Source organism: Epinephelus fuscoguttatus, linkage group LG23 (genome assembly GCF_011397635.1).
Source record: "Epinephelus fuscoguttatus linkage group LG23, E.fuscoguttatus.final_Chr_v1".
Taxonomy (NCBI): Eukaryota; Metazoa; Chordata; class Actinopteri; order Perciformes; family Serranidae; genus Epinephelus; species Epinephelus fuscoguttatus.
The window spans coordinates 17249270-17320596 of record NC_064774.1 but is presented as its reverse complement, the minus strand read 5'-3'; the positions used below and the strand labels follow the sequence as shown (position 1 = coordinate 17320596).

Here is a 71327-nt window from a genome sequence, read left to right as displayed (position 1 = left end):
GCTGTGAGTCATTGAGTCTGCCCACGTCTTCATACGGCTGATATCTGTGTGTGTGTAAGTGTGCATGTAGGTGTGTGTGTAGATGACTCATTGTCTATTACTACACTGGTTGCAGCATATCAGGTGCACACGTCTGCATGAACTGGGCGACGAACAGCAGACAGACACAGTTAGCAACTAGCTGGTGAACACAGTGGAGCATTTAAAGAACCCAAACCAAAACAGAGCCAGAAGAGAGTGAATATTGGACTTACATTAATCAGTTTTTTCTTTGTTTGTTTGTACTTTGTTGTATTTCAGGTAGCCTTGTGTAACATCTTGGCCAAGGCACTACAGATGAAAAATAGCCTTTTGGCTAATTCTAGCATTTTTATACCATGGGTAATATTCATTTACACTGTCCCTTCTTAAATAAACTAAACTAAACTAAACTAAACTAAACTAAACTAAACTAAACACAGTCACACACTGGTGGCCGAGGCTGCTATACATGGTGCCACCTGCAACTCGGCAACCATTTACATGCAGTCACACACTGATGAAACAGCCAGTGGGAGTGATATGGGGCTCAGTATCTTGTCAAAGGTTACTTTGAAATGCGAACTGGAGGAGCTGGGGATCGAAACACTGATCTTCTGAATAGTGGACGACCTGCTCTACCTCTGAGCCAGTTTAGTTTTTAAGTATTTGTACTTCACTTTTTATTCTGTTTATACAGTGTAAGATTACATGGACAGTGCACTTTAATGAGCATTTCCGTAAGTGTGCCAGTTTAGCCAACCTAGCTAAATTCGGAACACCCAAGTCCTGAATACTGCAGTTCCTTGAATGGCCACTTGAAGCTGGCTCTAGAGGCAAGTCAGTCCTCATGGACTTTCATATGAAATGCCCAGCTTTACAGCAGAAATCAGCATGTTTACAGCCTGGTGCAAAAAGGTCAAGTCAACACTGACATGTTTTGTCTGACCAATTCAAGTCCCAGGTCCTTGACTTTGAGTTATGAGACCTAAACAAGTTGTAATTCGCTTTACCAAATGCAATTTTAAAAGCAGAGTAATAACATATTAAGCTCATAAAAATCATACATGCTCAAACACAGTGATTCCCAACTCATTGGGTCGCGAGCCCATTCTGAAAGGACCATTAGTGACGTATCAAAGTTTGTAAAAGACACACTTTATATTTTGAAGTACAGCAAATATCTGGTTCAGAGCTTTTGCTGTAGAGTGAGTGACTAATGGACAGCTGCTTAACAGAGATAGCAAACTAGCTCGACAACATGGCCAAACGCAAGTATGACGTTGAATATATTGAACTTTGTGGACCTTGAACTAATGACTAAAGAGAAATCTGGACCCCTTGGCTGGACCAGTTGGGAACCACTGCTCTAACATTTACAAGTTTGGCGTATTTTTCGACCTACATGTTTTACATACTCTAGATTGGATTTTTTGTGCATTACTTTTTGAACGTGAATGAAATTTTCTTTCTGGTATTTAACATCGCATTAGTTCTTCATGGTTCTCTACACTTCTACGTTGAGTTGCAAACCATCAAGTCTGAAGTAACAAAACTTGTGACTTAAGTCCAAATCTCTGCTTGTTTCCAGAAGAAGATTCAACATGCAACACATAGGACGATCATCCACAAAACAAAGCATGTAGAGTGTTTTATTATTGTAGTACTGTCCTCTGTTACTGAAGTAAAGGAGGTTAATACTTTCACAACCAGAGAGTCTGCAGAAAGAAAACAATCCGTCTCTAACACAATGAGTTGGCCATATCTTACGTCGCATACCCTTTTCTGACGTAAATTGAATCAGTTCACTGAAAAACAACATTTCCCTCTGACGTGCAGCTACTCTGGCGTTTGTTTATACTTCAGACTGAAAGAACAGGTTTGTCTTCCTTTTTTACGTTGTGACAGCGGAGCTGAAACGCATCTAAACAGAAAAATGCAGATGTACTAAATAAAACAACTCTTATCTCTTATCTATCAAGAACATCTGTTTGTTCTTGACGTCACTGCATGTGCACTGATGGACTTGCACATGTCATTTATGTACTTACATCTCGACAAATCAAACTAAATAGCAAGATAAAAAAAGTATATTACGAGCCTCGATGCATAGTAAACAAAAGTTTGGTCCTGAATCTTCTGTTACAGTTTGTGAATCTAAAGTTGCACAGTTGAGGATTGGTGTTATTCCTCTGGCCACTGAAAATTAAAATATATTATATATGATTGTGTGAGCTGTGTGGCTTTGGTGTGGTGGAAAATTGGTTGCAGTTTCTTTCGTACAGTGCAAACTGGGAGGATAAGAGAGTTGATTCTCTACGAAATAGCTTCTCCCATATTGTGTGTGTGTGTGTGTGTGTGTGTGTGTGTGTGTGTGTGTGTGTTTAAAAATGTTGTGAAAGACAATGAAAGTCTGAAAATTCGGAAGGTCTTCTATAGTTTTTGCCTTTTTTTTAACGAAAATGAATAATCATTCATAAGTAATTATCTACTGAATGATCTCATATAAACTGAAAAACTGGCACTGTCGCCTCACAGCAAGAGGGTTCCCAGTTCGAATCCCAGGGTGGAGGAGCCCTCCTATGCAGAGTTTGCATGTTCTCCCCGTGTCAGCGTGGGTTTTCTCCGGGTACTCCGGCTTCCTCCCACCAAAGACAAAGATATGCAGGTTAACTGGTGACTCTAAATTGTCCGTAGGTGTGAATGTGAGTGTGAATGGTTGTCTGTCTCTGTGTGTCAGATTTCAGATTTCTTTACTGCCATTGTACAAACAAAATCCAGAATACATTTTTTTTGTTCATTTTTTTGCAAATGTTGTCTTCTTTTTGTTTTTGCCCTGCACCCAACTCTTATACTCATTTATGCTCAGTGTTAGATACGTATACGGACACACACAGATCCTTCTGCCTGTGCTCTGCGTTCATTTCATCTGTATTTGTGCACATTTCCTGAAAGCTTACAGATATGAACAAAACTGAGCAGTGCCTCCAAATTGTGGGGGCTGTGTAGAGTGAAACATGAAACAGATATTTAAGAAATGGTGATACAGAAGAATCAATCTGTTATGTAGTGAAAAGAACTCTCTGCCAAATGCCACAAGTATTAAATGTCCCGACAGACCACCATTGAAAGGTGCATCATTACAACCTCCTCCACCATCGCCTGATGGTTGTACGGACTGTCGTCACTCTGCAATCTCCCTTTTGCGTGAATTTTTTGATTGTCAAATAAAAAAGGGTAAAAAAGAAAAGTATTTGACGCAGGCAGCTTGCTATGTCCTCTATGGGCAGATCAGTTACTGCTGACTTGTAGTCTAAACTAATCTAATCAAAAACATACCCACATGTTGGGTCGCAGCAGGGTGGCCATGGCACAATGCAGTTTGATTACATTTATTAAATGTTATGGTCATCTCAGGTGGTTTTCTACATTTATTTTCTACACAGGTACACATACCTATTAACCTGAGCAATTAGCTTGTTACGTTTTGGCTGCTGCTCGGTCACAGACATATCGGGAATTTAAACCACAGTGCTGATCAGCCTTTCCGATTACAGCTCAGGCTGCAGCCAAGAGAGCCAAGCCCTCGAAGAGCTCGACCATGTGACCTCAGGGTAGAGTTATTTACAACAGCAAGTCAAAGTCGAGGAACCAGAAATACCAGAAAGTTTCAGTGATGATGTTGAAAAGTACCTGAACCCAGTGGGGAGGAGCTTAACGGTGATCAGACAGCATGACTGTGAGTATATAAAGGCTGCAACATGCACTGTGTTCTGCATCTGATGAGAACAATCAGGACGCTCAACATGACAGCCCAAACAGGTAAGAGGATACTGAAGCATTATGAGACACAAGAAAACAGAATGACACACTGCGACATCAATGCTGAAATGTATTTTACTATTTGACGTCTACTTCATTACATTTATTGCATTGCATTATTTGAAATTTACTTTACTTTTAGAAAGTCTTTGTTTGTACAGATGATTAAAAACATTGAACAAAAAGGCAAGAGGAAATATTTAATAGTATTTATTCATATTTCTTCTGTATTAGATTGCAAAAAAATCCCATTATTCGATGTTTGTGAATTTTGCTGGAGACAAGATGATCTGTCTTATATGCATGATGTGCAGTGAACTTGTGCATGAGCATATGCATGTTAAAGTAATATAATTTATTCTCTCCAGTCACAAACATGGCCCTCGCCGTGCCGCTCGAGGAGCAATTCAAGTGTTGCATCTGTCTGGAAATCTACACCGACCCCACCACCATCCCCTGTGGACACAACTTCTGCCTGGACTGCATTGAAGGTTTCTGGGATACAAAACCCAAACCCGAGTGTCCGCTGTGCAAAAAGACATTCAGCACACGCCCACAGCTCAGGATCAACCATGGATACGCTGATATCATTAAATTCTATGAAAGGTTTGTTTCTTTTTGTACTTTTTTAAGCACTCTGGTTCCTTCAGATGCTTGGAAACAATTTTCAAAAAGCAAAATTAAATTGAATTTTAACATAATTTAATTCTATTTAAAAGTAATCAAGAGGACAGCGATGCTCCGGGGCAAGCGGGAAGCAGGAAAAATTCCCTAATTCAACCTTTCGAGGTTGATGAGGTTCCATGTGACGTCTGCAACGGAGACAAGATGCCATCGGTCAAGTCGTGCCTAGCGTGCCAGACATCTTATTGCGAGCTTCACCTCACGCCACACCTGAGGGATCCGGAGCTGCTAAGGCACGGGCTGATGGATCCGGCCGCCTACGCCACCAGTCACCTCTGCAGAACCCACAAGAACCCGTTGACGATGTTCTGCGAGAAGGACCAGAAGCCTGTGTGTGAGAGATGCACAGAGAGGAACCACAAGAACCACAGAGTCGTCCCCATTGGGAAGAAGAGCAAGAAGGTCAAGGTGAGGAGCTCATCTACATATTTTGACTTGAAGCCAATAAAGCTGCTGCATTTTTGTACATTTAGCAGCACATTATATTCAAAACTGTTCCTTTTTTGACCGTTCAGATTTGTTTGAGGGAGACAAAGGCCAGCGTTCAACAGATGATCCACGCCAGATTGAGAAAAATGGACGAGATAAAAGATTCAGTGGCCCAAAGCAGAGTAAGTTATAGCATGGATGCATGTTCAGAAAGATCCAACTGGTCACGTTTGATTGTTTTTATGTGTAAATTTACGTGTTTTCATCATTTCAATCAACAGCAAATCTCCAAGGCGGAGATACAACGCAGCGCTCAGGTCTGCGACATGCTGATAAACGCCATCCAGAGACAGCAGGCCGAGCTGGTGGAGGAGCTGGAGGAGAGGCAGCAGGAGTGCGAGAGGAGAGCCGCGGAGCTGTACGAGGAGCTGCAGCGGGAAGTCAATGAGCTGCAGACAAGGAACAGCGTGCTGCAGAACCTGGAGCAAGCCCAGAACCCTGTGCACCTCGTGCGGGTAAGCTACTCAAACTGCATTTCAACATTTCTGTGCCGCGTCAACATTTCAAGACGTGTGCTCATGAGAAACCTGTGTGTGCTCTCCTGATTTTAGAGCTTCCCCACTCTGAGTCGACTCCCGACCACCAGAGACTGGTCTGAGGTCGCGGTCCACTCGGATAACTGCATGGGGACGTTGACGAGAGCCGTCTCCAAGCTTGTGGACGTCTGCCAGGACCTTGCAAACCAACTGTCTGCACAAGGTCAGTGATCTTTTAAATTGTTATTTACTTCACAAAAGGATTCAAGATATTATGTGACAGTCAGTGCATGAAAATAACCTTTCTCCTCTTCTTTTTTTTATTTTTTGCAGAAGCGGACTTGCTGAATCAATACGCAGGTATGTTCACAATCACACACCATTTTCATTATGCAATAGCCTCGTCAAACCTGGATTAAAGCCCGCCTTTTTATTACCTGACTCACTGTTTTTCTTCTTTGCTTCTGCAGTTGATGTCACTCTGGATCCTGAGACCGCGTCAGGCTGGTTGGTCCTGTCTCCAGACAGAAAGAAGGTATTGTCAGATTATATCATCATTATATCAAATGTGTGAAGATCAAAGAGTCCTACTCAGAAACTAGTCCTCAGAATAGTTTGGATTCCTCACATATGAGAACTGTAAAGATAAACAATCTTTTGTTCTGACGCAGCAGGTTGAGCTATAATTGTTCAAGCTTATGCATGTAGACAGTCCCTGCTGAGCCACATTTTACTTTCACAAGGTGAAAGTAAAATGTGGTATATTATCACATGAAAATTGGAGAAGAAAGCACAGGAAGCTAAAATGCTAATTTGGAAATCAATAAGGCTATTAACTGTCGCTGATTAGGCTAATGTGTAAGATAATAATGATGGTTATGATGGTCTACAGGTGAGCGTCAGCAGCCAGAGGAATAACGCCCAGCTCCCAGACAGTCCTCAGCGGTTTAACACCTGCGTCTGCGTTTTGGGAAAACAAAACTTTGCATCTGGAAGACGCTACTGGGTGGTTCAGGTGAGCATCTTTGAAACAAGAAAACACACTTTTAGCTTGCACATGTTGTTCACCAAGTGGAGTCGTGTCTTAGTGGTGATAAACAAAGGTTTATTAGGATTTAGAAGGGCAGCCTGCACACAGTCAAAGCCAAATACGGAGTCACATTTGGGTCAAAAATGTGTCAATTTGCCATTTTTGTATCAGGAATTTATGGGTTTTCAACTGTAACACATTACTTGACATGGTACAGGAAAAGCCTAAAAGTAACACATGAACAAAAACTATTTTAAATCCTTTGCACCAAATGTATTTAAAGCACTTAATTAAAAGGAAGCCTGCTTGTCTGACACTATATTCTGTATGTTGTGTTTCAGGTTGGAGGTAAAACAGACTGGGATCTTGGTGTGGCCAGAGAATCCATCACCAGAAAGGGGGCCATCACAGTGAATCCCGACAACGGTTACTGGGCGATCTGCCGGCGAAAAGGCGGCAGCCTCAGCGCCTGCACCGGCCCCTGCGTCACACTCCACCTCCGGGAAGCCCCCAGGAAAGTCGGCATCTTCCTGGACTACAAGGAAGGAGTGGTGTCCTTCTACGACGCAGAAGCCAAGACTCACATTTACACTTACAGCAACTGTGACTTCACTGAGCCCCTGTATCCGTACTTTAACCCCTGTGTTCAAGATGATGGGAAGAACACCGCCCCGCTGATGATATGTCCTTTTGAGGGAAAAGTCAAGGACGGTCGGGACATAACCATCGAGTCAGCTCTGTGATGTGTCAGAAGAAAGATGCTAATTGATGTTGAGATTGTCTATGTGTTAGATGTATTGTACTGTAATAGTATTTGACCAACACTGGCCTGCAACAGGCCAAATTCATGTGTTATTTTGGTCTTTAGTAAGACACGACACACAACTTTTTACTGCGTAAAAGATGAAGGCAAAATTTTTTCTTTAAAAGCATTTATTTTATGATTCAAATGAATCTTTACAAGATGATACCAGACTCATACACGAATAAATGTACATTAAATGCTTTAAATGTTGTTGAATGCACTCCAGACATCAATTCCATTGACTAAATGTGCAATGTATATGACCTGTGAAACTGACAATAAAAGTTTTTTTTTTTAAAAATGGAGAAATTGTTTGTGTTCTCGCCTATTTAAGGGCAATTTATTTGTTATTTTTACATGTATTTTTAAGGGAACATACTGGTTCATACTAGTACTTAAGGTTTCTAAAAGAACATGTTACCATCCTTTAATCGTCAACAAAAACCTTTCTTTTCCTCTTACTGTCTGTGCCTATGCTTCTACATAAAGACCACACAAAGACCATATAAAGAAATCCGGCACACTATGATGTCCTACTGTAACCTGAATGCATTTTACATTGGCGGAACATATCATGCAGACACATGCAGACACAATTTAAACACAATGAGATTTAATGAGCGCTGGAATGTACCACAGCCTTACCCTACACTTTACTAATGTAGACAATTTCGCCCAGCTCATAAAACTCAGACAAAAGAACCAAACAGGCACACTGGTTATCTTTTTGTGAGCAAAACATCCAAAATGTTTTTTATAAATTAAAAGGCTGTCACTTTATTTAGGATGTGAACATGAACTCTTACTGAATTATTTCTGAGCAGTAATCATGTCTTTGCTTTGTACGGTGCACCTGCATCAGCTCCAGATCTGCTGTTGGACCACACCTATGTGGATTTTAGGCTGAACAGTTAAAACATTCATTGGAACAAGCTCACCAGTTTCCTTGTACCAAGTTAAGGTTTAAGTGAAACTGAGGGAACATTTTTCAGCCATGTTGTCCCTCTTCATCTATCCTTTGCAAAGTATGAGTGTTTCTCCTTTTCTTTATTCCAAAATGCTGATGATATTACACTGCCTGTCTCTTCAGAGACCTGTGATGTCATATGTGATTCATTCGTCTGTGCTCTCTCTGAAGGCAGGTGATCGTCAGGGTAACTGGGAACACCTGAGGGTGGTAGCCGTGGCTCTGGCTGGCTCTCCACTCTGCTGTTGTTGCAGCTGCTGCAGCTTCCCTGTTCTCAATTTATTCTCATGCACATTTAAAACATCTACTGTTTTTTTCCCCCGTTAAAGGGTTTTTTTTGGAGGAGTTTTTCCTTATCCGCTGTGAGGGTCCAAAGGACAGAGGGATGTTGTATGCTGTAAAGCCCTGTGAGGCAAATTGTGATTTGTGATATTGGGCTTTATAAATAAAATTGATTGATTGAAATTGATTGACCTACACACACATATTTTCCATTCATGCACCACACAAGCTACTGGCACCACTGATTTCCACACTTTTAATCCTTAGTTTACTTCTTAAATTGGTTGAATTTATGTTAATATGGTCATTTGTCTCTCCCTTGTAGCTGAAAGCATGCTGTGGTGTCACAGGGTGGAAAACTCTAAGTCTGGATGTCCTTGTTTTTATTCATGTTAGACAAAAAGTTGAATTAGCATTCTTTGAACAAACCACAGAAAAAAACTGTGTTCTTTTCTTTTTTTGAAATATCTGAAAAGATCAAACTGGGTTTCAGTAGTAATTATCACTGAGTCAAATCTAATCAAAGTAACAAACAATTTCCTGCTCTCGGCCGATCACATTCACAGCGCAATTTAAATTTTCCTAAAAACTGACTATGATCTTGATCACACTACTCTTTAACATCAACTTGATAAATGACACTAAGGCCTCTGCACTTCAGTGTTTATGTTTTTTACCAAACATTCTTGCCTGTAGTTGGATAGGCCTCTACTTTCCATGCCTTGACATGTGGCGTCCCTCAAGGGTCAATACTGGGTCCAATACTTTTCTCAGTTTACTATATTTATGAAGGTTGGACAAAGTCATGTTCTTTCAAGTGAGATTAAGTCTTTGCAACGGAGTGTCAGTGACTCAAGTCTAAGTCCTGAACTTGGTGTTTCAAGTCCTAAGCAAGTCTTTTTCTGTCACATTTCCATCCTTCTGGTACAAAGAGGTTGGTTGCTGTTGACTGACAGTGAACTGTCAGGAAAATGAAGAATTGATTCTCTGAACATTTTTTAGACCATAATTTTTTGCCTTTGCACTTGGGGAGTTTATCAAATTCATTCCAACTCAAAAGACTGATGTTGAAGCCATACTCTACACTTAATTAATGTATTTCATCTGAACTCATAAAGCTCAGATGCAAGAACTAAACTGATACAGTGGTTATTTCAAAGTTAGTGGACATATAAACTATACTTTTAAATATAAGGGTTGTCACTTAATGTAGAACATGATATGAACATTTCCAAGTTTTTTCAGGATACACCAATACTGAAAGGAGTTAATGATCAAGGACACAGTGTTTCTTGTATGAAGATTGCAACTCTTACTCACTCATTTCTGAGCAGCAATTAATCATGCCATGAATCATATCATTGCAAAGTATGTTGTGTTTACACTGTGCCCTGACCTACATTTGATCCTCATGTGTTTAATGTTGCACCACACCTGTGTGGTTTTGAAGTTCACCCTCTATACATCCCTCTAAAACACATTAAAAGCCAACAGAGTTTGGCACATTCTCTCAGTTATGAAATTCTGAATGTCAACATTTTGTTATTAATATTTATTCTCAGAACTCACCAACATTTTTAGATTTCTCCCCAGTATTCCAAACCTGTGACAATACTGCTAACTTATTTTGCCATAGTTTTGAGGGAAATGTAATCGCTGCCTGAGTTATGTTCAGTTGTATTGTTTTTTTTTTTGTTTGTTTGTTTGTTTGTTGCCAGTGGACTCTAGTGATGTCTGCGTTGTGCAGATATAAAGAGGCCCAGACCTTGATCTCCGTTTATTCCTCTCCTGACAGCAAGTGGCAAAAACAAAATTCTCTGTCATACACAACCAAACCTTACTTTTCCTCTTACTGCCTGTGCCTATTCTTCTACATGAAGACCATATAAAGAAATCCGGCACACTAAGATGGCATACTGTAGCCTGAATGCATTTTGCATTTGTGGAACATAATTTGTGGAACAGTTTGTCAACTGTAAGCTGATAATTTAAACACAATGAGATTTAATGAGCGCTGGAATGTACCACAGCCTTACCCTTCACTTTACTAATGTAGGCAATTTCGCCCAGCTCATAAAACTCAGACAAAAGAACCAAACAGGCACACTGGTTATCTTTTTGTGAGCAAAACATCCAAGATGTTTTTTATAAATTAAAAGGCTGTCACTTTATTTAGGATATGATGTGAACATGAACTCCTACTGAATTATTTCTGAGCAGTAGTCATGTCTTTCCTTTGTACGGTGCACCTGCATCAGCTCCAGATCTGCTGTTGGACCACACCTATGTGGATTTTAGGCTGAACAGTTAAAGCATTCATTGGAACAAGCTCACCAGTTTCCTTGTACCAAGTTAAGGTTTAAGTGAAATTGAGGGAACATTTTTAAGCCATGTTGTCCCTCTTCATCTATCCTTTGTAAAGTATGAGTGTTTTCCCTTTTTGTAATCACAATGCTGATGATATTACACTGCCTGTTTCTCTCATCTTGTGTTCTATGTGATTCATTTGTCTGTGTTCTCTCTGAAGGCAGGTGATTGTCAGGGTAACTGGGAACACCTGAGGGTGGTAGCCATGGCTCTGGCTGGCTCTCCACTCTGCTGTTGTTGCAGCTGCTGCAGCTTCCCTGTTCTCACTTTGTTCTCATGCACATTCAGAACACCGACACAGACATATTTTCCACTAATGCACCACACAAGCTACTGATTTCCACACTCCCCACTTCTTAAATTGGTTGAATTTATGTTAAAATGGTAATTTTCTCTCCCTTCTGGCCCAAAGCATGCTGTGGTGTCACAGGGTTGAAAACTCTAAGCCTGGACATCCTTGTTTTTATTCATGTTAGACAAAAAGTTGAAATAGCATTGGGGGAAAATGATGGGGAAAAATTCTGTAAGTCTCCATCTTTAAAATATTTAAGAAGATCAACTTAGGTGTCAGATATAATTATATCACTGAGTCAAAGCTAATCAAAGTTACCAGCCATTTCCTGCTCTCGGCCACAACATTTTTCCTCTTTGTTTAATTTGTACCAACACGGCAAGACAGTGCTAACATATTCAAACTTAAGGGTAAAGCAACTTCTATTTTCTGTTAAGCATGAGGCACTCACTTTGTCATGTGTCTCACTCATACCTGTCCTCACAAAACAAGGACAGGTACCAGGAACCAATTAGCTCATAACCAAGGGAACACAATGACTGTACTAAAACACAGCACATGAAAATACAAATGAAACAACATACAAAGTACTATAAATGACAATGAAATAATAATAATTTACCAGTAACTAAATAATGCTGAATCTACTACTACTTAAACATAATTAATGTATCCATTAATAAATAACACAGTAACTTAAGTAATAAAAATAACCCAAAAATATAATGTGTGCAGTAACTATGGTTACATCTATTAATCACACTACTCTTTAACATCAACTTGATAAATGACACTAGGGCCTCTGCACATCACTGGTTAATCTTTTTTTTTTTTTTTTTTTACCAAACATGCTCGCTTATAGCTGGTTTGACCTCTACTTTCCATGCTTTGACATGTGGGGTCCCTCAGGGGTCAATACTGGGCCCAGTTCTTTTCTCAGTTTACTGTATTTGTGAAGGTTTGACAAAGTCCTGTTCTTTCAAGTGAAATTAAGTCTTTGCAACAGAGTCCCAAGACATGTCTAAATCCTGAACTTTGTGTCTCTTTTTTTTTATGTCACATTTCCATCCTTCTGGTACAATGAGAGGTTGCAGTTGACTGACTTTAGAGAAGCCATCAGATTCATGATTTGGGTTTTAAAGGGATATTGCACCCAAAAATGAAAATTTACCCATTATCTACTCACCCATATGCTGAGGGAGGCTAAGGTGAAGTTTTAGAGTCCTCGCAACACTTGCAGAGATCCTAGGGGAGAGGGGGTAGCAACACAACTCCACTAAATGGAGGCTTATGGCGCCCCAGATTGAAACATCCAAAAACACATAATTGAAACCACAAAATATCTCCATACTACCCTATGCTTAACTGTGTATTTTAACTGAACGTATAAAGCTCAGGTGCAAGAACTTAACTGGGACAGGTTATTTCATAGTTATAGATAGATATAAAAAATATTCTTGCAAATATAAGGGCTTTCATTCTATGTAGGATTTCAGTTAGTAATTAATGATCATAAAAATCCAGTGTTTCTTTGTATGAAGACTGAAACTCCTACTCACTCATTTCTGAGCAGTAATTAATCCTGTCATTACTCATGTCATTGTAAAGAATGTAGTGCCCTGACCTCATTTGATCCTCACGTGCTTAATGTTGCACCACACCTGAGGATGAACAATTAGAATGAAACACTCATCCAAACAAGCTCACCAGTTTCTTTGCAACAAATCATGTGGGTTTTCCCCTTTATTTTGTTCCTATTTATCTTACCTCTACAAAGTATGAGCAGTTGTTTCCTTTTTAATTTAAAAAAATGCTGATGATATTCCATTGCCTATCCAACACATTCTCATCCCAACTCAGAAAATAATGTTGCTTTGTCAGTGGCCGTTCACGTATAAATCTAACGTGCTAGGTACCCTCCTGCTTCTGTTGTTGATGTCCTGTGACACCATGTCAATTTACGCTTGTAACATGCATTGTGTCTTTTCAAAATACACTTGTGTTTACACAGGAAATGTACAGTTTCTGCATTTTTAATGCATAAGTCTTTTTCAAAATACAAGTACAATGGGGCACTGAGTGGCTCACCTTGTGCAATAGGTGTCCCATGTGCAGGTGCTATGTCCTTGCTGCAGCGGCTGGGGGTTAGGTTTTGACCTGTAGCCCTTTGCTGCACATCATCCACCCTCGATTCCCCCTTTCATGTTACAACTCGAATAAAGGCCAAAAAAGCCTACAAAAACAATCTTCGAAAAAAAACCCAAAAATGATTACAACGTAGGTAAAACACAGTGTTTTTACGTTTATTTCCTTGTGCAACAAAAGCACGTGTTTGGGTTTAGCCAACATTCTCACTTGTAGTTGGATAGGCCTCTACTTTCTATGCCTTTACATGTGGGGTCCCCCAGCAGTCAATACTGGGCCCACTCCTTTTCTCAGTTTACTATACTTTTGAAGGTTGGACAAAGTCATTGTCTCTTAAGTCAGATGTAAATCTTAAGTCCCAAGTCATGTCTAAGTCCTGAACTTTGTGTTTCAAGTCCTAAGCAAGTCTTTTTTTTTGGTCATATTTCCATCTCTCTTATACAGTGAGGTTGGTTGCTGTCGACTGATTCAAAGTGCACTGTCAGGAAAATGAAGAATTGATTCTCTGAACACTTTTTATACCATAATTTTTTGCCTTTGCGCTTGGGTAGTATATCAAATTCATTCCAACTCAAAAGACTGATGTTGAAGCCATACTCTACACTTAATTAATGTATTTCATCTGAACTCATAAAGCTCAGACGCAAGAACTAAACTGATACAGTGGTTATTTCATAATTAGCGGACATATAAAATATACTTTTAAATATAAGGGCTGTCACTTAATGTAGGACATAGTATGAACATTTTCAACTTTTTTCAGGATGAACCAATACTGAAAGGAGTTAATGATCAAGGAAGTTCAAAGTATGTAGTGTTTACACTGTGCCCTGACCTCATTTGATCCTCACGTGCTTAATGTTGCACCACACCTTTGTGGTTTTGAGGTTGGACAATTAAAACAAAACACTCATCCAAACAAGCTAGCCCTCTATACATCCCTCTAAAACACATTAAAAGCCAACAGAGTTTAGCGCATCCTTTTAGTTATTAAATTCTTTATGTCATAACATTTTACTATTATTATTTATTCGGACCCTCAGAACTCACCAAGATTTTTAGATTTCTATCTAGTATTCCAAACCTGTCGCTATACTGCTAACTTTTTCTGCCATAGTTTTGAGGGAAATGTAATCACTGCCTGGATTATGTTAAGTGTTTTTGTTTGTTTGTTTGTTTGTTTGTGTGTTTGTTGCCTGTGGACTCTGGTGATGTCTGCGTTGTGCAGATTTAAAGAGGCCCAGACGGTGGATATGTTAAGAGGCGATCTCCATTTATTCCTCTCCTGACAGCAAGTGGCAAAAACATAAATCCTGCGTCATACATAACCGTACAAACTTGATCCCTTACAGAAATTAAGCGACACAAGATTATGTTAGCATAAAATTAACTTTTAAACATATTACAAGAGTAATGTTGCTTACCTCTCCCACAGAGCACAACAGCAAAAGGGGAGAGGTAAGGCAGGAGACACCCCTTGACATGTGGGGTATTCCCATAGGTGAACGTAAGGGTACAGAAACTGAGTATCAAAAGTTTCACATGTTGAGTACAGAGGCTTAAGCGTGTCAGGTAATGAAAACTGAAACAAATTTTGTGGATTTATAATACTTAATATTACATATATAGGGCCTATGTTTGACTTGTCTTTGTGTGTTTAGTTTTAGGTGACCAAAGCACTTTGGTTAAAGTTGAAGCCTTCTTGTCATATCACTTTTGAATTTTTCAGTGTTTAACCAAGACAGTGATGGTGATGAAAGTAGTTTTTAAGAGACAGGTGTGAGTATTCAGAACACAAATGTTTCGTATTTATTTATCCATACCAGACCTATCATTTCCAAATCATACAACCAAAATTAACCAATTCTTTGCATATGAACAGTTTTTTTTTTTCAAACCTGAGACACTTGCACAAAAGTCAGAGCTTTTTGGGAGCCAGCAAAACATGCTGATCAAACTAAATTCTCACCATTTCCTCACAGAAAGGATTTAAAGCAGTTTGCAGCCTTTCAGCTCTGCCACCCGGGCTTTGATATGTGAGGTTAAAAAAAAAAAAAAAAGGATGGAGGAAGAAGGAGGGGAAACAGTACAGTAGGGGGCCGAGGAGCCGTGAGAACAGAAGGACCGCGTTGCTCGTGATGTGATTAAACGTCTGCTCGAACACAGGGGTTTCCTGGAATAGAGGGAGAGAGAGATGGGGAGAGGAGAGGGAGAGGAAAAGATAAAGCCGAAGGTAACGGGAGAACAGGGCTCTTGGGATGCTTTAACTTTACCGATGACAGCGGGTTTCTGTAAGACGCTGCAGAGCCAACGCTGAGAGTAAGAGGTAGGTGTTTTACAGGCAAGATTATTAACAAAATTTCCGTTTGCATGTTGCAAGGGTCATTTTTGTAAAAAAGGTTGTACTTTTTAATGCTGGGGATGCTGGTTAGACACTAATTATAGGGATTTCTTTGAGATTTCGTCTTTATTTTTCACTAAACTGTAGTTTTATTCCACAAAATGTTGACTTTTAAGAAATATGTAAGCATTTATCTAAGGGTAATGCTCTCCTGCAGAAAATAAAAACTCAGCTGCTGTGTGAATTATGGTATTTTACTACTCAACAATTCACATAATGCTTGAGCTAATATTGTTATATATTTATTAATAGCATGTGTTCATGGGAGATTGTGTAAAGGAATTCAAGTGCAGAGATTCAATTGGAAAGGTGCAGGGGGAGAGAGGGAGGGAATGTTTACCCACAGATGGCCTCTCGGTGGTGGGATTGTGATAGTCCGCTGTCCCCCCTCCTGAGTCCAGCTGGCACTCACGCGCCCTCTTCCTGGCCAAAACATTACCTCATCACTTTTTTTCTGCTATTTATTTTCCTCTTCAGCATAATCATTTTCCTCTTAATATCCACTGCTGTTACCTTACTCATTTTCCTCTTGTTTGATTGCTCTTTTTTGTCTTTGTGGACCTGTCTTACAAATTGCTTCATTGTTCATATCAAAGCTCAATTTCTTCAAGTGCAATGGTACTAAAAGTGATCAGTTTCCATTTCTGTCACCATTAAGCGGTTGTTGCCAGATTTTGAAGTGAGTTTACTGTCTGTTCATTTTGAATCGCATTTTTCATACCAGAGAGTCAAGAATAAGTGGTGATCTCACACAGAATAGACAGTATACATGATCACATACCCACATTTGGCAAACATATTCATACACCCATGGATGGATTACTGAACAGGCCTATAGGACACAGGCCTGGGGGCCCAAAGTGTCAGGGCCCCTCCCCTGCCCTTCACCTGCAAAATGTCACTTGAAGAGACACGTACTGACCAGGAAGAGACTCAAAATAACTACAGAGATGTAAAGAAACTACTAAAAGTCTCTAAATGACCACAAAGAGTTACAAAATAACTACAAAAAGATTTGAGATGGCCACTAAAGCCCTGTTTCTGTGCCCTGCTTTTTTTTCCGTTTCCACTGTGAAAAGTTGTGGATGGTACCGATGAAACCATTTTTGGTCCCCCCTCTGTTGGGGTACCTAGCACACAGATCTGGCACTAAAAGGTGGAGCTGTGAACACTGCAGTCTGTTGATTGGTCAATAGAGGACGGTCACTCTGCTCAGGGCTGAGTTGTGGCTGGTTTTGAGGCTCATGTAACCACTGTTCATACTGTGGAGAGCTTTATTAATAAACTGTAACTATAAAAGGATGTTTTGCTGCCTCTCACAGCAGCTGGAGTTGACGATGTGAATCCATCAGCACACTTTAAATTTCAATGTGACAACTTTGACCATGACTTTAGTTTTTTATGACATGCACTTTTAGTGATGAGTGGATCGTCAAGTGTTTATATATTAATTTCGACTGGGACAGCATATATCCCAATCCTCACTTGGAAAAGTCTTGTTCCTGTGGGCTTCGGCAACACTAAACCCCTGAGCTTGGACTAAATGCACAAACCTGATATTTTTAAATATCCCATGGAGACAGACTCTCACTGCAGCCTGTTCTATTTTGTTCTGAAAATGTCAGCGTGCAGCCTTGTTCTGTGGACGATGAATAAGGTGCAGACTTCAATCTGTGTCACCGGTGATAAGGAAATACAGTGAGTGCTGGACGGAGCAGTGAGTGACAACAACTCCACCCACATTTAAGGGTACTGTTTGCAGTGGAAACGCTAGTGTCTAGGTACCATGTCTGAAGGGTTACTTTTGGTTCCAAAGGTACCATACTGAAAGTGTTTGGTGGAAACAGGGCTAACGAGACACATAAACAAAAAAAAAGATGTGTAACAACTACAAAGAGATGCAAAACAACAAAAAAAGAGAGGTGTGTAGGAGAGGTGGTGTGGCCCTCTGCAGGTCTGGGCCCAGGGGCCTAATGTTTGATAATCTGCACATGCATACACCCATATTTTAATCTTAGTTGTTAAATATGCATCACTCTCCAGAAATGTGTACTGTGAATTCGGTATTATCTGAATGACTCTTCCAATCAAACAGTCCTCAACAATTCTCTGGAATAATGAACATAGAAAAGTGTCTTAAGTCACACCATTGTTTTCAAATATGCAAAATGTTCATGTGCAAAAAATGTGTTTACATCTTGACACAGGCCTGAAGTCTCAACAGCCTCCAAACCAGTTTGGACTTTGTTTGGCCAATGGCCATTTTGCTGGGTGTGAGAAGCTGAATAACCTCCAACTATACCTATAAAGACTTACTGTCTGCTGTTATGGGAAGCTGCCACCTTGGTGCCAACTAACAGCCCTCCCCGAAGAGATTCCATCTCCACCCAGTGTTGGCAGAACTGTCAGCTGAGGATTACTTGAATCATTTAACATCCCATGAGATGCGAGAAATCCTTGGTTGAAGTCTTTCCAGGTGAAACTATGATCCTGTTGCTAAAGTAGGGTGTTTTTCAAGAAGACACATTCTCGCTGACGATTTGTGGTGGCCATATTGTCACTGCACGGGGAGTAACAACACCTACAAATCCCCCAAAACACCCGTAGGTCGCTCTCATTTTGGAACTATGCCCTGCCCATCTCCTCCCTCTCCGCCCTGTCTTGCTTCCCGCTCAGTCTTTATCGTTGGACTTCTGCTTCTGGTCCATTGGGGGCCACTGGAGGTCAGTTGCCAGAATGACACAGAGCCAATCGTGTTGGAGGGAAAGTGTTTGGTGGTATGCGACTCCACCCCTTCTGCAGAGCCATCGGGTAACGCTCTCGGCATGTCTGTGAGGTCAGGGACTGGTCGAGTGGCGTTTTCAGCCATCCGAAACACCAACCATGAACCCTCAGAGATGAGCAACCGCACCATGACCATCTACTTTGACCAGGTGGGTTTGCGTGGTTTATGGATGACCCCAAAATTGGTTTCACAACCATTTAAGAAGCAAAAAGTAGAGGGTTTACCATTCCATTATGCATATCAGTGATCATTCAATAGAGCAGGGTCACTCGAATACAAGTCTTTTAGGAATATTGCTCCCAAAAACAATATAAATTGTATACAGTAGGCTCTCTATGGCCCTAGAAAATGTTTTCTATTAAATGGTGTCAAGAAGAGTGGAGCCCCAGTAAAATGAAAGCATGTTAGTGCAAATCAGAGGCCAAACAAAAGACAGCATCTAAGTCTGGCCTCCATCTAAGTCTGTTTGCCAGTGGCAAGTGGAGGGTATATGCAGAAATACGGAACGTACCTACCTACCTCTATTACTGTCTGTTTAGAATATACCCAACTATCGGCCAACAAAGTCATTAGAATATGATATCCTCAACTACCACTGCACCACTGCTGTTTGCAGCCCACTCTCCTTAGTGTCATTCAATAGTTCTAAAAGTGAATTTACTATGTCTTCAAAACATGTGTCTGTATCAAAGGAAGAAATGGCATTCATTCATTGCGTCTTTAAGCATTGAACTTAGGGTGCTAAAGGTGCAACGACCGGGCAGAAACGCTGTGTACGTAACAAGTTTGCTTTGGTGCAATGTGAAAATGCTTATTCCATTGATTTTACATTAATTTTGCAGGTGGCTTGATATGACGGCTTGAGCTGGTGAGGTTTTTTTGGTTGAAAATTGATGTTTTTTTGTGTTGTAGTGGCATTTCACCACTCGTCAGAACCACTGTTTCATTGCAAGTAAAGCGTCTTATCCTTTCCCCCAGGTACAATAAACTTTTAACATTTTACTCATTCTTGAACACGGTTTTCTCAGTCAGTCTTTATCAGCATCTACTAATTTTGAACAAACCTTTCACCATTTATAATTCATGATTGTAACACTGACGTTGCTCTTGCTAACTCTGGCTACTATGGGTCCTAATTAATTGTATTTCAGTCTGATTGAGTATGTGGGCTAGAGATGTTCTACAGATAAACCTTAGCTTCACCAAGTAGCAAGGAAAAGTGTGCCTTTGTTTATCAACTCAATAGACAAGAATATGTTTTACCTTATCCAATACGTCAGCATCTGCTTCAGCCATCTGCTCAGAACCTTGTTTATGTCCCAGTCTCGCCATTTTGGTTAATCTAAGTGGCATCATAATAAAAGGTGCGTCCTACTGGTCAATGATTGGTCTTTACATCTGATTTTAGAAATGAAAACTAGGGAAGCTGTTTTCAAATTTCTTCTGAATTATGCAAGAAAACTGTTTTCTGGATATGCTGATAGCAATGCACAGGCTGCACAGCTGAAACACATTGTAACACATGGTTAATGTTGTGAAGTGGTTGCGGTTGGGTTTAGGCAACACAACTTAGCCCAGGCTGTTCTCATGCACTGTTTGTGTGTTGTCTTATGGAAAGTAATGCACCAAAATTCATACATATTCTACGTAAACCTAAGACAGTTATTCAGTCATAACCCATGTATTTTGGAAGGCTGCAATAACATAACCAATGCGCTCCACGTACAGAGGCAGGTTGGGGTGATGGGTCACAAAACACAGGACTTTCTCCCAGGAGTCAAGTGTAAACTTTGCGCGAACTTTGTGTTATTTTAAGGTATGTCATCATCGTGTTTCGTTCCCTTGGCTTAAACCACGTTTACTTGCCTAAACCTAACCTCCATAACTTAATTACATAACTCTATCATAACTACAATCATCATGCGTAAATTGCGTAACATTATATTTAAACATAGACCTTTGTACCACATTGGACAGGAACTGTGGTCTTCTGGGTGAAAGTCCAGTTTTGTTTTACCCATCCAACTCCCCTCACTCCCGTACTGCACAGAGTTGTTCACTCTTAATACTACGTCAGTTGCTCTCAGTGTCGAGTGTTGCCATGGATGGGATTAAATTGGAGTTGGTTGAAAGCCTAGTGCATCTCAAAGGCTGCCTTTGGTGTTGATATAACATGCTGAGGGATGTGACAAAGCAGCAGTATGTGACTCTATGGGAATAAGAGCAGGCTGTTCTACATTTTATATTTGCAATGCATTGTGTAAACAGCCCTTGAAATCCAGGAGGGAAAGAAGGAGTCATGTCATCATTAAAATCCTTGTAATCTTCAGTTTGTAGTTGACTCAAGCTCAAGTTGTTAAGAGAATTTACAAAATCACAAAATCTCAACCTCATGGTAGCACTAGAGGAAAATTCAGGAAGTCTTTAGAGTCATTATAATTTATTGTTATGGTACCATGACCATCTGTACGTAATTTCCAGTCCATCCAGAAGTTGTTGAGTATTTCCATTTAAAGCAAAGAGGTGGACCGTCAGTGCCTCTTGCTGCAGTAACTAAATAGGCTTGATTACCAGCACTGATCACACACAGAGAATACAGTCTTACTGCCGGTAAATGCTTTCAATAGCAGTTATTAGTATCTGAGCTTTTGCCAGTATGTGAGTCAGTGTTGTCACATGTTGGATGTTAGCATACACCAGGTCACAGGCACTGCACGTGTCACTTTTTAATTGGTGTTTATTCATAGGCCTGAAACTTTCCCTCAATACCGATCCTGGGTGGTGATGCTAAGTTATTGTGAGCAATGTCTTTGAGCTCTGAAAGAAGACCAGTAAAAATTAATGAAGCACAAATCAGACAAATAATGATTCACTCTGTCTGGTTTGTGTCCTGCAGGTGGTGTACTCAAATGTCCTGCCAGAGCACCTTGTTCATACCCCCCTCCCAGGTCCATCATATCCTTGCCATCATTTAGTGCTGAACCTCCCCAAATGATAGCATTTGAAATGTAATACTAATTAGTAGTTTGCTTAGTGCCTGGTTGTCCCATTCTCTCTCTTCATCTCCTCTTCTTCTCAGATCCTAGTAAACGTTGGAAGCCATTTTGATCCAGCGAGGAGCATCTTCGTGGCGCCTAGAAAAGGAGTCTACAGTTTCAGCTTTCATGTTGTCAAAGTTTACAACCGGCAGACGATACAAGTAAGAACACCTGCTTAAAGAAAAAACATTTTGGGAAATACGTTTCAGATGTTTCGGATAGTTTAATTTTAGGCCACTTAAAGAAATGGCACAAGATATTGCTTATTTTGACTAATTAGCTGGCTAGACAATAAAACAGGGGGTCACAGCTAGCCTGGCTCCGTTTAAAAGCAGCACCTCTAAAGCTCACTAATCTTTTAAATGTTTTTTAAAAATCTGGATTAAACAAATGTGTTATGACGTGTTAATTAGTGAACATGGGAGGTGCTAATGGGCAAGTTTTGTTGCCTTTGGACAATGGGCTTAGTGCACCTATGATGCACACATGGGTGCATGCACACATTTAAGTTGTGGTTCGTTTCAGAGGTAATGTAACCACTAGTGATGCGGTGCGACCCACCAGTGGGTCGTGCAGTTTAGGTAAGCTTGTTAGAAAATATCAGGGGTTTCAGGTGGGCTGGTAACAAAGCAACATTCTGAGTAAGTTATTAAAAATTTACAGAAACATTGTGCAATAGTCCACCTTCCACCTGACATATATAAATCTTTCCAGTCAGAATTTCCATTAAAAATGTTTCCCACTGAGAATATGTAGGCCTAACATCATGTCCTAACAGCAAGCAAGCGTCTCTCAAGCACTCACAAAGCAAAGTATTGCTGAAAAGTAACAACATGCTGTATTTACTTACTACTGTTTACAACTGGCAACACCTACATTATTTTCCATTGCTATGGCAGGCTCGAAGTGTAGCTACTGGTGCCCACCACTAATTTGAGATGTATTATGTTCTGAAGCTGGACCTACATTCTTGCTGTCAATGCTGCTTAGCTAGCTAGCAGTAGTAGTAACCAACCCATTAGCTAGCCCGGTGTGGGCGTGGGCCTGGTTTTATTATTGTTTAACTAAGGTTCCAGCCTCATAAACTTATACCATTTAAGCTGATCCAAAAAAATGAAGGGATGTTTTGCTACCTTTTTATCTTTACAAGATAACAGTTAGCCAAAGACTAAGAAAAAAATAATTCACTGTGTCATTCAAAGGCTGGTGGCAGCTACAAATATTTGAGGTGGAATGTTTTCTTGCTTATTACTCAATGCATAAGTTGACGCTGTGAATCAGTCGTCACACTTCAAATGTCAGTATGACAACTTTGACCATTCCTTTTGTTTTTTTTTTTGGTTTAAACACTACACATGTGCTTTGGACTGAGCTGGCTAGCTCTTTCAGTCTTTAAGCTAAGCTAACTGTGACGTGGAGGTGGCGAGGAAAGTTGCTGTTGCGACAATGCCACCTGGGGAATTTCACCCAAGGAAGTTATGAATACTGCTTAGGCTACTAAGGTCAAGCAGGTTCGAATGAATCCACAGGTACAGAGACGTGTTACAAAAAGAAGAGCAAATGTATTTAAAAAAATTAACTAACACACTAGTATAAAGCAGAACATGTCTTGGGTTGCACTGGATTTGCTGAGACTGTTTCAGCTGATTTTTATTCTTTGTGCACGATGCAATGTAAAGCGAAAATGTCATTAACTCCAGGATTTCCTTAAAAACTAATCAGTGTGAACAAACTAATAATCAGTCATTTCACCATTCGTTAATTCATGTAGAAATAGAACGCTCTGTTACTTTGAACAACAGTGCCCTCATTTCAGTGTAGCATGTCAGATTGGATTCACGAACGCACCCTTAGTTGTTGGCTCGACCACATAGCTGTTATGGCAGCTGCTTAAAAACCTTGTACCATTTAATTAATAGCTGACATTTTAATTGATCCATTGTGGATTGAAATTGTTAGTTGACATCTAAATTAATCCTCTTTGGATTATGAAAATTCTGTAGCCAGCGGGCAAACAAAACCTTTCCACAACTGCAGTATAACCTGGATTAACTATAACATTGGTTGTTGAGCTAAAAACTGTTTTTTTTTAAAAATAAAATTCAAGCCTTTAACAGAATTTTAACAACTGTATAGTGACCTCTAGCCATAATTTCTCCACAAATGTCTTTCCTCTCCATCTCCTCACCCAACTTTCCCAGGTGAGTTTGGTTCTCAACGGCTGGCCGGTGATTTCAGCCTTCGCAGGTGATCAGGACGTGACCCGGGAAGCTGCCACCAATGCCGGGCTGGTGATGATGGAGCGAGGGGACAAAGCTTACCTCAAACTGGAGAGGGGAAACCTGATGGGAGGGTGGAAGTATTCCACGTTCTCCGGGTTTCTGGTGTTCCCCTTGTAGGTTAAGGTTGAGGTAGGCTTATGTTTTGAGGTATAGATAAAGAATGTTATTTGACAGAATAAAGGAGGCATTCATGGAAACATATTGAATTAAATCCAACTGCTTTGATGCATCTTTGTATGTGTCAGATGAATGGGTGAATTCACTCAGCACCAAATAATTCTGAATGTAATTTCAATTTCCATTGCACTGTAATGGCTCACTGTTGTCCGATTGTAATGTGTTGTCTGCGCTTGCTTACACCAGGTGTCAGCCTGTCGGAGGTTTGTGATTTTCCTTTAATGCATGAAATACAGCGTAGAAAATATTCGTGGCAATAAAGGAAATTATTGTGTCTACTCTCTGCCTCATACCAAATCTATTTATTGGCTGAAGGCAACATTTTATGGTGTTATGATACCCTACCAGTCGGCCATACGGCAGCCACCATGGCAGTATGATACATAGATGAGACATGGTTGGTAACGATGTAATATAAGGAGCAGGAAAATCTATCTAAGGCGGATGGGAGAGTTGGTGGATGGATCCAACAAATCCTGGACTTTCACCCAGGAGGCCGGTGTTTGTTTCCCATTGAGCCAAAAAAATTAGCCACAAAAAAGGGTCATAGGCTGAGATCAATGCAAAAATGTCAATTTATTCAGAACATCCGTGCACAAAAAGAAAGGTGCTCAAGATTAAAAACAGCATCAAGTGTTTCAGTCCTTGACTATGATTGGTGCTGATATTCAAACACAATGTATGATAGCAGAACATATACAAATGTACAAAAAACACAACTATACAGAAAGAAAGGAAAGAAAATGGACAGGTCATTGTGATTTGGTCGTCAGGCCTCTGCTCCTCAGAGTTGATCTTATCTAATTGGTGGCACCAGCTGACTGATTCAGCCCAGTTGTATTGATGTGCAGGTATCTTCTCTGCTGTCCTTTTTTGGTTGTCCTTTGCACCAATGGACCCAAGATAAACTTTTTTTGTTGGCCTAAGTAGGCGCAGACAGTAGGCCTAAACCTCACCACGTGCTCTCCGTCATTGGTAGTGTCCCGAAATGTCAACAGCAGACACAGAAGGATACCTAGCGGCATAATATGTAGATGTTGAATGGGCAACATGTGACGACTTGTGACGGTATGAGAACGTTGTAAAGAATATACGGCTTTACAGCTCGTTGTGGTGGTGACATTAAGTCATGTGACCGTGGTACAGTTTGTTTACAGCCTAATGTTGCTTTTTACCTCTGGCGATTGCATTTAAGCTTCAAAAATCATAGAAGTGGTTGTAATTTGTGAAGATTATCCTGCTGAACAAAATGTGTAGGTATCATAAATGTTTGTTTTGCACAGAGCTTATTTTCTGCAATAATCCTACATCCAATGGGAAAATCCCATTGGCTTTTTGAAGAGGTAATTAGGGTGATGCTAACTTCCAATTTGGCTTACAGAAAAACGTCATCCCTGAGGCACTCTATACACACTTTAGACATGTATGGATAATATATACATTGGAAAATGGGAACTGTTACGTGGGGAAAAATAATGTATAGATTTTTTTTTCTCTGATTAAATGAAGGCATTGAAAAATGAAATGACTTGGTAACAGTATAAAATGAATTAAGTACAAATTTATTTTAGCCTATCAACTTAATTATAGCAAAGGCAAAATAAAAAAAAATAAATATAAATAAAAATAAAAATATTGATTGAATGCTGATTTTTACCACCTGATTGGAGGTTAAAGGAAAATTATGAAACTTTATATCTCTTAAACACTATATTTAAGTATCATTTGTTTGTTTATTTATTTAGATATCTACTAATGTTTAACTACATTTTGTCAAATCATTGGTAATATTATTAAACTTTAAAAGCATTTCATCTGGCACAGTTTTTCCTATTAACAATGACCACTGAGGTTTGCAAACTTGGTTAATATAAATAGAATTTAAAGGAAAATTAGGAGTTGAGGAGTGAAATAAATTATTTAATTAAAAAAAAAATGCAGAACAAGAATAGCCAAATCCCAGCTTGTTACCTGATCTTAGCTGAACTTATTTCATACATGTGAACATACTGTCACAGTTCATTAACCTAACGTTGACAAGGACATGCTTCCCACATGTCCTTGGTTAATGCTGACACCTATGTCCTTAGAAACACCTGCACTGCACTTTACATACTCCATAAATCACTTGATGCAGATAGTATGCATCCCCACTGTGTGCTCTAAGAGTCGTATTAAAGGTAACTGAGGACTTATATTACATTAAGTTAACAAAAATATGCCCACACTCTTATACTGGTGCTTGAAAATTATTTATAAGCATCAAAACTGCAGATTTATGGTAAAAACCGTAAATTGCACATATATTCTCGTGTGAGTTTGTCATGCCGGTGACACACAGCGTCTCTCTGCGGAGGATCCGGTGGCAGATGGAGGATTGGCAGTAAGGGAAGGGATCCGGTGCCAGATGCCTGCTGAGTTCACACTGGACCATCACAACCGATTAGTCTCAACGCCCAGGTGCACAGCAGAGGCCTGTGTTAGCACTTTGGAGCTTTGTGTTTGGAGTGCAAAACAATATGAAGACTTTGGTACCAAGATAAAAACCATAAAATGAATAACAGAAAATAAAACACAGGCAAATCTATGTTGTCTATTTTTATATTTAAATGAATGTTCATTTTGATTTCTTCTTTTTGCTGTGACAGATTTCAAATAATACATTGACCAGATTTCTCTCACAAACAGCTGTTTTGTTGTTGGGTAAATGTTCCCTACAGAAGTGATTTGTTTGGAATAAATAGAAGAAGACGCAGGTTGACGTCTGTAAAAGACACCATAGCTAAAAAATACAAGAGTGCCACCTACAGACGCTTGAGGAAAGTTACCACAGTGATTGATAGAAGACAGGAAACAAGCATGGCACTACACCTCACTGAAATAGGATTATTTTAAAACTGGATTTAGGGACTGTACTGAAATTACTGAGGGGAAGAGGGGGAGGAGCCTGTGTTTGTTAAATGGAAAGACAAGACAAGATATTTGTTTACAAAGATATAAACAGAAAAGCAGCATTGATGCTTAAAAATGACTTAAACAGCAGACAGTTATAGCTGAATTATTAGCTAATTGTTTCATTCATAGAAAACAAATATTATGATAAATATAAGTGGTTCCCAGCCAGTGGAGTAAGGGAGTTACAATGGGCCCCAGTGCACGCTACTGTGATGGGCACTAGTGCGCCCTAGTTACTGGTTATGAAGTACAAACACACACAGTTTTAGGTGTATAAATATTTTAACAACAGCGTGTCTTCCTGCTGCATTTATGTGATATCCGCTTGCAGATGTGCCCGGCTGAATGTGCTGTCTTGTTACATGATCAAACAGCAACTTGATATTGGACAACATCAACATACAGTACATATTCCCCAGCAATCATCATCACATATCTGCATATGACAAAAACTACAAAAGAAAATATGAAATTATTAGTTTAACTTAATAGTTTTTCATAGTTAAATTATATATTTTTTTATAGTTTATGTAGAATAAACATATAATTTTGTTATAGATTGCTACTTTTTTTTTTTTTTTTTTTACAAACAACAGAAAACCATGACGGAGATGGGTTTGCCTTTTTGAGGTCAAAATATAGAAAATCACACCATTTTTGATTTAACCTGCCTGCACTGTCTATATTTACGCCCCTGTTCCCAGTCTATTTCCTTAAGGGGCCCCTTCTTTCTCGTTGAGTAAACTGACGACAAAGTGACATATTTTATGAATATTTCATAATATCTTCAGTGCATAACAACAACAGTACAGAGCAACTGATAAATTGTGCAATTAACCCAAATAGTGAACACCATAACTGCAAAGTTTGTGTAAAACAAGAAAGTTAGCAGTGTTGGGAACGTTATTACTAGGTAACATGTAATGTAACCATTTGAATTACTTCATCAAAGTAATGTAACTTATTATATTTAATTACTTTTTGATTACTTTTCTAATAAATGTTTTACCTAGGTATTAAAGCTGAAAAGTCCTAGGAGAAATATAAGTGCATAATGTTCCACTCAAATTTACTGAACCGCGTTTTCTAGGAAGAAATATTTCTGTACGGCAAAAAGATGCAAAGCAACAGAATTAATGTTATATATATACCCCTTTGTTAACAGGATATATATATATATATATATTTATATTTTTTCATATTTTTTTTTTATACGTATATATTTTATATTATTTTATTTTTATATTTCATCATATTTAATCATTCTTTTTGAACAAATTTAATGTTTTCTTGTCCTTGACACCTGGCCTTTGTTCTATTAGCTCTTCCACTGTTTTAACTGCAAACTTTTCTAAAGCAAGATGAGGCTGTTTGAAGGATCTGTGAATGTAGCTTGTGTTCAGGCATTCGCAGTAATTTATCCTGTGAGTTATATCTTCATTAATAATCTATACTTAAAAAAAAATACATTTTTTGCACAAAGATTGATGAAACGCTGAGATATATGCCATACACCATATACATTTTTTCTAAAGAGGTTTTCTTGCACCCCTTAAAATCAAGAAGGCCTTGTGACCCACTGTGAAGCCCCCTAATGGGGGTCGGGACCACCAGGTGGAGGAACTCCTAGTAGTGATGGCCAAATGAGGCCTCATGAACCACTGTCTTTATTTTCTGAAGCCACCAGATGGCGCTGTCTGTTCAACAAAGGTTTGAAAGCACACTGCATTGCAAGTCCTTCAGCCTTTGTCTTTAAACCAAGAGCACCATCTGGTGGGGTCAGAAAATACAGAAAGTGGTGCATGAGGCTTCATTTGGCCAACACTAGGAACTAGTGCTACACACTCATCAGCCACTTTATTATACACCTGCTCAACTGCTTGTTAATGCACATAGCTAATCAGCCAATCAAGTGTCAGTAACTCAATGCATTTAGGCATGTAGACATGGCCAAGACGACCTGCTGAAGTTCAAACCGAGCATCAGAATGGGGAAGAAAGGTGATTTAAGTGACTTTGAACGTGGCATGGTTGTTGGTGCCAGACAGACTGGTCTGAGTATTTCAGAAACTGCTGATCTACTGGACTTAAGCTGATTTAAAAAAAAAAAAAAAAAAATTGAATACAAACATAAAATGTATTATTATTTTTTATTATGAATCAAAGTCAAAAGTACTTTTTAACTATTACAATGTCCAGGAACTTTGTTTCCTTTGCTGAATATTTCCCATTAGTACCTTCAGGATTAAAGAATAAATCTGGGAATATTCGAAATTTTTGTCATTGTCAACAAACCCCATGATCCTATCAGAGACGTATCCTTAGAGATAAAGCTTTTTTTTTTTTTTGCATACTACACACAATATCACATAAATATTCCACACATGCGTGTTCCAACACTTCACTGAAGCTACATCATGCTTCTACTGAGTATTCAAGGTGCCTGCTTTCAATGGCAGCATCGACACATCAACTGCAACATCCTGCATTTTACTGCAAATCATTTTATATACACCTCAAAGTAAAAATCAATGCCGTGTTTGGTATTTGTAGAAAAATAATTCAATTCATTTTCTTGGCTGCACTTCTTGTGTTTGTGAAAATATAGCCACACAAGCACACATAAGAATAAAAGACACCAAATTAATGCATTTAGTACAAAAAACATTTGTGCTTCCTAAAAATATCTTTACACAGTATAATCTGATTATCAGTATTTAAGGGCTGGATCAAAATAATACTTGCAATTTGTTTTTAATGTTAGTTTTAACTTCCATGACACACCAAAGGGGCAGCCATATGTGCACCTGGCACTGAGGCTGAAATAAAAACAACAGAGGTTATATATCAACCTCTTTTGATTAATAGTCAGTCTGCTGTTAAGGGTGATTTTTGGCACATGACTGCGAGCTGGCACTAAGACTGTGGATATTTTTTGTTGACCACAGTTGGCGGAAAAGCAAAACCATATGACCAGACTTGGCTCCCATTTAAACTGCTGACAGGGCAAAAAAAGGTGTGAGGTTTTTGCTCATTGGTTTTAAATTCTTTAACAAAAGAAGCAAAATAAATAAAGACTGTTATAAAAAAATAGCAAAATATTCTATTAAAAGCCAGCATGCTACTAAAACATCTGAATCCTGTCCAGATTTGAAAAGCAGAAACAAAGATTTTTTAAATGCATTCATACAGGGAGCCTCTCGTACAAACCACAACCTTCCTCTTGTGCAAGTAAGGATAAACCCAACATGGAGAACTGTGACAGAAAATTGGAGAACTTAGAATTGAAGAGCTGCATGTGAAGTCAGCCCATGCCTCCTGTCTTGTCCCTCCAGCTTCCTGAATGTGATAGCGGGAGGTTGACCCTAGATGGTGCTGTTGGGTGCCGTTTCCTATCTCCAGGGTCACAAATTTGAATGTGCATGGTGTTGTTGTCGCCTTGCTGAAGTCCAGTGACGTTGCTGAAGCGGATATGGACTGCAGGGGCAGGGTGGCTGGGCAAAGTGTCAGGGCTGGAGTACTGACGCTACAGATACAAAAATGAAAAGGGTGAGAAAATCAGCAGCAGTTGACGTTGATATATTTATTCCAGTCTTCAATAAATGAGGTGTTCATGAGACCTTATTCTCTTAGAAACCAAGTTCCACAAACAGCACCTATACTGATTTCCAATTACCTGTAGTGCCATTTAGCCAACATATTCTCACTCCGACCGTCACGTGTTGACATTTGGTCATGGACTTGGTACGTCCAAGGTGGGTGTGTTGGGTGTTGACGTTCTGGGACGCCTTGTCAAATTCTGCCTATTACATGCATTGTCTTCTTTCAAGATACACTTCTGTTTTCACAGTAAATTTAATGTTTACATACAGTCTCTCTCAAAATAAACATACTATGCTGGTACAACAACGCAAATTGTCGGGGTATTTCTTCAACAACTAACGCACAAGTATGGGGTTTAGAAAAAAAGAACAGGATTTGGTTTTAGAATCTTACAGGACGTGAACACCGCTCTCCCAGGTGAAAGTCGGTGTTTGTTGGACCCGCCCACCCTACTCGGACTTTCGTCACTTCGTCACTTCGTTCTTGTCCCACAGCATTTCCCCCTGATGCGGCCGAGTGCCATTAAACTATAACAGTGACCGGCCGCAAATCATGCCAACATTAAAGGATGGCTATTTTTGTCAGTGTCTGACGCCGCAAGTCACTGCCCAAGCGCCAGATTTCAACGTCAAGTGAGACTGGGTTGGTTTATCAGTCTAAATTGTTTTGGTGTGAGCCACTAAGTGTTGAAGATATCGGCTGTAGAGATGTCTGCCTTCTCTCCAGTATAATGGAACTAGATGGCACTTAGCTTGTGGCGCTCAAAGTGCCAAAAAATACATTTGAAAAACTCAACAGCACTGTCTCTTTCCAGAAATCATGACCCGGTTATGCAAATAATCTGCAGACCTTGCTTTGACCAGTTTCATGAGGGAACTATTTTTTTTTCTACCAAAAATACATCCACCAACTGTAGCCCCTTTTACATTGCCTGTTCAAGTCGGGAATAAGGCGTTGTTATGCTGCCTCACCATTCTGTACAAAAGGTACGATCGCAGAATGGGGGTTGTCTCATCCTTAAGCCGTTAGCGGAGGTAGTACCAACGTCAAAACTGTGTCTGCATAAAAGGGACAGCTGGCAGGACGGGACCGTGGACAGGCAGAGTGTGATGTTTTGCTCTCGTGTTATGCATGCAACCCATGGCGGGAGATTTAAAAAGCTCCGATAGCAGTTAGCAGCTAACTCAAACAGGAAGACCAGCGGGTCCGGGAGCTCCTTACCCTCCAAGCTGAGGAGGACACCATTATTATTTACATTTTGAGCTGTCTCAAGCACAGGCTTCTCGTCTGTGAATAGATGCACGTGTCCTTCTGCGTGGTGATGTGGTTGGCAGGTGTAGTTCGGTAGAAAGAAAATAGTTCCTACATGAAACTGCTCACAGCAAGGTCTGTGGGTTATCTTGAGTAAATGGGTCATGATTTCTGGAGAGACATTGCTGTTGAGTAGTTTTTTTTTTGCTTGTTTTTTTTTGGCACTTTGAGCACCACAAGCCGAGTACTATCTAGTTTCATTATATTCAAGAGAAGGCGGACATCTCTACAATCAATCTAGACTGATAAATTGCATTACAGGTAATAGGAAAAATATTAAATTCTGATTTAGGGGTGAACTTTCCCTTTAATAAGAATTCATTTTGATTTAGGTGGATATACTACCTTGATTTTGTGAATACCCTTTAAATAAAGAAAATATACTGTGTTTTTAATGCAGTTGCTCTCTCTCATTGTGGAATGTGTTTTTAATGCAGTGATGCAAAGTCAAAAACCCACTTGGTACGGTGGAGACAGGTGTTTCCTAAAAGCCAGCTGGGAAGGTTTTGCTTGTGTTTTGCTTTGAGATGATCTCCCAGCCAAGGGAGAAGGCGGCGATGATCGAATGGGGCAAACAGAAGACTTTTTCTCTTTGTATTCCGTCGCCGGGCGGCTCATGTCACCATAGCACACGTTTGCAGGTCGATACGAAGGCGGATCTGAAAGGGAAAACATTGATCTGAAACCATGACACATAATTTGTTTGTCTGATTTGTGATCTAAAAACAAAAGTTTCCCTCCTGCTATGGGAGCTTCTGTGCAGCTTCAACACCAACTTCTTTCTTACCTCTGATTTTTGCTGGGTCTCTTTGGTTTGTGGTCCACCTGCCAGACATTTCCTGCAACAAAGGAGATTAAAAGTTGCACTGTAAACACATCATAAGGACTACAGCTAATTACCAGTTTGTATATATATTTTGCTAAACAGGAAATAACTGGTTGGTATTCTGCTTTGGTGATCCAAGACAAAAAAGATTTTCTGACCACATTAAAGATTTGCAAGCAAGAAATCAATGAGTATTTCTGAAAATATTGAACTATAAACTATTATGAGATAAGAATATAAGTTAATACACACTCTGAAACTCATACTCTTGCTTATATTCATATTAACTTTCTGTCACAGATTGCCTAACCATGATCCAAACTCTGGGCTATTCGCTGTGTCTCTTTCCTGTAAAAATTCCCCTGGCGCAGCAGGAAGTGATGCATGTAACATTTCCCCCGTGGCAGCAAAAAAAAAAAAAAAAAAAAAAAAACCCACCACAGCATTGACCAATTTGTGGCAAAGAAAAAAACAATCTGTCACAGACCACATTGTGAGTCGTTCCTGGGGCTAAAAGAAAAACAACTTCATCAACACTGACCTAAAAAGAGACTGAATGATGATGTTAAAGTGTGTTGACAATTAAGGATCCTAGATTGTGTTTTGTAACTGAGTCTTTAAGTAAAACTAATTGAAATATTTAGTGTTTGTAAAAGACAGGAAGTAAATGTTTCTCTGATGGAGTCTCAGCAGGCTGCAGTGGCCGTCAAAAATGTTTGAAGCTCACCTGGATCGGTGGGCCACGCGTCGGCACGCTATCACAAACGGTCAGTTCTGCGAAACGTTCAGCCACTGCAAAAAAATAAAATGAAATAAAATGATGAAATGTGAAAACGAGTGCTGCGAATTGGCATTTCTACGTGGTTTAATCGAAGTCAGTAAGTCAATCTACTTCCTGACTTTAGAAAAGTTTTGACAAAAAGATTTTAAGTTCCTGTTGCTGAAAACACAAAACTGGAGACATGTTATGAACACCACACCACACCACAAAAGAAAGATGAGTAATAGAAAATGTTGGCATTTTGGGAAATATGCGACACTACTCTCATGTCCATACGCTAAATATGATGCTACAGCTAGCCGCTTATTAGCTTAGCTTAGCATAAAGACTGGAAACAGGTGGAAACAGCTAGCAAGATATAGTGTTCCAGCTAGCTTGACTCTTGTACAGATTCAACACAGTATGATGTTTTAGTGAAATTAAGGGCGCATTCACACCAGGATAGTTAGGGAGGCTCGGTTCGATTGGGTGGGGAATGCCAAAAAATTTCACACCTTCATTTGGTTCAGTTCACTTTCACACTGCACTTTTTAAAGTGGACCAAACCACTAGAAAAAAGCATGAGGAAGACGAAAATCCAGAAAACGGAAATCCATCCCCTTCAGCCAGCTTGGTCACCACAAAAACATTAAAATGCACTGTGCTCTACGTCACTTCCTGTCTTTGGTTCGCTGGATAGTCCATTTGCATATCCCACTGTAAGCGAACCACACCAGGGTCCACTTGCAAGTGAACCAAGACCCCAAGTTTTCAAGCGGACCAGGGTTCACTCGTTTGGTCAGCACCAGAGTTCGAATGAGCATTCACACCACTCCATGGAAGCGGACCAAGGTTCATTTGAAGCGGACCAAATAGCGCCAATGTGAATGCGTCCTAAGAGGCGTTGGCAGGTGGATTTTGTTGCCTTTCGGGCTGAGCTAGGCTAGTCTTTCCATGTTTCCAGTTTTTCTGCTAAGCTAAGCTAACTGGCTAAAGTAAGCCCTTAAAAACAGCATTGGGCTTTGAAGCCAATTTTACATAGTGGCCACCCTGCTGAAAAAAACAGCATCAACCAGCTTTAGATATCAGCTGGTTTTAGTTGGTGTCAGGATGGTTTAGTTCAGAGGTAGTCAACCTGCAGGTCTTTAGCCTCTCTCCAGTGGCTCTGTGTGGCTTTTACATAAAAAAATATATAGAAAATGACCTGAAAATCAATTATTAAAAATATAAAAAGACAGAAATTTTTTAGAAATTTTTTAGAATTTTTTTTTAAAAAGGTAGTGAAATACATATGTGTATATATATTTTTTCTGTTTTTAGGAAAGGGTTAAGTCATTCCTATCCCCATTCATGATAGCAGAGGGCTAAACAGGAAGTTAGCAGCAGCAGGCAGCCTGCTTCAGGGCCCCACACTGCTGAAGATCCGGGGATATTTATATCGCTAAAATCAAGCTTTATTTGCTTTACGGAATGAACAGAATCAAATTTTCTTTACACATCCATGGGCTGAAGCTTCCGAGTTAGCTTACAGACATGAGAGTAGTAGTTTATGTTTCAGAAAGTAAATAAGCATGATGTAGAAAAATCATCTTCTAAAGTTGCGGGATTTAAGCAGGTACCATAGAAACAGACCTGCAGCCTGGGTGACCTGAACCCTCTGAACCTGTCCAATCTTTCTTTCTTCTTCCCTTTGGTCCTGGAAAGAGGAAGAGAAAGAAGTACATGATAAAAATAGTAATCTGCTGCGTCATGCAAATTTTTTTTACACCATCTTTGCATAACTTGAGTGTTTATGAAGAGATTAGTTCCCCACCAGTTGCTTCACCACATGGTGGACAGCATCATGAATGGCATGCTTGTGCATCTTAAACAGTTCCTCTGCCTCAGTCGTGCACTCTGTTGGACATAACATCGATTAAAGATGTAACATTAAGACTGGCCAGGCATCACGAGCTTCTAAAGGTATATTTTATGTGTCATTTAAGAGTTTTAGAGGTAAATAAAGGAGTTTTCTTACTGAGAGCGGAGGGCCTTTGTTTGGGTCTTGTGTCCCAGCATCTCTCCATGAGGTTAATCAGCCCTGTCAGCCCCGCAAGCCCCGCAGCCTGGGACCTGATCTCGTCCAGTGATGGACGGTCTCCCTCTGGGATGCGAATACGCACTAAGCTGGACTTTGCATCTACAGTGGAAGAAGAATTTAAAAGGCTGTCAGAGTGGCTTTGAGGTTAATAAGACCTGAATATACAGTGGTGGAAAAAAGTTTTCGGACACCCTTAAAATTTTACACAATCTCAAATATTATCATGAAATATTTGTGGAAAAATCATTTTTGTGTTTCAAAAGGTGTGGCTGCATTAGTCAGATACAAACAAATACAAATTATATTTTTTTGTTTATTGTTTACAAGAAAAACTAACAAAACTAAATTCTTGACAGTTTCAATATGTCAGTTCTCAACATTGTCGGTATCAAAGTCAACAAATAACAGAGAATGTGTTCAAAACTGAACAAAAAATAAATAAACCATCACATCATCAAATTAATATTTAGTAGTCCTGTCATTGGCACGTAGTAGAGCTCTAGTCCTGGCTGGCATGTTCCCCACGAGCCTTTCACACTGTTGAGAGGTAATCTTGTCCCAGTCTTCTTGAATTACTGCTTTTAATTCTTCTAAATTCTTTGGTTTATGCTTTGAAACAGACCTTTTGATAATCCACCACAGATTTTCAATGGGGCTCATGTCCGGGGATTGAGCTGGCCACTCTAATACCTGGATACTGTGCTCCTGCAGCCAAGTTCTACTGGCCTTGGATGTGTGGCAAGGGGCATTATCTTGTTGAAACATCCAGTTTTTACCTCGACAGAACAGTGCACGCGCAGAAGGGAGCATGTGGGTTCCGAGAATGGTACAATACTTGGTAGAGTTCAATGTGCCATCACAGACAGTGAGATGACCAACACCAGCAGCACTCATGCATCCCCAAACCATGATACTGCCTCCACCATGCTTGACAGTAGGTACTGTACATGCTGGAGATAATGCTTCGCCTGGCCTTCTGCGTACCCTCACATTAGTAGGAGGAAGATAAAGCTGGAAACTGGACTCATCTGACCACAAAATCTTCTTCCAATTCCTGGCTGTCCAGTTCTTGTGTGCCTGGGCCCAACGACGCCTGGCTAACCTCTGTCTCTCATTGATCAGGGGCTTCTTGATAGCCTTGTAGGACCTTAAGCCATGATCTAAAAGTCGGCCATGTACAGTGCGGGTGGAACACTGGACACCAGTTTGGTTTGACCACTGCTGCTGAAGCTCCTGTGATGTCATTCGGCGGTTTTGCCTGCACATGCGGATCAGGATGCGGTCATTTCTTGCTGAAGAAACCCTTGGGCCCAGATCTTGGTTTGTCTTCCAAGCTGTTGGTTCGTCTGTATTTCTGCAGAGTGTATCCAACTGCTGAAGGACTGCATCTGCACTTCCTGGCTATCTGGCGGCAGCTGTACCCTTCCTGGCTGAGAATCTTTATCTTCAGGTGCGTTTCCTGCATTAGGTTCCTTGTTTTAGCCATTTTTGTGTCTGAAGAACTTTCAAATGTGCTGGCTTTATGTAGACACAAAGCTTGGCAACAAAAATTGTGTCTTTTAATAAAAAGAACAACAATCATCACTGGTACCAAAATGACCCAATACTCAAAATTTCTTATGTATTTTTATGGAACCAGTCAATTTTAAGTTTTTAATGGCTTTTTTAGGATTTATTTAGTATTTTGGCTGTGACTGTACTAAAAGAAATTGCACTTGAAGACCTAAGAGTGATTCTTAATGCAATATTTCACAAATGCATGGGGTGTCCGAAAACTTTTTTCCACCACTGTAAGGTGTGGGTTGATGCTTACATTCAGATATGTCTTCATACTTTGCCTAAAGCTTCATTATTGTATATTTTTATATTAACAATGGATCAAATGACAACATATAATGCAGAAGAAGCTGCTCATAGAGGCAAATCCATAGATTTCACCCAACTCTGCAGATCATCTCAGGAGGGTGGGTTTATTTGTCTTTCTACCAAGCTCAGTCGTATCACTACGCAGAAGGAAGCGTGCATCTACTCATGGATGAAGGACTCATGTTCACGGAGGCATGAGATGTAAACATTAATGGCATCCTCCTCGGCTGAACTGTAAAGTTAGCTAGCTCAGTGGTGCTAAGTGAGCTAGCAGCAGATGCACGCTTCCTTCTGCGCAGTGACCCAGTTGGCTTGTATAGTTTGGTAGAGAGAAAATAGTTCCTGAATGAAGCACACATCTACTCATGGATGAGAGGATCATGCTTGTGAGAGCGCGAGATGTAAACATTAATTGCGTCCTCCTCGCCTGTACTGTAATGTTAGCTAGCTCAGTGGTGCTAGGTGAGCTAGCAGTAGATGCACACTTCCTTCTCATTGGTGCTAGGGTAGAAAGAAAATAGTCCCTACGTGTCATGAAACTGCTCACAACAAGGTCTGGGGAATATCTTGAGTAACTGAGTCATGATTTCTGGAAAGAGACACTGATGTTGAGTTTTTAAAATGTATATTTTTGGCGCTGTGAGCACCACAAGCCGAGTGCCACCTAGTGCTGTTACATTGGAGAAAAGGCAGACACCTCTACAACCAATACCTACAAAAAAATCTTGTGAATTAATTCAAAAGGCAGTCTTGTTAACATTGCAATCCAATAGCTTTTAGTCCACGTGACTTTTGTTTACAGGCTTATACCCTGCCGTTCAGAGCCAAGAAAACAAACAGTAGGTGTGGTTACATTCGTAAAATCCTGCCATTCCTGCACCATGTTTCATAAAGCAAACAAAATACGCTCACATGAGGGAAAAAACATAAAGAGGAGGATAGATTTTTTAAAGCATAGATGGTGAGAAAGAGGCTAAAAAAGGCAAAGACACACTTACGTGCATATGGTTGTTTCCCTGTGACAATGGACCATAAGAGAATACCATAACTGAAAGACAGACAGAGAGTTACATGCCAGGATTACTACTTATGCCATAACAATCACACCCTGGTTGACTGATGGAATGTGATAATGACAACATTCAATGACAGCAATGAAACCAGTGTCAGAGTATTTGGAGTCCACATGGGAGATGTTGAAGCATTTGGGTGCGGTTTGGCAGATGAAGAAGTCACCTGATTACCTGGAAGTTTGAGCAATGACAGTAAATGCCTTTACTGAATACTGAAACCATTCCCCTCATCTGTTAAAGGACTATGCCTCCAATATATTGAATTATTGTAATGACGCTTCAGCCTCAACACAAAGCTGATAAATGACCCTTGCTCATGTTTTCATGTACTAAATTTTCTCCTCTGGTACAAAGTCCATATAACATCAGAATGATCACATAAAGCCTTTCAAATTAAAATTATGCGTCATTATTTGTCATTATATGATGTGTTGGTTCGGTGCTCCTGTACCTGTAGATATCAGAGGCTTTCGTAGGGCTGTATGATATTTGAAATGCCTCTGGTGGCATGTAGTTGATCGTCCCTCCTTCCTCTTCACTGTCGTCCTTGGAAGCCCGTGTGACGCTGTGGTAAAACCGGGCAAGGCCAAAATCTGTAAGCTGGGGAGAAAATAAGCCGGAGACAGAGAGCTCAAAGGTAAATGATGGCCAGCAGTCAAATGTAACTAAGTACATTTACTCAGGACCTGTGCTTAAGTACAAATTTGAGGTACTTGTTCTTGAGTATTTTCTGTCCATGCCACTTTATACTTATAATCTACCAAATTTCATAGGGAATATTGAAGTTTTTACTGCACTGCATTTATATTTGACAGCTTTAGTTACTTTACAAATTAAGATTTTTGTATACAACACATACAAAGAACTTACAAAGTATGATATTTAGTAGTTAATGACTGATGAGGTCTATCTGACCCAAGTGTTGCATCTATAACAACGGGAGCCAATTAACAGTGAGTGGATTATTTTTCTAATAAAATATTATCTATTAATAATGACAGGAGTGTGGGTTGTTTAACTCAGGATATTTCTTGACCTCAGCAACAAATCTCTCATCATCTATTCTTGGTCAAACACAAGACACAGCAATAGCAACAGATTTCTCTTTATGCATCCATGGTGAGGAGAAGAGTCGAGCTGCCACAGGAGCAGAGAAGAAGAGCTGCTATGGGAGCTGGTATGTACAAGCTGAGAGCGAGTGTGGGGAGAATGCATTTAATTCCGGGGGCAGGGCAGCTGGAAATAGGACAATGTCATTAAGTTCTGCAGGGTGGCATGTCCAGGAGCACCACCTCTGCTGTGGCATTGTACATTGAAAGTAATAGGGGTGTGGGGTTTTTTACGTGCAGCATTTTCATTGGCCCGTTGTTCCCTCACCAAAATTTAGCCTAATTTTGGAGCTTTATTTAGCCCACTTTCTAACAAGCTATGCCGACTTGCTACCAATGAATGCCTTAGATTTTCTAGTTTCATAAGATAGCAATGTCTCCGCACTTGCTTGAAAAATGAGGGTGCCAGAGCTTCTTTAATACAGTAATATTGGTGTAATATTGTAACACTGGGGAGGGCATGGCTCCCCTGGCCCCCCCTTGGAGGCACCACTGCATACATGACTTACAGGCTCCACATTGTCTCCATAGAGACTGAGCTGCTACTGTCCACAAGGCAGAGTGCAAACTAATATAACAATATAAAGTAAGCAGGATGAGGCCTCGTCTTCCCTGACAGCCTGGGACTCACCTTGGCATTGAGATAGGAGTCCAGCAGCACATTGCTGGGCTTCAGGTCCAGATGGAGCAGGGGAGGAGACAGACTATGGAGGAAGTTTATTCCCAGAGCCACTTGGTGAGCCAGTCTGAAGACCAGCGGCCACAGTGGAGCTCCACCTAAGGTTTCCTGGAGGATTGTTTCCATAGTTACAGATGTACAAATAGTGGAGATTGTGCTTTAAGCAAAAGATATGAGTGGCCCACTTCTTCCACCACTGTATACCTGTAGGGTGGCCAGCGATCCTCTCTCCATGAACTCCATGACCAGGCCGAGTTGTGCTGATGAGCCAGAGTTGGGCACTCGACCCCTGAAAACCCCTCGGACCTGAATAACAAACGGACTGCTTCCTTGACGCATCATGTCGATCTCACGCAGTAAAGCCGCACTTTTCCTGTGTGTGTGTTTGTTTGTATTATGAATAATTCACAACTTCATTTAAATGTAATCAGAAAGCTTTTTGTGACTGCTTACCCGTCATCAAAATGAAGCAGTTTGATGGCCACATCACAGCCCCACTGACAATGCCTAGCTTTGTAGATTTGTCCGAAGCCCCCGGAGCCAATCACCTTCCAGCCCTGCAGGCAGGAGTCTTCAATCATAATTGGAGCTGCACAGCTTTGTAGTTCCATAGTTCACTGGAGGAGGAAATAATTCATGATAACCAAACCCTTAGAGGCCAGAACAATGAAAAGCACAGTTCCTCTTTAATAAAGAGGATCTTACCAGTCACTCAATCATGGAGGCTGGTTTAATTCTTGGATGTGTCAGTGCCCAGTTTTGACTTTTTGACCTTTAGTCTAGTTAAAGACAGCCATTGAAATCAAAAACACATATTTTACCTCTTACCTGTAGTGCTATTTATCAGTCTAGATTGTTTTGGTGTGAGTTGCCGAGTGTTAGAGATATCGGCCATAGGGGTGTCTGCCTTTTCTCCAATATAATGGAACTAGATGTGTTTAAAGCACAAAAAATACATCTGAAAAACTCAACTGCAATGTCTCTTTCCAGAAACCATGACCTGGTTCCTCAAGATAATCCACAGACTTTGTTGTGGGCAGTGTCATGTAGGAATTATTTTATTTCTACTGAACTACAACCACCAACCGACTTGCTGCACAGGAGGAGGCACGCTGTTAGCTAACCTGGCACCACTAGGCCAGCTAATGTTACACCTCAGCCGAGGAGGACGCCATAAATGTTTACATGTCACGCTGTCACGAGCACGAGCCTGTCATCCATGAGTAGATGCAGGCTTCCTTCTGCACGGAGATATGGTTGGCGAGTGAAGTTCAGTGGAAAGAAACCTCAACCCGATTAGGTGGTGGAAAGATAAAATAATTGAGTTTAAGCATTCTAAAGACAGTCCCTGAAGCAATGGGGGGGAAATTTAGGGGGAACTTTGGGGGTTTAAGGACCTTAGGAGGTTAACTATATGTATGTGCTTTATCTTATGAAATCATATCAAGGATCAACTTTGAATGGAAGTGTAACGTCTCTTTACCAATGCTCAGTATTTCTTTGTATCATGTTTCTCTCTTTTTACGTTCAAAGTATTTTCAATTAGTTTTTCAGAATATACAAATTACAGTATGAAATATAGTTTGACGCATTTTAATAAAGTCCCATCCCACGAGTAACCGTAGCCTGTTGCACCATTACAAAAATGCCATATGACATATCAAAGTACAAGTTTAATAGTAAATATGACAAATGACTAATAACGTCCTGGCACCGGAACTTTCATTTGGTACGCATTTTTAATTTCTCCTAGCTATTTGGGATCAGTAGGACCTGATAAGTATAAAAAACTAAACACTGTCAACAACAATAAAGTCCCAAGGTCCTTCAGCGAGTGCTGCTCCAGTGTCTTAGCTCCTTCCTGTTGCTAAAACTGGGCAAATTTGTTGCCGTATCAAACTACAAACATTATTAATCATGAATAAACATGTGTATCATCCATTAAATTTCATCAGATTTGTACCTTTGTACCATTTTTGTGTCGGAAGCTGTTACTGTGCTCTTACTACCACTAGATGGCACAAAAAAAGTGTCCATGAATGAGGACGAGAGGTCTGAGCTAAGTAGAATCAAGTATAAGGTCAAGTAAACCCGAAATTTGATGTCCTCATATGAGGACACAGGGTCTCAGGAGGATAAATACACAAAGAACTTGTATATCTATACATATGATATTTCTAAGGCGTCCATCTTTTCTACCTGATCTAGAACTGGTTTAGACTCCTCTCTCCGTAGCCTGTTGTACATTTAATGCCTTTAAAATAAGAGTTCCTCCGGACAAGATAGAGTCGTGTGGTTCCTCTACAGATGACTAAACACTTGAACTTAAAATCTATCGATTATTGTTATTATTTTTTTTAATAAATCAACTGTTTGGTTCATAAAATGACAGTAAGTGATGAGAAATGCCCCTCAAAATCCCCCAGCGTCCACTCTCATATCTTCAAACTGCTTGTTTTGTCACCAATAATCTAAAACCAAGACATACGTCATTTATAAAACAGAGAAAAACAAGAGATGCTCACATTGGAGAACCTGACACAGCATTTTATGCGTAACTAATGCATCATTGATGAATAATGATAAAGAATCTTCACTTTTTCTCTTCAGCTTAACTTCTCAGGTGGTTTTTTAATGGTTTCATATGTCACCCGGGGGGCACATATATTCTACAAGCACCATACACACAGTCAGCAGGAAACCACATTGCTTGTTATTGAGGCTACCTAACTCGTATCAGAAAGTCCCGGGCAGTGGACAAAATAATAGGAACACCTGTAAAATGCAGTAATGCTCACTAATACTTTTCCTTGAGATTGGGTCAGTTTAACTCTCTGGTGCTTTGTGCTGTTGTATTTAATTACCATATACTATATGGTACCTTCTATGTTGTCCACCCTCCTGAACTCTTTCTATTTTAGTTTAAAAGTAAATGTCTTGAACCTACAAGCTTAAACACAACAGATCTGCATTATGTAGACAAAACAGGTCCATATACACGAAAAGACAATATCAGATAAAAGGTGAAAACCACAACACAGTCTGACGATTTCCTGATCAAATCAACACCACAGACACTTAAAACACTAATAAGAATGTTAAGGTGATTTTTTTCTTTTTAAATGGGGAAACCACTCACCCTTAGGGATATACTCTTCTTCCTCATCATTCAACCGTATCGACAGAGAGTGTAAAAACCCTGCTGCTCATTCAGTGACTTTCTACTCGCAGTGGCAGCAGCTCTTGTTCCACCTACAAAGGGGAAAGCAGAAGTGAAACTGTTTTTTTAACTTCTGCTTCTGGACTGCTCAGCAAACAGGCAAGTGTGTGTGGTGACAACAGGATTATTGTTATCATCATTATTATTTAATCCTATTTCTCATTGGATTTAATGTCTGCTTATGTGGATGTATTTTTATTAATGGATATTTTTTGATGATGACTTTTAGTTTGTTTTAAGTTTTGGAATACTTTAAAAAAAAAAATATTTCCTGAGTATGGTTGACAAACAAGTCAGTAGAGTTAGCTGTAACACTTTCAGTACTTCTAATTATAAGAAAGCTGATAATCAGATAGGTCGTTGCTCTGTTCGGTCCCAGGCCCACATTTGGACAGAAAGGCCAGTTTTCTCATTTTGCTCTGATTATGTCATTTTTCATGTTCTTATCTGATAATCTAGAAGCAGACCGTCTTCTATAGGCTAGGGGAAGAGAAAGACAGGGATGATGGGCCTCAGTGTGGAGCTGGATTCAGGGAAGTTGTGGTTATAAGATACTTAAACCACTAGGCCACCGCGACACCCAACCTAATGTACACATCACAAGATTAAACAAATATTGACACCAAGAATGACGTAGAAAAGACTGTAAAGGCTGTTTTAAGTTTTGCCAGCAGAGGGTGTAGTCTGCAATATGATTTACAGTAAATGGGTAGTGTTACTTTAAATGACTGACGCCAAACCTGTATTACTTAATGCATTTTTTTTATCACCTGATGCGGTCCAATAGATCACACTCCTCTCCACGTCAGAGGAAAATACTTTTTACTCCACTACTTTTTCTGATACCTTTGGTTACTTTAAAATAAAAATATAAAATTTTATCTAATATTATAGATTAAGAGGAAAATTGCAGGTATTTGAACTCAACACTCAACAAATCAGGCTGTTCTTGTGCACTGATTGTAATGCACCACAATTTGGACATAACACATGTAATCATGAGCCATTAATTTGTGTATAACATATGTAAGCAGGAACGCCGTGATCACGTGACGAGTGCACTCATGGGAGTTAAGAAGGAAGTAATATAAAGAGCAAAAGGCTGCAGGTTGGGGTGTTGAAGGGGTCGGAAAAGAACACAGGACTTTCCCCCAACAGACCGCTGTTGGTGTCCTGTGTGAAACCAACTGAACTTCGAGTTATTTTAAGTTATGTTGTCACCATGTTTCTTTTCCTAAACCTAACCTATGTAACTTTGGATGTCATATGAACCGTGTTATGAGGATACATTGAAGACATACACCCATGGATGTATAAAGAGAACTGGATACAGCAGCAGAGGCAGGGGCCCACTCATTCATGAAAGTTGGTCAGTGACGCATGACTATTTACAGGTATAAAATTATGGTTCCCATAAAGCAAAGTAGCCTAGGTATAATTGCAGCTGTAGCAGCTACATGACCCATCCTGACTCGCCCACCATACCTTCATATCAGTCTGTCTATGATCTGCCCCATTTGCTTCTCAGCCTGGAAGTAAAGTCCCAATGAAATTGTTAAGTTAGGGATGAGCTAGCTATGAAGTATTACGTCAAAGAAGAGGTGGTTATGGTTAAGGTTAGGGTAAGGGTAATGTGAATGCTACATCTTGTTGCTCATGCTAATGCTAACTTAGTGATTACCTAGCTTTGAAGTATTATGTTAAAACAGAGGTGGTTAAGGTAAGGGTAAGTGTTATGGGAAGGGTTAAATGTCATTACTTATGCTAATGCTAACTTAGCAAATAACTATCTATGAAGTAACTTATTGTGTTAAAAAAGAAACATTTATGGTTAGGGTAAGGGTAATGGGAAGGGTTACATCTCATTACATATGCTAATGCTAATTTAGTCATAAATTAGCTAGGAAGTATTACGTTAAAAAAAGAGGTGGTTAAGGGAAAGGGAAGGGTACTAGGAAGGGTTATATCTTGTTACTTTTGCTAATGCTAACTTAGCAACTAGCTATGAAGTTTTAGGTAAAGAAAAAAAGAGATGGTTAGGGTAAGCAAAAGTGTTAGCCTGCATCTTGTTATTTATGCTAATGCTCAGTTAGCAAAAAGATTAGCTAACTATGAAGTATTACATTAAAAAGAAGCAGTTAATGTTAGGGCAAGGGTAATTGGAAGGGTTACATCTTGTTACTTATGCTAATGCTAAGTTGGCAATTAACTAGATGGAGTATGTTAAAAAAAAAAAAAAAGAGGTGGTTAAGGTAAGCTAAAGGGTTACATCTCATTACCACTGCTAAGTTAGCAAGTAGCTAATGGTAGCTATTAAGTATTACATTAAAATACAGGTGGTTTAGGTTAGGATAAGGTTAATAGGAAGGGTACATCTCATTACTTTTGCTAATGCTAACTTAGCGATTAACTGGCCATAAAGTATTGTCTACATTAAAAGAGTGGTAGTTAATGTTAGGGTAGGGGTAAAGGGAAGGCCACATCTCATTTATGTTAATGCTAAGTTAGCACTTAGCCAGCAATAGCTATGACATATTACGTTAAAAGACAGGTGGTTGAGGTTAGGATAAGGGTAATATAAGGAGTTAAATCTCGTTACTTATAAAGTGAATCATGTCTTTATGTATTATGGATTATTTGCTATTGTGAGTCATATAAAGCTGTACCCCTGTGCAGCTGTCTTGAATGGTTAAAAATTAGCTATAGAGACCAAGACTGTTTTATTTATTTTTATTTTATCTTATTTCATTTTATTATATTGTACCAGGGTGTAAGGAAGTTTATTTCTGCTGTAAGTGACATGGGGGTCTAGGGATTGACCGGAGCCAGCCTCAAGTGGCCATTTAAGGAACTGCAGTTTTTGGCACTTCAGCCTTAGCTTCACTTTTTCCACCCTGGAGGTTTGCCGTTCAGTGTTGGGTAGCTCAGTCGGAGCCAATTTATTTTCCTATTAACAGATCCAGGTGTGTGTGTGAACAACAGATTTTTTTTTAGTTAGCATACACACAGAGCGGACAAATATTAAAATATTTTGATGCCAGTACTTTTGTACTTTAACTTAAATAATATTTAAATATTTTTTTTAATTATTTTTTAAAATTTATATTATTTATTTACTTATTATTTCATGTTATTTATTTTTAAATTTCATTTTATTTTATTTCATTTATTTATTTTGTATCAAACTACTATCAATACAATGTCTGGTTTTTTTGGCTTTAAATGACATATATTGAACCCAGTGTATCCATCAGATATCACATTTTACCCTGACAGAGTAAGACAGGATGTAGTGTAGGAGGTAACATCCCTCTTCCTGTCTTTGACACAGATAAACTTGCACCAAGGAAACCACTTTGTAAACACATAGTGTAGTTTGAAAAATCTGCTTATCCACTGGATAAAGACATATCTGGACACAAAATGTCTTACACACAGCCTCAGTCTGTCCTTCACAAACAAAGCCTGTCTGTCACTGAGCACAGGCAACTAGGAGTTAACAACAACAACAAAAATGTCAGACAGAAAAACCCCGCTCATGACGTCAGTGGAAATCCCCTTTATCTCCTGTTTGACCCTCTCACAAGACAAAACATTTTTAAAAATCTTAATATGCAGGCTTGTGACGTTTTATTTGCTGTATTAATCATTTATGTTTAATAAATAAGGAAAATAGACATAAGTCAAGGAGCATTGTGTGTATTTTTAGGCTGCTGTGGTGCATTTTAGCACAATAAAAGAGCCTACAGACACATTTTGAGTGTATGGGATTGATTTAATAATATCATTCAGGTGTCACAGCGACACTATGACCCCTATACCCAGCCAGAAGTACCCGCCCTGACTGTGAGATAAGCTTTTTCCTTTAGTTTCGGTTTTGTCTTCGGGCTTTCCACCGCGGTGGTCTTGTGGCTCCAGCTCCGAGCTTCCTCATCCGCCATCCGCAGCAGCAGCAGCAGCAACGGGACCGTCTCCGTGTCTCTTCCGTAATTCTTCCTTTCTGCTGCTGCCGTGTGTGTGACACTACAGCATGCGTTGAACTTTGGTCTGATACATGTTGTTGTTGTAGGACTGCGGAAGCCTGAGCCCGAGCTGCCTCTGTGGATCCGTAGAGCAGCTGGAAACGAAACTTTGACGGCGCACGGCGATCGAGCTCACGTAAGAAAACGACACAGAAATATTATATTTATCTTATATTATACACTTGTATTGAGTATTTTAAAAACCCTAAACTGTCTGATGTCTGTTTCCGGCTCTATCTTTGCTTTTAAACACGTCCAAAAAGTCTGTTTTAATCAAGATAAAGGTTTCACAACATTATCTGGCAATGGGCCACATTTCGTACCATGGTCATGCAATGTAATGTCAGTCTGCGTGAATAGGAGCATTGCTGGACTAAAGCAAGCTGCACTTTATATGTCACTATATTAATATTAGTGAATGCTGCAGCTTTGTTGACATGGAGTTTGCATAGGTCTGCACATCAGGTGCAAAGTTTGCTATATTCAGAGAGGAAATGAACGCTCCACTGCTTTAGTTTGACAAGTACAGTTACAGGATAGTTTTAACATTAAAAACACGTGATACAGTGAAATACAGTGCACTGTTACACGCTTAACTAGTGGGTTTTGTCAATTGCGGTTCATATTCACATAAATTAGCTACATTTAATCAGCAGTGTTTGCATTTATAACTCATACAGTAAACAATACAGTTACAACCTGTCATTTTATTGCCATGGTTACAGCATTAACAAGCTGGCATCCAGCAAAACTATACATACATATTAAAACAGTTAGAACAATTTAAATCAATGGACAAGCAGAACAAAGCAACCTCAGTTCATCTAAACATCAACATATTTTGCTTGTTTATAGATATGAAAATATATACTGTACATGTACTGTGTGTTGTAGTAACGGCACAATGACCTACTGTAAGCACAGGCTCAATCAGGGTGACTACAGCTAAATTCAATGGATTTTAAAGCTGTTTTAAGATGATGTATGATTATTTTTGTGACTCTCTTTCTTATTCAAGCATAGCAGTTATGTAGGAATATGGCTTAGTTAGGTAGGTTAATCTACACTTTGCCAACACATAAGTGGATGTGTATAGGAAAGAGACAGTATAAGGTCTGGTGGTGGGTTTTAGGATTTGTTTCATGAGAGCTGGACTCATTTTGACAAAAAGAAAAATAAAAGACAAAGAGAATAAAAGACCTACAGTATGTACAGTAAGTACAGGTTGAATCAGGGTGTCTGCAGGTATCAGATGCTTGAATTTAAAGCTGTTTTAATGACTATTTTTATGACTGATTTTTGGGCAAATCATTTCTTTCTTATTCAAGCACTGCAGTTATGTAAGAATATGCTTTGAACCTACACTTTGCCAGCAGATAAGTGCATGTATATAGTCAAGAGACAGTATAAGGTCTGGTGGCAGGTTCGTTTTGACAGAAAGAAAATAAAAGACAACAAGTATAAAACACCTACAGTATACAGTAAGTACAGGCTAAATTAGGGTGACTCCAGGTATCAGATGCTTAAATTTGAAGCTGTTTTAAGATGATTAATGATTATTTTTATGACTGATTTTTGGACAAATCATTTCTTTCTTATTCAAGCACTGCAGTTATGTAAGAATATGCTTTGAACCTACACTTTGCCAGCAGATAAGTGCATGTATATAGTCAAGAGACAGTATAAGGTCTGGTGGCAGGTTCGTTTTGACAGAAAGAAAATAAAAGACAACAAGAATAAAAGACCTACAGTATTTATACGTACAGGCTAAATTAGGGTGTCTACAGGTATCAGATGCTTAAATTTGAAGCTGTTTTAAGATGATTAATGAATATTTTTATGACTGATTTTTGGACAAATCCCCTCTTTGTTACTCAAGCTTTGCAGTTATATAGGAATATGGTTTTAAGAATTGTTTCACGCACAAGAGCGTGACTCAATTTGACAAAAAGAAAACAAAAATGGATCAATGGAATTAGATTTTAAAAATCTGTGGCGACGACGACCTAATCACTTTTAACACCTACTTCTGACGTTTTAAGGACCTGCAGACACCCTGGGCTACATACAGTATGTACTGTAGGTGCGTGGCATTTGGAAATCGCAGCAGCGCCCACACTTACTGTCACTGAACGCTTCGACAAACGTTTCACACTTATGACTCTTGTGACAGAAAGACACTCTACAGTGGTGTGAAAAGTTGGAAGGAGTTGGGTTTTTTTTTTCCCACTCTAAATTCACGTTTAAAATGTTGCTTTTAATTGAAAGGCATTAACTTTTAATTATGATGTGAATTTGTAAAGAATAGTCCTGGAAAACTACCAGTAACTATACTACTTCCTGACAAAAATCGTCTTTGTCAGAAGAGGCAAAATATGTTTAACTTCTACAAAACTTGTTTAATTTTATGCAAATAGTTTCACCTTTATATTATAATTGTTGTTATGGACCAGAAGGTTCGATATTCTTACCAATTTTGAAGTTGCACTGAGAAATAAAACACTTCTTTAGCTTTTAAAGTCATAAAAATACACAGTCCTCACAGTGATTAAAGCAGCAACACTTTAGAACGGTAATGACCGGAAAAAAAAAATGGATGTAACTATAATTTAAAACCCAAATGAGGGCATTAATTGGGGGTATGTTTTTTTCAATTTGATTTGTTTGTTTTTTTTTGTTTTTGTTTTTTTAGATAAGCAACAAAATGTAACACAAGCCAATGTAATACAGTAAACCAGTGAACAACAGGCAACATGTGAGGTCACAGTATAAAAATAGGGAGACAAGAACAACAGCAGATAATAAGATATATAGAAAAGTATAAATAAATTACCAGTCAAGTGTGTAAACATGATGTTCTGTGTTTTTCACAGTATGTGCAACACTTTGCCGCCGATTTAAGAAGAAGGGATGGACAGTGACAAAGCTGATGGAGGAGGAGGTGGAGAGGTGGAGGATGAATTTGCGTGTGAGGGGATGCTGCGTGGCTATCTGACCTCCCTGCACGGCACCGTGGAGCGGATATTCAGGGTGGCGTTTGGCATCGGGGCGGACGACATGTCTCCTGGCAACAACGGGCAGATATGGCTGAAACTCCGAGGGCAGAGCAACAATGTGAAAGCCGCCAAAGTAAGACGAGATTTGTTTGTTTGATGTTACACAATAAGAGTTGAGTCATTAGTTTGGGCAACAACTTTTGCCCCAAAATTTTACTTCAATACTGAAACAATTTTTACATTAACATGGCTTGAAGGACACAATCTTTATCTCAACCTCTGCCACTGTGTTGATTTAAATTTCGTTTGTAGTTTGTCAGCCTTGATTTGGAAACTTGTTATTGACATTATTGGCAGTGTTAGTCCACAGTGTACTGAGATAAAAGGCAGTGTTCCTGGTAGGTGACTCATCGAGACTGACTTGAGTTTCAGCCCAACATGTGGTCAGCCTGCTGACACATGCACTCAGAATGACTGACGGCACTAAATGAAAATAAATTCTGATAATAGATGACTTAAAATTGAACTGCAAAGGTTTTAGGTCACTACACACATACATCAGTTTTCACGGAACAACCAGACTGTATATAAAGATGACAATGCTTCCTCCCAAGAGAGGAAAATGAAACTTAGAAAAATGAAATGAGAATATTCCGGGCTCGTGATGTCATTTGGAGCCTGTGCAGTAGCAATCTGTCATGGTGTCAGGTTCACGTAGTCTATCCAAGTGCAAGCAGAGCCATTGAGTGTGAGTACACTGATTCATACATGTGGTTGCTTATGATGACATCAAACCCCCTTTTCATAGCATCAGGTAACTAATTAACACCAAACTTATAAGAAACATAAACACTTGAAATCACCAGTTTCATCACGATACGATATTATATCGATTCTTTGGACAATGATACGATATTTGGCAATATTACAGAGTCTATCATGATGTGATTTCGATCGATGCGATTCAGGGGCCTGCGATCGATATCAAATGATATTATATGATTATATAACACAGTCGGTTACAGAGGAAGCTTTTGGCTTATCTTTTAAAAGATAAAAACAACATAAATAATGTAAATAATTGTAACCACTTAACTGCTGTAAAATTTACTTTAACCATATGGGCCCAAACGACGCATAGTGCGTCCAAATTCACACCTGTTCTTCTCTGTGGATTTTCTCCGCGACCGTGCGTCATAGCGAGAAGCCACGCGTATCACGTGAAACAGCGGAATCATAGCTTTCCGACAAGACCAAGCACTTGTCGGTAGTCCAATGTTTTCACAGCGACAAAAAATGATAAATTTACACTAAAATTATGTATAACAGAGCTTTCATACAGATCTGCACACACATTACTCTTGGATGGATTACTCGAGAACACAGGCTCACACAGAAATGCCATGCATATCACATGAAAGCGCAGGAGCAGAGCTTTCCAGTGATACCACACACATCATTGTGCTGTCATCCCATCACGCTATAAATCCAGATCAAGTGTCTACAAAATAAAAACCTGACAAATTTCTTTACAATCCATTATACAGATCTTGTTATCAGTCACTTCATATTGTGAGAAATATCGTATCTTACCACGTCTTAGGCTTGCGTGTGTTTCTCCCTGTCTATCCACATTTGTAGTCCGGCTTTCAAGATACAAATATCTCCATATTGTCCAGTTGACACTCCATCTAACTTTGTATGACAAGACCAGCCACTTCACCATTGCGCACCCAGAGAACTGTAGCCTAATTATGCATGCTGACAGGGCAGCAGTCACCATATACATTGAGGGGACATGTGCCCCAGTGCCCAATATGTCCCCCCAATATATAAGTGAAACTGAAAAACAGCAACAAACTTTGTTTACTGCAAACAAAGTGGCAAATATTATCTTGGAGGACAGCATTGCACTTGGTTGACTATTTTTCTATGATCTTAGATGTAAATATTGCATGTTTCTTTCAGATAAAACACATTTTTGACTTGTGAATGAGTCAATGGAATTTCTTGCAATAATGAAAAAATACTGGCAATCATGTCCGCCTGGCACAAACCACATGTTTTGGACAGCTGTGAAGTGACAGAATGTCCCACCATCATGGTTCTTATATTGCCAGATTCCAGAGAGTCCACCCTCTTCATATATGGCTGAATATGTCATTTTCCAACTTGCTATGGTGAGATACATGTAAAAATGTAAGAATTTAGTAACACGGACTTGTTTTTTTCATTGATATAAAAATTAATATAAAATACAGGCACATAGAAGGACATGAAATGATGGCAAATCTGGATAGCCCACATTATCCTGAAAAAAACCCAAGATATAGCATGTATACGTAGCCTTTATAATGACTGTGATATAAGCTTAAAAGTAAAGGCAGTAAAAATACTCCAAAAATGCCTAGGGCCTGTAGGGTTAAACTGACTCTACTAAAACACAAAACAGCACATGGGATAAGTTAGCCTTCAGGGCTTTCTGTCAGAAAGTCTTTTCTGGAAGATATCTTCATTTTAGCCCAAAACATGATCTTTTAAATAAAACTCAGTAGTAACTGTCAAGGTTCAGAGACAAAACGCAGTTTTTTGCTAGTCACCCATTATATTTACATTACATAAATTAGCCTAACAGCTAACAGACTTTTTTCTCTACTTAAAGCCTAACAAATTACATGTGACATTATTATTTTTCTTACTCACCAGTGGTTAAAGTCACTGTATCTACTGACAGGACAGCTCGGTTGAATTTCAGCCTGCATGCATGTTTTTCAACCAAACATTGTTAAAACAGAGCAGCTAACGTTGCTGTAGTGAGAAGTTAGCGGGTTGAGACGGCGGTCCACGCAGATAATGTGTGTTGTGTTTTATGTGCTCTGTCTGTTTACCTGTATTTTCTCCAAAATCCAAATTATTTCCACTCTGCTGATTTACTCCACAGTAAATAACATTATCCTCATCGTCTTTCTCTCAGCTGCTCACCATCTGTCTTAGTTGTTTGACGGTGACACAGACTTTCAAAATATATCCGTTTCCTATCTAGGGCTGCCACGATTAGTCGACTAATCAATGACTGATCAACTCTTAAAATAATTGGTGACTATTTTAGTAGTCGACTAATCGGTTTGAGTCATTTTTCATGGAAAAGTACCATAGAAGTACCCCAAAATACTCTTACTGCAGCTTCTTACGTTCAAATATTGGCAGCTTTACACACTCTCCCATGACAGTGAACTAAAACCCTTTGGCATGAGTAGGAAACAAGACATTAGATGACATAATTTTGGAGTTTGGGAGAGACAGACTGACATTTTCAACATTTTTTGATAAAATGATTAGTCGACTAATAGAAAAAATAATCGACAGATTAGTCGACAGTTAAAATAATCGTTAGTTGCAGCCCTAATCCTATCCATAGATGGCAATATGGATCCATGCAGCTTTGTTCGCTGATCATTTTATTGATACATCGATCCAGATTGAACATACGTCTGTGTGATAAGAACTGCCTTAAATGACAGAAACCATCTTTCAGAAAAATTTATTTGATGCGTACTTCGATCTTGTAGTTTTCACCATGTCCCATTTTGGGGAGCTGTTGTGTCGTCCATCTTTATATACAGTCTATGGTGTGCGTGTAGTGGATATAGTGTTGGAGACGGGACCTCGGTCATTCCTATACGAGTTGCTTGGTGGCATATAAAGCTAAAATGGTTCAACTGCCATGTACAAAATTACCCGGATGATCGGCACTGTGAGGTCCATATAGCAGGCGCGCTAGAGACTTCCACTGCTACTTTAGCGCTCCATTAACTTGAATGGGGATAAAATGATTTCATCCTGTGGCAACTGATTTGCAGATGTTTGTTTTGCAGTGTAAATCAATGGGAAAGTCTATTCAGATCGCAAGGCATCATGTGAGGGCATAATTCCATGTTTGGCCACTATGAAAATTGGCTTCAAAGCCTGGCGCACTTCCTGGGGCCTGGACCACGTGTGTCTTTGTACAGTACCAATAAAAAACTGTATTTGCATGATTGTCAAGCACATATTCAAGGACATATCTGCAAGGGTGTATTTCCTCTTTGCTCAGAGACAATCAGTTTTGCAGCACAATATTTTTGTTTATTTTATAGTCATATATTGTCTCTCTAAAATAATCTCCTGTCCACCCAGAACACTTTGAGATAATTCACAGAGCTGACACACATTTATATCAAACCCACCATTACAGTATCCTCGTCCTCATGTAAACAACAAGGTCCCAAATGTGAATTGACAAAAGGCACAAGACTGTCAGAATGAAAATGCAAAGGTTAATAACGTCAGAGAGGCACCGTCCTGAGATAATCTATGGACAGACTACAGAGAAAAGAAGCTTGACTGTGGTGTTGAGTGCAGCCTTTAAAGGTCATAGCGTTTAACCACAAGTGTTACTGGCTTAGGATCATTAACGTATAATTACCGGTGCAAATGATGACATGAATGTAAAGTCAGGTATACAAGCTTTGAAACAGGCTGTGCTCGCTGTAATTATTTCTGTTGTTCATACTGGACATTAAAAGATTTCTTCTTCATGCAGTAAACATAATTGAAGTGGGACAAAATCCACAGCCAAGAAATACATTCAAGTTTGTCTGAAGCTAGACGAGGCTTCAGGAGTCTGAGTCAGTCAGATAAAGTGGGTATCTCCCAAATTTACTGTCTGTTTAGTAGAAAATTCCCTCTTTGTGTGTCTCTGGGCAGTGTTTTCTTGTTGTGCTGCAAAAACACAAGGAGGGAATTTCATACTAAATAGAGCGCTACGTTGGAAGACATCAGCTTGAATGTTTTTTGAAGCCTCATTTTAGCTACAGATGAACACTTAAGTACATTTTTGACTGGATTTTGCCCCCTTACTATTATTTTAAAGAAATACTTTACTGACCATTGTGTATCAGTTAGTCATGCCATGTTACTTTGAATTCATGAAGAAAACCTTTTTCCCCCCACATGCCTCTACGGAAAACGGCGAACATTACAGCGTTTAGCAAACTCTCACATAACTTTAGTTTAATCCACGTCTCATTTATCCGTTCTTTATCTAGATCATCCGATCTAGATAAGTTTCACTTTCAGTTAAGTTTTAAATACCAAGGTTTTAGTGTTTGGGAAGTTTTGATTTTTTTGGTATAGTTTTGCAGTTGTTACACATGGTCCTCAATCAATCAATAAATCAGTATGTCTGCCATTTTGAGGGCATGTGAGAAAAACAAGGTGAAATGTCATAACTACTTATAACTGATATACAAATGGTCATTTTGTGAGTAAAGTATTCCTGGACCACGACCCACCAGTTGGGAACCACTGCTTTTTACAGTGTAATAATGATATAAATAGTATAAAGTTTGAAACCATATCTGCTGATAAAGACCATGTGATAACCTCGAGAACAAATGAGTAAGCTGACACTGAGTTTTGTCAACTGCTGTTTTCAGTGCCAAGAATGGACCAAAAGTACTGATATTATATGATGAACTTTAACAGCTGTTTTTTCCAAAATGGATGCATATTATTTAGATTTTTTCAGTAACTACTACAGTATTTTCACCACTGCTACAGTAATAATATTTCTGTCTTGTAGTTATTTGTGAAAGGACTTGTGAACCAGGAGGAGCAGCAGGAGGTTTCTTATCCCGGGGTTCTTCACTGCATCTTCTGTGGAGCCAGAGGGCTGTTCATGGACTGCCTGACAAAAAACACCTCGGCACATATAGTGGTGAGTGATGCCTTATGGGTCTTTGTTAAGGCGACATTTAAAGGTCATGAAGCAGATATTGGGCTTGGAACTTTTGTCTTTAGTTACCCAGAATAAAAGAGGAGAGCCATCAAAAGCAGAGAAGTGAGGAACCCAGTTTTTCTGCCTATATTTGTGACACTTTGGTAAATTTGCATCTTTAAAGTATGTCAAATAGCAGTTTCTATGTGCAATGTATCCATGGGTGTACAGACAACTATCACTGGATTACTTTTATATTGAAGAAAACTTAAAACAATGTGTTTCTCAAGCAAGTTGTGGAGTTGCAATAAACATCTTTATTCTATGATTTCAAATCAGATTCACAGACATTTATTAGCGATGGACATGAAACTTATTATTATTATTATTATAAAACATAATGGTACCCTCTGAAAGTATGAGTCATGGTGAATTTAGAAATATGTGCAGCTTGTCTGCATGTACAAAACAGTACACTCACTCAATATCACTCACTTCCATCATGTACAAATCCCCCACCAGCATACTTAGTGTGCCATTTTTTACTGATGATGCAATAATGATATTGACTAATAATGTGGTGTCTTGCACTCTTGTTATTCTTAAAAGAAATTACACTATTAGTCAATGTCATTGGTTTAAAATGTGTCACACCCCGTATGAGGTAACAGCTGTCTCCTAATGTGACACTGTGACGTTGTCACTGGGAATTTCTAACCTATTAATAATGTATTTTGTTAGAATGCAAATTTTCAACTCAGGGAAGTTATATTACTTTTTACAACTTTCTTTTTCACTATTAGTCGCCACTTGTTGCTACAAATGTCTGGAAATCCCTTATTAATGTGTCATCACCCCTTAAGTGGAAGAACAAGTAAAGGGTTTTTCAACCTGACTTACCTGATCAGTTTATTCCAAAGAAGATGTCCTGTCCAGACTGTGTATCATGTTGTTAGAGTGGTGAAGATGTTTTCACTCTTGCTTGTCAATTACACACAGGTCCGAAAGACACACACATGCATAAACAGGACCTATACATGCACAAATTGGAGAGATGTCAGAGTGAGGGGGCTGCCCTTGGTGAGGCGCCCTGAGCGGTTGGGGGGTTCGGTGCCTTGCTCAAGGGCACCTCGGCAGTGCACAAGAGGTGAACTAGCACCTCTCCAGCCACCAGTCCACGCTCCATATTTTGGTCCAGACGGGGACTCGAACAGGCGACCCTCCGGTTCCCAACCCAAGTCCCTATGGACTGAGCTACTAATACACTGTACATAAAAATAAGGTGTTAGTCACTTGTGGTCCCTTCAGAGTAAACCTGCGACCCACTTTTGGACTGTGACCCACCAGTCGGGAACTACCGTTGTAAAGTACCAATATTAATGTGTAAAGTTTATTTTTGGGTTCAAAAGAGTCATTTTAGGGGTGGTCCAACAAGCACTTTTACTTCTAATAGTTGTGCGTTGGCCTACGCCATTGTGAGCATTTATACTTGACTGATTCGAAAGGCACCTAAATCACACATAAGATATGGGTTAATAGCGATAATATTAAACAAAAGTACAAAACTCGGCTCCATTATAACTGGCAAGGTTCACAGACAAGACACTTGTCTTTGGCTAGATATGTTTCCCCACAAATACAACATCCTAATATTTTTAGCAAAAGCCTATCACATTTTACATTCCATAAATTAGCCTAGCAGCAAGCGGAGTTTTCCTTTACTTATACTAAGCCAGGATTCAGGAACAACATAAATATTTGACAAAGGTAAAGGTGGCTTAATTGTAACTCACAAGGTTCACTGATAAAACACTTAACACTTGGCGAGACACGTTTTCCCCACATATACAACATGCTAGTGCTATTAGCATAGGCTCATGACAGTTCTCATTGTATGAATTAGCCTAGCAGCTAGCGGACTTTTCCTCTACTCATGAAGCCAGGGACAACAGCAACATTTAACAAAGGTAATGTCACAAAATTCGGCTCCATTACAAGTCACAAGGTTCACTGACAAAACAACTGTCTTTTACATTTTCCAAACAAATATAAAATGCTAACGTTATTAGCACAAGCCTATGGCATTTCATATTGTATAAATTAGCCTAGCGATGAGCAGAGATTTCCCCTACTCATATGAAACCAGGAACAACATAAACATTTAACATTTAAGGTAACTTAAACAATAATCTTATTCTAAATATGTTTTCCCCACATTTACAACATGCTAATGATATTAGCATAAGCTCATGACATTTCTCATTGCATGAATTAGTGACTAGAGGACTTTCTTCTGCTCATATGAAGCCAGGATAAATCACACACAAGACCTAATATGCTTTTTTGTGGAGGCTTTATTGTCTTCACAATTTATTGTTTCTTATCTGTGAAATAAAAGAAATAAAAACTTTGGTTCCACAGAAGGAAATGGTTTCAGCTTACAAAAGTAAACAGGATGTCTGTGACGCAGCGACATACAGTTACATTTCTAGGGAGGGTGCAGGTCAGGCCATGATAGGCTACGGCATAGGATACGGTGTAGGGTACGCATCTATTGTACCTGAAGCACCAGCGCAGGTGCTTGCATAGTTTAAACACAGGGCTTTTTTCAGTCTCAAAGTCCACTTCCAGTTTTATTTTGCTGTCATTAAGAGGACCAAGATTAATGTCTTTTTGTTTTCCTTTCATCAAATCAGGTTGGCTCTCCTGGATTCTTGCTTATATCGGGTCTTGCGGAGCCGGTGGTGCGAGCCTACTCCCTCATTACAGACCTGGTAGACCGATATGAGGGCACACAATCCAGACGCTCAGAGATTGGAGACAGAGGTCCTGGCGAGTCTCTGGAATCACGCCGGGCATTCAAAACTCTAGTGGAGAAATGGGAGGACAAGCACATCTTGGATCTTCTGGTGCTGCCAGGGTCAGTGAAGGAAATCCTGCTGGATTTGGTGAAAGAATCAGGGCTTGGATCAAGCCCCATCCCGGCACTGACAGATGGAAATGCAGGAGTAAGATCTCTTGAGGGTTCGGAGGGTAGATGGGACAAACCATCCGCCATTACGTACACACTCCCCGAGCCTTCCAGGACTACTGATAGGTGGGTTGAAGGGATGACTGCAAGTTTGGGGAAAGACTCCGCAGCCAAGGACTCCTTATTTGAGTTTTTATCCATGTCACCTGGCACCCGAGGGAGGGCAGAGGGGGCAGAGCAAAGACTTGTGCATTCTCCACAGGAGATGGGAGAAGAGGAGCAGCTGGAGCCAGCGGCAACATTGGGTACCAAAGCAAAAGGGGCACGAGGGGAGGAAGAAGAGGAGCTACAGATGACAGTAGGAAACAAGGAGTTCTGGCTTCTTTTGAAGTTCTTCACAGCCATGGGGTACACAGAGGACGTGGTGAAACGAGTCCTTGCTCGAACGGGACCCAAAGAGGCCTCACAGATACTGGATGTGGTTCAACAGGAGCAGGATCGCAGTGACCGGGAGCAGACACAGAAAAATCAAGACGGTGTTGCCTTGAACCAAAGTGAGAGGAACCGACCCTGCGAGACAGAGCACAGAGAAGACGACGAAATGGAAGTAGGAGGAGATGAGGTGATGCGTAGTAATGGAGAGGTGGGAGATGCGTGTGAGGGAGCAACAGGAAGCACGAGACACTTAAAGGAAAAAGGTATTACAGAAGAAAAAGAGGAAGGGCAGGAGGAAGACTTTGTCCTGGGAGTGGTAAAGAAAGCGGCAGCCAGCTGTGGGTACATGGAGCAGAAAGTGGCCAAAGTCTACAACATGTTGCCTGATGGATCCACTCACCAGCTGCTCCTGGAGCTGCAGAGAGAGGGGAGCAAAGACACAGACGCCTTCAGGGAGGGACCGAGAGAGATGGATGATGTGGTGCTGGAGAAAGAGTGGCCAAGAGTTGGACCATCAGAGGACAAAGCAAGAAAAAATGAGCTCTTCGTACCTGCAGAAAACAGAAAATCTGACGATAAAGGACGAGTAGAAGTTCCAAACCTTACTGCACCTGAGTTAAATAAATACCATAAACTCACACACTCACAAACTCCACACCAAGTCATCCTCCCGGAAGTCAAAGGGCCACCCATGTCTGTTTATCCCTCATCCCATGATCCTCCACTCCATTTCCAATCCAACAAACAATATGACCAAACCACGCACTGGCTTAATCCATCCATGTCAAAACTAAATCATCAAACCCATGACAATGTCTTGAACCCAAAGTCTTCTAACTCCTTAAAACAATCGCTTCAAGCCCCTCAACCCCCCATCTTCAGGGGGAACGACTCATCTCCCACCCGAGCTAGAGAAAGACAGGGCTTCATAGCCCCGTCTTCAGTGGTGGTGACAGGGGAGCAGCGTTTCCTGGAGGGCCTCCAGATGCCCTTCGACCTTCAGCTAACAGACAAACCAGGCGACCCGAAACTGAGGACGATCATTATTGACGGGAGCAATGTGGCCATGAGGTAGGAACAGAGTTTGTTGTAAACATTCTCTAAAGTGTATATTTCATAATATTCTAATTGATTTGTTATCAGGGTTGATATTAGTTAGAAATTTAGGTTGGGTGTGTCCTATTTGCTGTTTTAGGACAGATGGTTGAATAAAAGGGCTTGTTCTGACATTCAAAACTTATTTACATCAGGGTTAAGAATCTACATGTTATCTATCTACATTTTAAAAATGAAATATCAAAAGCCTTGTGCAGTGGTACAATGTGCCAAAAACTATACACACTGTTTCATGTGTTTAAGGTTCCCTGTGCAGTTCCCTTGCAAAAAGGGCAAACAAATCAATGTTTATGTTTGTTGCTTCTCACCAAAACCCATTGTGTTTATCCTTGAGGTCTAACAAACACATTAAATGCATTTGCCTACTCACAAAACATTTGCAAAGCAGTCTGGTTCAGTTCACATATTAAAACAGTTATTTTTGCCTTTGTATTGTCAAATGTTGTGGATGGTACCAAGAGAACGACTACGTTCCACCCCGTTCTTTCGTCACCTCTCTGTTGAGGTACCCAGCACACTGATCCAATAGTAGAGGGTGGAACGAGAAACACTGCAGTCTGTTGATTGATCAACAGAGAATCATCAGTCTCACTTGACAAGGACAGAGACTCAAATACATCCTGTTCTTTTTGTTCTAAGTATGTTGGTGTGCAACCATGTTCCATGGACAATCAACGAGGTGCAGATGTTCCTCTGCATTGCAAGAGCTGGATGGAGCAGTGACCCAGCCAGCACCAGAGATCAATATAATGTAGAAAGATGTTCTATTGGCTGGAATGATTATCAGGTTGACAGTATCTAATGACGTTAGAATTAGCAGGGGTTGGGTTTCAGTCCCCATACCTTAAAGCGTCCTACAGACTGTGAGATTTTAGCGATCTTACAAGTTTAGTGCAAGCTCCACTGTGCAACATGGATCTCATAAACTTCGGCACGACATCAAGTTTGATGTATGCAGACTGTACGATGACAGCATCTACTGAAACACAAGCTACGATGTTCGATGCAGTAGCTTCCCATACTGAGCGCGCAAGGATGCTGCACGGGTTATTACTTCTCCAACTGTGGAGCACAACATAGAGGGTCACATTATTAAATAACCTAAAGTTTTGTGTCCACTATATACTGCAGTGTGTCTGTGTGTGTGCTTGCTAGCTGCTAGGTTGCTCACCTGACAGCTACAACGCAGCTATTTTTGTCCATGCTTCGTCCTGAGCTAACAGACACATCATACAGGCAAGGCTTCTGCTGCCACAACTCCCCATTGTTTTCCTCTTTGCTGGAATCCCACATATTTCTTTTAGTGGATTTTGCCTCCGTGGTGAGCTGCTATTTGTTTGTTTGTTTGGGTTTGGCTCCAGTGCGTAACTCCATGCTGCATTTCTATTTGTTGGTGCGTAGACGTAAGTTGTAACAGCAGTCACACAGTGAGATGGTCATCCATCATTTCTGACACTGTCAGAATTTCATCCTGTCTTTGATCACAAGACCGTGACAACAACCATCCTTGAACAAGGACCATTGTTTTAGGGCCATAACCAAAGATATCGCCACATTTCTTTCATGTTGGCTCTCTTTCGTCTGGGACAGCCCAAACTCACACAGCGTCTACCGGGCTTAAGATTGAATGTTGTTATTTAATGTTGAAATGAGTTTGGCACAAGATGTTTGGAAGATGTTGGATTTTGGTTACTGAAAACACAATCTGGAAATGTGTTGCTATGTGTGGTATTTATTCAGTTTTGGGAAATCACAATGTCTAGAAAGCAGCAGTGGCTGCAGCTGACAGGGACAGTTAGCAAAGCTAACATCAGGACGTCATCTGTTAAAAGCCTCCCATCGTCGGATACGACATGAAACAACTCCAGTTAGCTCAATCGTGTTGTAAAGACATCCGCTGGAAAAAATATTTTTTTTCACGTTGATGAGACGGCGTTTTGGGTGGAGCGGTCGCTATGGATGCGGAGCTTGCTGTTTCTGTAGGTACACATTTCCTGGGGACACCTGCATGTCTCGGCCACGCCCCTTCCATTGTGATTGGCTAAAGCGCAGCATCGTTCAAACTCAAAGCCCTGCCCCCCTCTCTAGTCGTCTTTCACACAGGGCTGCCGACAGATTCTACAATGTAAATTGCAGAATCTGTCTTGAGAGATTACTGAAAACAGAACTCAAACCCAACAAAATATTAACGTCATCTATCGTCAGTATTCTAAGTCAAATTGATGTTGGCATTACACATTGTTCTGCCTACATTTAAGAGTACTGTCTGAGGTGGAAACATGAAAAAGATCTAGGGTTAGGCACCTGGCCCGATGGATTACGAACCACTTCAAAGGATACTATACCAAAAGCGTTTGGTGGAAACATGGCTATACAAACAAAACGAGGACCACTTGTAAAAACATTGCTCTTTAGCACTACTAGTGGTCAGAAACTCCACACAATACCTTTAATAGCTTGGAAAGCGACACATAAGTCATAAAATCTGTTGATATTAGACTATAGAATCTGTTTTTTAAAACATTATCGGATACTCTGGATGCTGGTGCAGTAGGAGAGTTTGTCTGGGTGTTGGTTAAAGATCTGGACAAAAAAGCCCCACTTCTTACTGTATTTGTTTAGAACAGCAGCTGTTAAATGTTTAAAACTGGGTATTAATGGGTCCAAATTGTGTTAATGTCAAAGACAGAGGAGCAAAATGCAGAGATCGGTGTTAGAATACTAGTTAAGTTTCATATTAGGATGCTTTTCATCATGATTTGGTTTAGTTATACACCTCTGTATACAGTGTTCTGTTCCATGTTTTCCACAGTCACGGGTTGGGTCACTTCTTCTCCTGTCGAGGAATCGCTCTGGCCGTCCAGCACTTTTGGGACCGAGGCCATCGTCACATCAGCTGCCTCCTGCCACAGTGGAGACAGAAGAGCGACCCCAGGATCAAAGGTAACACTTCCTGTTTCACGTGCAATGTTTTGAACTTGGCATCTTTATCATGGAAACTAAAAGAATTATAATAGTTTGCATTGGCATTTACACATGTAATTATTTCCATTCTTGATTCATCTCCAGATTATTTAATATTTATTCTTCTTTACAAGACCAAATATTAGAACTAGAGCAAATTTATCTTAACTGTATTTAACAGCTGATAAGCAACCTCTTCCAGCATTTGTTGAACACAACTCTGAGAAAAGCAGTTTCCAGTGTAGCTTTTGTTGCCACAGTTTACCCTCATTAAATTCATCGTGTGGTTTTAAAACGACAAAGGCCTCCGCGCTTCCTTGCGTGTGTGCCGCCTGTACTTGAGTCACACGTTCAGGAGCAGAAAACAAATCAGGTTTTTTGGCGAACATGTGAGCGTGTGGGCGTGTGTTTTTTCCTGTCAGCGCAGACTAAACATAGCATTGTTTGTTCCTGCCCTCTCAGAGCAGCACTATCTGACTGAGCTGCAGAAGCTGGGCCTGCTCTCCTACACGCCCTCCAGAGAGGTCCAGGGCAAGAGGATCAGCTCGTACGACGACAGGTAGCCACAATACTGCTATACAGTAAAAAGTCTTTGTTAGTCTTGTTGTCTGTGTTGTTTTAACAGGTGGAAACACAGACCTGGAGATTAGAGAAGCATGTGTATTAATGAAAGTTACTGGTGCCACTCCTTATTTTGTTTTACACAATGATACAGTTATTTTTTTGTTTGTAAAATTGTAAATATCCTCATGAAAATTGGATGCAGGCTACTGTGCAGTTTAGCCAGTGGCATAAGGCGCTAATGTGTGATATTGTGCATATATGGTCTCGTCACTTGACACTGGACAACATCATCATCCATATTACCCAACAATCATCATTGTATACCTGTATATAACAAAAAATACCAAAGAAAATAAAAAATATGAATTTTAACTTTGTGCCATACTTCGAAAAATATTAATGTTCATTACCATTTTCGATGACACTGAGGGAATAAAGCTGTGTATTTTTATGATCAGTTAAATATGATGAGGCTATTGCATGGCAACTTCTCCCTTCTTGGCTAGAAGCAGAAAACAGCAGAACGAAAACAGTATTCCCCTTGAGGTGGCGCACATGTTCGAAAGCCTCTGAGCCTGTCACACATTCAAACAGCAAAGTGCAAATAAGCAGTCTTATGTAAATATCATTATATCATACATATTTTAGCAATTCTTTCTGGTTTGAGTATATGTGAGTGAACTATAAACAAACACAAAATCAGCTTTGACCCAGAAGACAGTATGAAAGTTGGACTCTGCATTTGTGTTGCTTTCAGCCCATTCATAAATGTTTAAAGGGAACCAGTGTGGGGCGCCAAAAACCAGAAGATTTTCAGTTCTCTTCCAGGCTGCTTTGAAACCTTTCACTTCCCCTGTTTCCTCAGATTTATGCTGCAGCTCGCTCAGAAGACAGACGGAGTCATCGTAACTAATGACAACCTGAGAGACCTTTCAGACGAGTCACCTGTATGGAGGGACATCATCAAAAAGAGGTGAGATATCTGTGTCTAAATAAATGCAGTATTTTATCAACCTAAATACTCAGACATTTACTCTTATTGTAAGCCCCCTGTATGAGAGCGCTTAATGGGATGGTTTCTCATGTTTCCTCCACATGCAGACTTCTTCAGTACACGTTTGTCGGGGATCACTTTATGGTGCCGGACGACCCTCTGGGCAGAGGAGGACCACACCTGGACGACTTCCTACGCTCAGAGCACAAGTATTAACAACCACACACACTTATACAGATAGACACAGTGACATGTTTTAAAGGGGAACTATTGTGCTCATTTTCAGGTTCATACTTGTATTTTGGTTTCCTACAAGAAAATGTTTACATGCTCTGTCTGAGACCCAAAAAAGCCAAGTCTGCTCTGATTGGTCAGCCTTTCTGGGTCTTCCATATCTCAGCATTTGGAAATGACTGTAACAGAGAATAGCAGCCCCTTTTTGCGGTGAAAACTTAACAATAAAACATTTTAAACACAACCGCACATGTTCCAGCAGGCATATGATCCTAAATTGGAGAGAAATCAACAGTATCAGCAACCAAGATTACATGTTTAGTGTTAGCATGTAGCTACATGTAGCAGTGTACTTGCGTCTGGGGAATTATTGTTAGGGAGAAAAGCAGCCCATTTTTTAAAGATTGAAATTACCAGTAGAAGCTTTTAAATACAACAGGACGTGTTCCAGCAGGAATATGTATAGTCTCTGGAGTCTGTCCACAGCTGTGGGGAAAAAGCTGTTCCCTAGCCTGGTTGTGCGTGTGATGGGGGGTCTCAGTCTGCCTGAGGAAAGGGTGATGAAGAGGGGGTGTCCGTGTGAGAAGACGGCCTGAGTGGATGTCACAAAGATGTGGTAGGGGGAAGCCGATGATCCTCTCAGCCATCTTGACAACGCGCTCCAGGTCTCCAGCAGTATGTTATCATACTCTCAATTGTGCAGTGGTAAAAGAGGATCAGAAGTTCCTGAGGAAGCCTGTTTCATTTCAGGGTCCTCAGAAAGGCTCACTTGATGATGTGGGAAGTGTTCAGACTCTGGGTCTGGTCCTCAGCTATGTGCACCCCCAGGAACTTCAAGCTTGCAACCCTCTACCTTTTCCCCATTCCCTATGTCATTGTCCTTGCTCCAGGCACACAGGGTCTGGACTTCCCTGTAAGCTGCTTCATTGTTTGATATGAGTCCTGCTATGGTTGCATCGCATGCAAATTTGGCACCAAGGCAGTTGGTGTTGTGGGAGGGAATACAGTCATGGGTAAAAACCGAGTAGAGGGCTGGACTGAGGACGCAGGCTTAAGGGATGCCGGTGCAGAGAATGATGGTGGAGGATCAGACCAGGCATCGGCAACCAAGATTACATGTCTAGCCTTAGCAAGTAGCTATATGTAGCTGTGTAGGCTACGTGATGTAAAAACTGCAGTAGCCTAGCAGAAGCAGGCTACTTATTTGAAACTTTAGCCACGGTCAGGACGAACATCTGACATTGCAACTTTATTTATATGACAGAAAATAGAGAAAAGCATAATAGACCCCACTTAAAATTAATCCAAAGATGCTTTCGCTGCTATTTTTACAGGGTATCTCAGAAACTTTTTGTTTATTAGTTTCAGGTGAGCAAAATACCTCCATATAATACCTCCTTTGCTTCCTCTCAGGACTCCTGACCCAGGAAACCACTCTTTTGCCTGTGTTGCCACCACGTTCCCTTCCTCCAAACCTCCGCGCTCCCAAACGGAGGTCCTGAACTTCCGCGACCGAACACTAGGTGGAGCTCTGACTACAACAGCAGGCGGAGGGAGCCGGGGCAAACGGAGAGGACATGGAAAGGCATGGGACATGGGACACCAGCAGTGGGAGCTTGGAGCTTCGGGACCGGGGTTCAGGGCAGACAGGAGCCCGGAGGAAACGGCCAGCCTGAGAGAGCAGCTCTGTCAGGTTTTTCCGGGTCAGGACAACATGGTGGCACTGGTGCTGCAGTGCCACCCGGCAGAGACGGACATAAATGTGCTGTCTGATCGGATGCTGGAGCAATAGAACAAGACATCTTAAGTGTTTTCCCCAGGTTAATTCAGACTTTTTTTTACCCTGAATTATTCCCTGGTTTGACTTTGCAGTTGTAAAGATTTTATGAAAAGACGGACTTTCTGTTGACGATCAAACACATATAATTCATCTATGATGTTGTACATGTGAATACAGGTTCTTGGTCTGGTGTATTCCCTCCCACGTCTGCTGGTTGACTGTCATCTGTCAAATAATTGTAAAAATATTATAGATTGGAGTTAGCTTTACCCATACATGAAAATTATAACCTTTCCCCAGTCCACTGTTGTTTGTATAGTTTTATATCCTGAGCAATATGTTCATATAAATATAAGTTTTATTCAGCAGAGCAGCTAATGACGCTAACCTGGTCAACTCTATCCCTTTGTAATTTGTTAAGAAAAGTAGATTCAAAACCCATCAAGCAGGGTTGGACTAGTTCTCCCTACAGCAAGATAGTGTAACCACATTATATAAATTCAGCTTCCTTGTTGTCGGAGCTGGGACATGACCAGCTTTGTCAAATTTTCTAGTAGCAGCCGCTTTTTGAACACTTTTGTTTGCCCTTTCCAAAGTGATCTAGCCTCCTCCTTATCTTCCAGGGGCCTCAACTCATCCTCCCATCTACATCTCCACCATCTTTGCTTCCTTCTCTGTTATCGTCCTGTGTTCATCCTGTTTAGGTGAAACTGGGAAATAAATGAGGCTAGAAAAGGAAAGGTGGATAGAGATTGTAAAAGTTGCTACCCTTAAGCAAACGGGAATATTTGGTGCAAGCGAAACTACATTGAATTAGCCACAGTTAGCAGTAATGTGCAGACGACATGATCAGACACCTTTCTTCCACTGAATCATGTTGATAACCCACCTTCCAATTAGGGATACTTACCCCTGTAGGGATTTTACTTTCAGTCTTCAAATGGATTTATATGCCTTTCATGATGGACTTTCATGGATGACAATGGGGTTGTTTGGTCAGCTCAATGCTTCAGTCCAGACAGAAATATCTCAATGACTATTTGATGTACTGGCACAAAATTTCGTACAGACGTTCATGTTCCCCAGAGGATGACTGGTAATGACTTCTCACATTATGTGGGTCATTAAAAAAGAAATTGTTGACAAATGAGACAAGTTTGTTTTAGCAAAATAGTATTTAACTTCCCACTGCTCTTGAAAGCGGCAACCCTCGCTGTCAACTTTATGCTTCCCTGCTTGTTTACAGTCTGTTTATGGATACACATTAGTTCTGCCTGTATAGTTCCTGTTTGGTACAAACTGTATGGATGTCCTGCCATTGTAAGGTGAACAGAGAAATTTGAACTTGATTGTGTCTTAGATCACAAAGTACATTTTGAAAGACACGCCATGGGCCGTCTGCAATCAGTCCGTGGGCCATGATTAGCTCCCAGGCCTGATTTTAGCCATGTTTAACTTTGGTGACACCCTCCCCATGACATTTCCACCAACTGCAGCCGTACTCGGTGTCTGATTAGCAAATGCTAGCGTGCTAACTGGCCAAACTAGCATATGAAACCTGCTAACTTTGAGCGTGTTTGCATGTCATTGTGCTGATTTGAGCATTTAGCATGAGTATAGCTTCACAGAGCTCCTAGCATGGCTCTATATTCTTGTTTAATGTCTTAAAAACATGAGCAATGTGTAGTGACACCTATCAAACGTCCTCCTCAGGTGACGTGTCAGTCAGTCGTAAGTTGACTTGGGAAAGAATCAAATGTGTGTAAGGTGCCATTTTTAGGAAAGGGTTGCTATCTGTGAGAAATGTCCTTTTTAGAACAAGAGCAATATAAAAATGTCAACTTCTGTCTGTTATTCTGAATTTACTATAACCTTCTATACCTGTTATTGTACTTGTTAAAATTTTATAGCTTCCTGTTTGTACAAAGGAAAACAAATACTGCAGACGAGAAGGTGTGAGAGGCACATGGGTAATACTGACTATAGTTGTGATTAGTTGTTGTATCACCAGCTGTGGGGATTGATGTCATTTTGCAATGCCAGAATAATACTAAACCAATCCTTTGAATATTCTGTGAACTTAATTTGTAAAATGTATATTTTTTAACTTATTTTAAGCAGGTGTGAGTGTGCCTGTGTGAGGAAACTGTGCTTCAGGAGGGGAGATCGAACCAAAAGATGATAGCAAGTGATTTTTTTCATCCATCTTTGACACAGCTCACAGATTCTGAGATATAACCATTGTATTTGTTTTGTTTATATATATGTTTGTATGTACATTTTAACAGCTGAATGCTGAGATCTGCCCATGTTTCTGCATTAATTATTTCTTTATTAAAAGGATTCAAATAAATCTAAGTTACTGTACTTTTTCAAGTGTTTCTATGGTACTCCGTGTTTCTGAATTACTTATGTCTGTTTTCTCTGTCCTGGAATCAACAGCTTGAAATGATCCTGTATCTGCAATATTGGAAGCAAAACACTTAACCTGCTTCTTCATAAAGATGTCATCAGAGCTGGAGCTACAACAGTATGGCACAGAGATTTTAGGGGTCATCAATGACTGTTTACGCATTAATTTGGGGATTTCTAAGGTCAAAAGACATCCAGGTTGAAACAGAGCTGAATTTGGTTAACGTCTAGATGTACGTGTAATCAGTGTTTCAGCTACTTTGAATGACAGAAGATTGGAAAAACATTGCCTGGTCTGATGAGTCTGGATTTCTGCTGCCACATTCAGACGGTAGGGTCAGAATTTGGTGTAAACAACATGAAAGCATGGATCCATCCTGCCTTGTATCAACGGTTCAGGCTGCTGGTGGTGGTGTAATGGTGTGGGGGATATTTTCTTGGCACACTTTGGGCCCCTTAGTACCAACTGAGCATGGTTTAAACACCACAGCCTACCTGAGTATTGTTGCTGACCGTGTCCATCCCTTTATGACCACAGTGTACCCATCTTCTGATGGCTACTTCCAGCAGGATAACGCACCATGTCACAAAGCTCAAATCATCTCAAACTGGTTTCTTGAACATGACAATGAGTTCACTGTACTCCAATGGCCTCCACAGTCACCAGATCTCAATCCAATAGAGCACCTTTGGGATGTGGTGGAACGGGAGATTCACATCGTGGATGTCTTGACTGAAACCCTTTTGCTCCTTGGGGAGCATGGGTCATTCACAAACTTTCTCCAGCTGGTTCGGTGTTAGGCGATCTTCTCTGCTTCCTTCCAGGATGTTCTTGATTCCTTGAGTTCTGCCTTCTCCAGGTGTTCTTTGGGCTTCCCGGCTTTCTTTTCCCCTGTGGGTTCCAGGATAAGGACTGTCTGGTCGTGTTGGAGGGAGGTTTCCTCAAGGTGCGCTCAATCCAGCCCCACATCATGGATGTGCAGCCGACAAATCTGCAGCAACTGTGTGATGCTATCATGTCAATATGGACCAAAATCTCTGAGGAATGATTCCAGCACCTTGTTGAATCTATACCATCTTGTGTTATTGCACATCATTTATTCAGAATATAAATATCTTGACAGTAAATTTAGCTTTGAGATAAACTGCAATTCATGATTTTGTCCACCAGAGGTTGCACTTTGCCACTACTTATCTGGAACTGTGATCTGATTGTGATTCAGTAAGTTCGTAGAATTGAAGTAGTAAAGTGCAGTATGATGTCATTATATCACGATGCTGCTAAGACTTTCTGTTTCTGCCCTTATCTTTGGCCAGAGTTTTGTATTCAAACCTCACTGCAGTGATCTTAAATATTATCAGTGTTGCCTCATTTTAAGGGATGTAAATATAGGCAGGTGATTCAGATTGCCACCTTGTAAATATACCTGTGTGCAAAGATAAATGAATAAATAAATTATTTTTTTTATTATTCAGTAAAGACTAAACTTATGGCTCAAATACAGTCTGAGAGGATTTATCTCAGGTGAGGTTTTCTCCA

The 71327-nt window shown here is 40.1% G+C and overlaps 4 protein-coding genes across 5 annotated transcripts; 3 read left to right on the top strand and 1 right to left on the bottom strand.

Moving 5' to 3' along the window:
• The first annotated feature begins 3692 nt into the window (after positions 1-3692).
• Positions 3693-7625, top strand: LOC125884386 (E3 ubiquitin-protein ligase TRIM39-like). The gene is made up of 10 exons (XM_049569305.1): positions 3693-3840; positions 4209-4446; positions 4560-4932; positions 5040-5135; positions 5235-5468; positions 5565-5712; positions 5823-5849; positions 5960-6024; positions 6382-6504; positions 6861-7625. The coding sequence occupies exons 1-10, from the start codon at positions 3780-3782 to the stop codon at positions 7260-7262; spliced, it is 1767 nt and encodes a 588-aa protein (XP_049425262.1). The 5' UTR covers positions 3693-3779; the 3' UTR covers positions 7263-7625.
• Positions 7626-15474: 7849 nt separating this feature from the next.
• Positions 15475-24333, top strand: si:dkeyp-74b6.2 (cerebellin-1). Its single transcript, XM_049569341.1, has 4 exons — positions 15475-15703; positions 17986-18711; positions 21643-21762; positions 23803-24333. Exons 2-4 carry the CDS (start codon positions 18406-18408, stop codon positions 23998-24000), a joined length of 624 nt encoding a protein of 207 aa, XP_049425298.1. The 5' UTR covers positions 15475-15703; positions 17986-18405; the 3' UTR covers positions 24001-24333.
• Positions 24334-29145: 4812 nt separating this feature from the next.
• ripk3 (receptor-interacting serine-threonine kinase 3) lies at positions 29146-43553 on the bottom strand. The gene is made up of 13 exons (XM_049567786.1): positions 43461-43553; positions 40775-40938; positions 40526-40694; positions 40274-40429; positions 38985-39133; positions 38459-38508; positions 35532-35693; positions 35328-35410; positions 35147-35210; positions 33482-33546; positions 32716-32767; positions 32388-32587; positions 29146-30540 (listed from the first exon to the last, which is right to left on the bottom strand). The coding sequence occupies exons 2-13, from the start codon at positions 40930-40932 to the stop codon at positions 30319-30321; spliced, it is 1530 nt and encodes a 509-aa protein (XP_049423743.1). The 5' UTR covers positions 40933-40938; positions 43461-43553; the 3' UTR covers positions 29146-30318.
• Positions 43554-43622: 69 nt separating this feature from the next.
• On the top strand, positions 43623-69728 carry khnyn (KH and NYN domain containing). Of its 2 annotated transcripts, none has more exons than XM_049567785.1 (10): positions 43623-43640; positions 47611-47699; positions 50437-50692; positions 56183-56317; positions 59014-60794; positions 63652-63782; positions 64266-64362; positions 65233-65340; positions 65469-65570; positions 67009-69728. In XM_049567785.1, the coding sequence occupies exons 3-10, from the start codon at positions 50474-50476 to the stop codon at positions 67385-67387; spliced, it is 2952 nt and encodes a 983-aa protein (XP_049423742.1). In that variant the 5' UTR covers positions 43623-43640; positions 47611-47699; positions 50437-50473; the 3' UTR covers positions 67388-69728. The 2 variants fall into 2 exon arrangements, with proteins under 2 accessions (XP_049423742.1, XP_049423740.1); XM_049567783.1 differs by lacking the exon at positions 43623-43640 and adding an exon at positions 47507-47527.
• The last annotated feature ends 1599 nt before the right edge of the window (positions 69729-71327 follow it).

What these genes read in the sequence shown, in the direction of transcription:
- LOC125884386 (XM_049569305.1), top strand. Translation starts at nt 3,780, where the DNA reads ATGCACTGTGTTCTGCATCTGATGAGAACAATCAGGACGCTCAACATG. An exon ending in ATCATTAAATTCTATGAAAG is followed by an intron (nt 4,447 to 4,559) that starts GTTTGTTTCTTT and finishes TCTATTTAAAAG; the next exon opens with TAATCAAGAGGACAGCGATG. An exon ending in GACGCTACTGGGTGGTTCAG is followed by an intron (nt 6,505 to 6,860) that starts GTGAGCATCTTT and finishes GTTGTGTTTCAG; the next exon opens with GTTGGAGGTAAAACAGACTG.
- si:dkeyp-74b6.2 (XM_049569341.1), top strand. Translation starts at nt 18,406, where the DNA reads ATGCCCTGCCCATCTCCTCCCTCTCCGCCCTGTCTTGCTTCCCGCTCA. An exon ending in TGACCATCTACTTTGACCAG is followed by an intron (nt 18,712 to 21,642) that starts GTGGGTTTGCGT and finishes TCTTCTTCTCAG; the next exon opens with ATCCTAGTAAACGTTGGAAG. An exon ending in ACAACCGGCAGACGATACAA is followed by an intron (nt 21,763 to 23,802) that starts GTAAGAACACCT and finishes CAACTTTCCCAG; the next exon opens with GTGAGTTTGGTTCTCAACGG.
- ripk3 (XM_049567786.1), bottom strand. Translation starts at nt 40,932, where the DNA reads ATGGAACTACAAAGCTGTGCAGCTCCAATTATGATTGAAGACTCCTGC. An exon ending in CTGCTTCATTTTGATGACGG is followed by an intron (nt 40,695 to 40,774) that starts GTAAGCAGTCAC and finishes ACACACACACAG; the next exon opens with GAAAAGTGCGGCTTTACTGC. An exon ending in GATCGCTGGCCACCCTACAG is followed by an intron (nt 40,430 to 40,525) that starts GTATACAGTGGT and finishes ACAATCCTCCAG; the next exon opens with GAAACCTTAGGTGGAGCTCC.
- khnyn (XM_049567785.1), top strand. Translation starts at nt 50,474, where the DNA reads ATGGACAGTGACAAAGCTGATGGAGGAGGAGGTGGAGAGGTGGAGGAT. An exon ending in GGGAGCAATGTGGCCATGAG is followed by an intron (nt 60,795 to 63,651) that starts GTAGGAACAGAG and finishes TGTTTTCCACAG; the next exon opens with TCACGGGTTGGGTCACTTCT. An exon ending in AGGGACATCATCAAAAAGAG is followed by an intron (nt 65,341 to 65,468) that starts GTGAGATATCTG and finishes CTCCACATGCAG; the next exon opens with ACTTCTTCAGTACACGTTTG.